This window comes from Cibotium barometz, chromosome 56 (genome assembly GCF_041138505.1).
Source record: "Cibotium barometz isolate CiBa-2024 chromosome 56, ASM4113850v1, whole genome shotgun sequence".
NCBI lineage: Eukaryota > Viridiplantae > Streptophyta > Polypodiopsida > Cyatheales > Cibotiaceae > Cibotium > Cibotium barometz.
Window position 1 is genome coordinate 20,370,250 of NC_141101.1, and position 72,089 is coordinate 20,442,338.

General features: G+C 38.7%; 1 protein-coding gene across 1 annotated transcript; it reads left to right on the forward strand.

Moving 5' to 3' along the window:
* Positions 1-22,534: 22,534 nt before the first annotated feature.
* LOC147607008 (putative xyloglucan glycosyltransferase 5) lies at positions 22,535-26,982 on the forward strand. Its single transcript, XM_086790903.1, has 5 exons — positions 22,535-24,271; positions 24,510-24,818; positions 25,006-25,296; positions 25,408-25,521; positions 25,669-26,982. Exons 1-5 carry the CDS (start codon positions 23,552-23,554, stop codon positions 26,308-26,310), a joined length of 2,076 nt encoding a protein of 691 aa, XP_086647029.1. The 5' UTR covers positions 22,535-23,551; the 3' UTR covers positions 26,311-26,982.
* Positions 26,983-72,089: the final 45,107 nt, after the last annotated feature.

Below are 72,089 nucleotides of genomic sequence, written 5' to 3' on the forward strand. Positions count from 1 at the left end.
AAGAAATTCTTTTATATTCAAAGAGTTATTTTCATCATAAATAATTGTATGCATAAATATATGCAAAAAAGATATTTTTATATTAACAGTGTGATTTTTATCATAAATAATTTTATGCATAAATGGATGCATAAAAGAAATTCTTGTATATTAAAAGAGTGATTTTCATCATAAATGATTTGTATGCATAAACATAGGCATAAAAGATTTTTTTTTATTAAAAGTGTGATTTTCATCATAAATGGATTTTGTGCATAACAGAAATTATTTTATTCTAAAAGTGTAATTCCTACTAAATTGGATTTATGCATGGAAAGATGCATAAAGAGTTTAATTTAAGCCAAAAAGTGTTATTCTCATCAATTTTGATTTTTTGCATGGAAAGATGCATAAAGAAATCTATTTTTATTTCAAAAGAGTTATTTTCATCAATTTTGATTTCATGCATAGAATGATGCATAAAGAAATCTATTTTTAGTTCAAAAGAGTTATTTTTATCAATTTTGATTCTATGCATAGGAGGATGCATAAAAGATTGATTTATAATTCAAAAGTGTCATTCTCATTTAAAATGAATTTATGCATAGGAAGATGCATAAAATATTGATTTTCATTTCGAAAGTGTTATTCTCCTTAAAATGGAATTTATGCATAAATAGATGCATAAAGAAATCTTATATCAAAATAAGAATTCTCTTGTATTCTATAAATAGATATGATGATGTGAAATGAATCAGATAGATGAAAATGAACAAAGAATGGATGTAGATATATGTATGTGAAAGAGTGGATGTAGATGTATGCATGTGAAGGATGGATGTGAATGCATGTGAAGAATGGATGTAGATGCATGTGAAGACTGGATGTGGATATATATGAAGGATGTATGTGAAAAGAAAGATGTATGTGTATGTGATAAGTATAGATGTGGATGTATATGGAAGAATATATGTGGATGTGAATATGATAGATACGAACGAGAATAGAAGCGATGAGATGTGATGTAAATTGGATAGATATGAATGATAAGGGATGTGAATGAATGATATAAGATGTGAATGAATATGATAACACATGAATCGGGATGTGAATGAATGATAAGGGATGTGAATGGATGTGATGTGATGTGAATCGAGATGTGAATGAACGATAAGGAACATGAATGAATGTGTTAGCATGTGAATCGAGATGTGAATGAATGGTATAAGATGTGAATGAATATGATAACACATGAATCGGGATGTGAATGAATGATAAGGGATGTGAATGGATGTGATGTGATGTGAATCGGGATGTGAATGAACGATAAGGAACGTGAATAAATGTGTTAGCATGTGAATCGAGATGTGAATGAATGAAATGTGATGTGAAGTGGATGTGGATGTGATAAGATGTAATGTAAACTGAATATATGTTAATGTATGAGAAGTGATGAGATATATAAGTAGATGCAAGTGGATGAGATTTGATGAGGATAAATGAAGAAATAAATGATGAAATAGAAAAAGATATGATTAGATAAAAATGAAAAATGCTTATGAAATGCATGTGGATTGATGTAGATGAATGTATGAATAATGTGGATTGACATGTGGATTGATGTAGATGAAGGTATGAATAATGTGGTTTGATGTGGTTTGATGTGGATTAATGTATGGATGATGTGGATGGATGTATGGATGATGTGGATTGATGTGAATGAATGTATAAATGATGTGGATTGATGTGAATGAATGTATAAATGATGTGGATTGATGTGAATGAATGTATGGATGATGTGGATTGATGTGGATGATGTAGACTAATGTGTGGATGATGTGGATTAACGTGTGGATGATGTGATTGGATGTGAATTGATGTGGGAATGATGTGATGTGATAGGGATCGATGAAGTAAAATTGTGGTAAGATGAGAAAAGATGGGGACTGGAGTGATTGAGAAAAGATGGAAATACTGTTGGGTCTGTAATTGTATGTGAAATCTGTTTTTAAATGACTGTTTTATGTTAAGAATGCTGGGGTAGCATTTTGACCATCTTGTGAATGAGGTCGTGGAGATCTATCTGTTAAATTTGCAACTGCTGAGATGGAGAGTCAATGGAGGAAATCTCACGTAGCAAGGTTGGCCGAGGTCTTGACCAACCTCGGTTTGATTAAAATGGTGAGCTTCCGGTATAGTGGATGAGGGACCAAGGAAGCGGCCTATGAGTGAAGCGCTAGGTGACCTGCGAAGGATCCTAGAGGGTGCTGACCATACGGTGCTCGGGCTCTGGGTCACTGAAGATACCCACAAGTACGTCGGGGAAGATATTGGAACAAGGAGTAAGAGTTGTTTTCTGAATTCGGGTGTGGATCTAGTTGATTAACCTTGCTGGTCCTAAACGGATGAGTCCATGACTCTTTTATATGGATCTGTTGGTTGATCTTGTTGATCTTCCATGGAGATTCTATTTTTTTATGTGAATATATTACCGATTACTATGAGCTAGGAACTATCGAAAAGGTCCTTGAGTGAACAGGTGGTGAGCGTTCTGGTTGTCAATGATGCCATAAGTACACGGATGAAGGAATGATTGGAAATAAGGATCCAACCAGAGATTTTAAGGATCGTGATCAGTGACACAATGATTTCATTAAAGGATTGTTTTAAAGATAGCTGATGCTGAGAAAAAAAAGGCAATTTCATATTGGGTGTGTAAGTGGTGCGACTAGTTTTATGTTTGCATGAACTTCCGGCTAGGGGGCCTGGGAACTCTTTTCCCTGGTACCCGGGACAAAACCTAACCAAATTCCTAATTGAATCCTATCACTATAGTGATTGGGCGGTTGGCTAACCCATGGGATTGGATGGGGTTATAGGCTGGACTGATGGATCCGTAAATCGAGACTCAATTTCTGTTTAGTTCCGGACAAAAATTCTAGAATCAGTTTGCTTGGTTAGAGGCTCACTTTTTCCTATAAATAGAAGCCTCTCCCTTTGTTGAAGCTTAATAGTGTTTTTTGCACTATTACCCTGCTTCTCCCAAGAGCCAAAAACTGTGAATTTACTCATAATTCATTAGTTTTTGACCTTCCCTCTTCTAAAGATTGGTGGGGCCACTCTTGTTTCAAACAAGAGTAGATCCCTCAAGCCAAAGGAAAGCTCTCAAATTCCTTCGTAAGTTGGAAATTCTCTCTTTTTTCTGTTCATTTTATGGTTTTTATGATTTTTGTCTTCTCTAAAATGAAAATGATGTTATGCCTCATTGAAAAAAGGCATTCCCCTCTCTTCTTTAGTAAATCCAACCATTCTTTATCCTAGATGAATGATTAATGGATAAAATAAAGTTTTTCATAATGTTCTCTTAAATAAGTAGAAAATATTTACATTAGAATGATTTAAATACTCTTGGTGAAATTTTAATTAATTTTAGAATTAAAAATTGAAAAATGGTCAGCCATACAAAGGAGGTTATGGCAAAATTTTCTAAAATTGTGTAAAATAAGTTTTACTTTTTTTTATCCAAAAAGAGTAATTCCCATCGTATATGTATTCTTAAAGTGTTATTTTTCATCCTACGTATAGAAAAATGCATACTAAAAATATTTTATTAAAAAAAAGTGTTACTTTCTTTAGAAATAAATTCTATGCATAGAAGGAAGCATATTGAAATTGTTATTTTGATTATAAAAGTGTTATTTTCATCATAAATGATTTTTATGCATAAATGGATGCATAAAAGAAATTCTTTTATATTAAAAGAGTGATTTTCATCATAAATGATTTGTATGCATAAAAGATATTTTTATATTAAAAGTGTGATTTTCATCATAAATGATTTTATGCATAAATGGATGCATAAAAGAAATTCTTTTATATTAAACGAGTGATTTTCATCATAAATGATTTATATGCATAAACATAGGCATAAAAGATAATTTTTATATTAAAAGTGTTATTTTCATCATAAATGTTTTTTATGCATAAATGGATGCATAAAAGAAATTCTTTTATATTAAAAGAGTGATTTTCATCATAAATGATTTATATGCATAAACATATGCATAAAAGATATTTTTATATTAAAAGTGTTATTTTCATCATAAATGATTTTATGCATAATTGGATGCATAAAAGAAATTCTTTTATATTAAAAGAGTGATTTTCATCATAAATGATTTGTATGCATAAACATAGGCATAAAAGATAATTTTTATATTAAAAGTGTTATTTTCATCATAAATGATTTTTATGCATAAATGGATGCATAAAAGAAATTCTTTTATATTAAAAGAGTGATTTTCATCAAATGATTGTATGCATAAACATATGCATAAAAGATATTTTTATATTAAAAGTGTGATTTTCATCATAAAAGATTTTATGCATAAATGGATGCATAAAAGATATTCTTTTATATTAAAAGAGTGATTTTCATCATAAATGATTTGTATGCATAAAAGATATTTTATATTAAAAGTGTGATTTTCATTATAAATGATTTTATGCATAAATGGATGCATTAAAGAAATTCTTTTATATTAAAAGAGTGATTTTCATCATAAATGATTTGTATGCATAAACATAGGCATAAAAAATAATTTTTATATTAAAAGTGTTATTTTCATCATAAATTATTTTTATGCATAAATGGATGCATAAAAGAAATTCTTTTATATTAAAAGAGTGATTTTCATCATAAATGATTTTTATGCATAAATGGATGCATAAAAGAAATTCTTTTATATTAAAAGAGTGATTTTTATCATGATTGTATGCATAAACATATGCATAAAATATATTTTTATATTAAAAGTGTGATTTTCATCATAAATGATTTATGCATAAATGGATGCATAAAAGAAATTCTTTTATATTAAAAGAGTGATTTTCATCATAAATGATTTGTATGCATAAACATAGGCATAAAATATTTTTTTTATATTAAAAGTGTGATTTTCATCATAAATGGATTTTATGCATAAATTAGATGCATAAGAGAATTTCTTTTATTCTAAAAGTGTAATTCCTACTAAATTGGATTTATGCATGGAAAGATGCATAAAAAATTTAATTTAATCCAAAAAGTGTTATTTCCATCAATTTTGATTTTAATGCATAGAAAGATGCATAAAGAAATCTATTTTTATTTCAAAAGAGTTATTTTCAATAATTTTGATTTTATGCATAGAAAATTGCATAAAGAAATCTATTTTTATTTCAAAAGAGTTATTTTCATCAATTTTGATTTTATGCATAGAATGATGCATAAAGAAATCTATTTTTAGTTCAAAAGAGTTATTTTCACCAATTTTGATTTTATGCATAGGAGGATGCATAAAAGATTGATTTATAATTCAAAAGTGTCATTCTCATTTAAAATGAATTTATGCATAGGAAGATGCATAAAAGATTGATTTTTATTTCGAAAGTGTTATTCTCCTGAAAATGGAATTTATGCATAAATAGATGCGTAAAGAAATCTTATATCAAAATAAGAATTCTCTTGTATTCTATAAATAGATATGATGACGTGAAATGAATCAGATAGATGAAAATGAATCAGATAGATGAAAATGAACAAAGAATGGATGTAGATATATGTATGTGAAAGAGTGGATGTAGATGTATGCATGTGAAGGATGGATGTGAATGCATGTGAAGAATGGATGTAGATGCATGTGAAGAATGGATGTAGATGTATATGAAGGATGTATGTGAAAGGAAAGATGTATGTGTATGTGATAAGTATGGATGTGGATGTATGTGGAAGAATATATGTGGATGTGAATGTGATAGATACGAACGAGAATAGAAGCGATGAGATGTGATGTAAATTGGTAGATATGAATGATAAGGGATGTGAATGAATGATATAAGATGTGAATGAATATGAATCGAGAACACATGAATCGGGATGTGAATGGATGTGAATCGAGATGTGAATGAATGATAAGGAACGTGAATGAATGTGTTAGCATGTGAATCGAGATGTGAATGAATATGATAACACATGAATTGGGATGTGAATGGATGTGATGTGATGTGAATCGGGATGTGAATGAACGATAAGGAACGTGAATGAATGTGTTAGCATGTGAATCGAGATGTGAATGAATGAAATGTGATGTGAAGTGGATGTGATAAGATGCAATGTAATGTATGAGAAGTGATGAGATGTATGGGTAGATGCAAGTGGATAAGATCTGATGAGGATAAATGAAGAAATAAGTGATGAAATAGAAAAAGATATGATTAGATAAAAATGGGGAATGCTTATGAAATGAATGTGGATTGATGATATGATTAGATAAAAATGGGAAATGCTTATGAAATGAATGTGGATTGATGTAGATGAATGTATGAATAATGTGGATTGACATGTGGATTGATGTAGATGAAGGTATGAATAATGTGGTTTGATGTGGATGGATGTATGGATGATGTGGTTTGATGTGAATGAATGTATGGATGATGTGGTTTGATGTGGATGGATGTATGGATGATGTGGGTTGATGTGGATGAATGTATGGATGATGTGGGTTGATGTGGATGGATGTATGGATGATGTGGATTGATGTGGATGATGTAGACTAATGTGTGGATGATGTGGATTGACATGTGGATGATGTGATTGGATGTGAATTGATGTGGGAATGATGTGATGTGATAGGGATCGATGAAGTAAAATTGTGGTAAGATGAGAAAAGATGGAGACTAATATGTAAGGATGTGGAGTGATTGAGAAAAGATGGAAATACTGTTGGGACTGTAACTGTATGTGAAATCTATTTTTAAATGATTGTTTTATGTCAAGAATGCTAGGGTAGCATTTTGACCATCTTGTGGAATGAGGTCGTGGAGATCTATCTGTTAAGATGAGAAAAGATGGAGACTAATATGTAAGGATGTGGAGTGATTGAGAAAAGATGGAAATACTGTTGGGACTGTAACTGTATGTGAAATCTGTTTTTAAATGATTGTTTTATGTCAAGAATGCTAGGGTAGCATTTTGACCATCTTGTGGAATGAGGTCGTGGAGATCTATCTGTTAAAGTTGCAACTGCTGAACGAAGAGTCAATGGAGGACGTCTCACGTAGCAAGGTCGCGGGGGGCCGAGGTCTTGACCAGCCTCGGTTTGATTAAAATGGTGAGCTTCCGGTACAGTGGATGAGGGACCAAGGAAGCGGCCTATGAGTGAAGCGCTAGGTGACCTGCGAAGGATCCTAGAGGAAAGGGTGCTGACCATACGATGCTCAGGCTCTAGGTCGTCGAAGATACCCACAAGTACGTCGGGGAAGATATTGGAACAAGGAGTAAGAGTTGTTTTCTGAATTCGGGTGTGGATCTGGTTTATTGACCTTGCTGGTCCTCAATGGATGAGTCCATGGCTCTTTTATATGGATCTGTTGGTTGATCTTGCTAATCTTCCACGGAGATTCCATTTTTTTATGTGAATATATTGCCGGTTACTATGAGCTAGAAACTATCGAAAAGGCCCCTGAGTCAACAGGTGGTGAGCGTTCTGGTTGCCAATGATGCCATAAGTACACCAATGAAGGAATGATTGGAAATAAGGATTCAACCAGAGATTTTGAGGATTGTGATCAGTGATACAATGGTTTCATTAAAGGATTGTTTTAAAGATAGCTGATGCTGAGAAAAAAAAAGCAATTTCATATTGGGTGTGTAAGTGGTGTGACTAGTTTTATGTTTGCATGAACTTCTGGCTAGGGGGCCTGGGAACTCTTTTCCCTGATACCCGGGACAAAACCTAACCAAATTCCTAATTGGATCCTATCACTACAGTGGTTGGGCGGTTGGCTAACCCATGGGCCTGGATGGGGTTAGGCTGGACTGATGGATCCGTAAATCAAGACTCAATTTCTGTTTAGTTCGATAGATGAAGTAAATTCCGGACAAAAATTGTTCTATGGAAAAGAATCAACGGCTGTGCCTCTTAATGAGGAAAAAAGCGTTGGTCTCTATGATCCAAGTACAGTCTTTTTTCTTGACCTGAGTATGGGACTTACGGGTTCGGTCAGACGAGCTCAGTTAGTTAAGGCTTTTGACTACGTTAGTTAAGGCTTTGGACTACGTTACGGGTTCGATCAGACGAGCTTAGTTAGTTAAGGCTTTTGACTACGTTAGTTAAGGCTTTTGACTATGGGACTTACGGGTTCGATCAGACGAGCTCAGTTAGTTAAGGCTTTTGACTACGTTAGGGAAAAGTCATCCTGGTGGAATCGCCCGTGCTTTTCGGACAAAGGAAGTTTTTTTCGGGTTCGGTTTTGGAAAAACCGATGGATTAGTCTCTTGTCCAAATATCCGTGTGGGCGATGCCCCGAGGGTGTGACCCTGCCTCGCGCAAGAAGTGCTACTTCCGCTGCTAGCACCCCTGAAATTGTTACGCGGTGGGGACAGGGATCTTACAGACATCAACACTATCCTTGTGGCCTACACTTGATGATGAATATAAGGAGGCCCATGAGTTCTATAGGTCCATGAGACCAGCACCCTCTATGAAGGAAGAGGAGGAGACTAGTGACTATTATAGACAAGGACAAAGATGACAAAGATGCATAGTAAAACGGACCAATCTAGCATAGGAGCACCCGCCGGTGGGACCCGAGTGAGGCACCACCTAGTATACAAAGTCCTAATTTGACTTTTATTAGAACTTCAACGGCTTTTACCACTAACTCCCATTGAGCTTACTGCCAATTTTGATGCCAATTCCGAGGATGGAACCATGATTAAGGAGGGGGTATGTTAACCACATTGGTAACATTACCCCAAACATGTGGTAACATTTTTGAGCCATAACTTTTGTACCGCACAAAGTGCTTCATGTAAATAGTTATGGAAAATCTCCAAGTTTATGACTAGTAATGCTAGAAGATAGTTAAAATCGAGCTTAAGACTTGTGTAATTCTAGTAGTATATACTTAGACAAGGAAATTAGCCAAGACTAGCGTTCGGGCATTGTAAATATGAGTCTTGTATATAAGACATTTTGATGAATGAGAAAAGACATAATCCCATTCTCATAATTGAGTTTCAATCTCTTTCTCTTGTGATTGTACTTGCTCTTGTGATTGATGCTTGCGTGTATGCTCTCTTTTCTTTGTTGATGCTTGCTTAAGGATTGTGTAGGTGATTGATGGTGTGCTGATGTGTGTTCTCTTCTTCCTCTCTCCCCTTCTTGTATGCTTGCTTGTATACTCTCTTTTCTTTGTTGATGCTTGCTTGAGGATTGTGTAGATGCTTGTTCTCTTCTTCCGCTCTCCTTCTCTCCCATTCTTCCCCATGCTCTCACTCACTAGGGAATTGAGGTAGAGGTTGAGCTTTCCATAGCTCTCTCTCTCCTTTCTCCCCACCCATTTGCAAAGCTTCCTTCTTGTAGAGACAATATGGAAGGCAAGATTGAGGACCCTAGATTGATGCTTGTTCTCTTCTTCCGCTCTCCTTCTCTCCCATTCTTCCCCATGCTCTCACTCACTAGGGAATTGAGGTAGAGGTTGAGCTTTCCATAGCTCTCTCTCTCCTTTCTCCCCACCCATTTGCAAAGCTTCCTTCTTGTAGAGACAATATGGAAGGCAAGATTGAGGACCCTAGCTCTCCATAAGAGAGGGTTTCTCTATTAAAATTTGCTAGAGGTGCAAGCCGATAAGACCCTTGCATTCTTCCTCTTCTTCTCTCTATCATGCAAGGCTTAAGTGTTTGAATAAGATTTGATAAGATGGATATTCCAAAAGTAATTGATCTCTCAAGAGAAATTGAGGTAACTTTTGGAGCAAGGATTAGTTTGGCCTAGTGTATCTCCTTGGGGTGCACCAATTCTCTTCCAAAAGAAGAAGGATGGAACTCTCAAATTGAGCATTGATTATCATGGATTGAATAATTAGCTTGCTATCAAAAATAAGTATCATATTCCCATGATAGATGAGTTATTAGACCGTTTGCATGGAGCTTAGATATTCACAAAGATTAGTTTGAAATCTGAGTATTATAAGATCGAGATTAAGGAGCAAGATATTAACAAATATCAATTTAAAATTTGAGTATTATAAGATCAAGATTAAGGAGTAGGATATTCCCAAGACAGGCTTTAATACCCATTATAGGCAACATCAGTTCATAGTGCTTTAATACCCATTATAGGCAACATCAGTTCATAGTGCTACCATTCAGATCAACAAACATCCCTACTACCTTTAATCAATTGATGTAGAAAATATTTAGAGAGTATCTAGATGATTTCATTTTGGTTTCTTTGATGATATTATGCTTTACTCCAAGAATGTTTCTGATCATGAGAAGCATGTGCATAAAGTCATAGAGACTCTGAGAAAGCACAAGCTTTTTGCCAAGAAGAGTAAGTGTACCTTCTTTACTAACCAGATTGAATATTTAAGGTATATAGTATCAAAACATGGTATATCAATTAATCTCACAAAGGTGCAAGCTGTCATTGATTAGCCAGAACCAAAGATGGTAAAGGATTCCTAGGATTGACATGGTGATATCGATTTTTATTCCCTGATATACCAGGATAGCTTCTCCGCACTGACAACATTTCTTAAGGATATTCCATTATATTGTGTTAGTTTATGATGTGCCAAGGTGATTTTGATAAGCTAAAGGTCACCTTGGTAATAACAAATCCAGTGCTAAAATTGCTAGAGTTTGGTAAGCCCTTTGAAGCTATTACCAATGCCAGTGGATTAACTATTGGAGGAACCCTAATGTAAGAAGAATGTCCCATAGTTTATGAGTCTCAAGAATTAAGACCTTATGAAAGGAATTGTGTTGTCCATGATCTTGAGTTGCTTGCAAAACTACATACCCTAAATCTTTGGTGATACTATCTCCTCGAACATAAGTTCACTTTGATTAGCATAAGAGCTTAAAGTGGATTTTCACCAGAATGATCTTAACATGAGGTAGAGAAGGTGGATGTAGATGCTTCAAGAGTTCTTCAAGAATTTAATATTGAGATTAAGTATAGATCATGAAAGGAGAATATATTGGCAGATGCAGTTAGTAGGAAAGCTTCCTTACATGCAGTTATGGTAATTTGTAACCCTCTAGCTGAGATCAAGGACAAGATTAGATCAGAAAAATGTTTTATCCTTGTTATTGCATTGCTTAAGTAAGAGACTACTTAGGAAGTTAATAAAGTTCAAGGATTAGATCAGACAAATGTTTTATCCTTGCTTATTGCATTGCTTAAGCAAGAGAGTAAGACTACTTAGGAAGTCAAGAAAGTTCAAGGATTTAGAATTGAAGGATGTCTATACTTCAATAATCAATTATGTGTCCCTAAAGATAGAGATCTTAAGAGAAGGATTTTAAATAAATCTCATGATATCCTTATAGCAAGACACCCCGACTATGTTTGAACACTTTCATAGTAGTAAAAAAAGAGTTACTTTTGGCCCGTAAGTCATGGTAGCCTTATAGCAAGACACCCGAGCTATGTGAAGACTTTCATGGTAGTTTTTTTTTAAAGAGTTTTTTTTTTGCTCGAACTTAAGAGAGATATGTAATAGCATGTTTTTTAATGCCTACTCTGCTGGAAGATAAAGGCCAAAAGGACAAAAATGCCATGAAATTTACATCCCTTAAACATTTTGTAGATGAAGTGGGAGTACATAAGCATGGACTTTATTACTCGATTGCCTTTAGTTAATGTTGGATATGACTCCATCTTAGTGGTGGTAGATTGATTGACAAAGGTCACTCATGTGATTCTCGTAAAGAATACTTATTCAACTCTTAACATTGCTAAAGTCTTTTTGAAGAAAATATCCAAACTTCATGGATTAGCCCATAAGGATTGTCAGTGATCAAGATATAAAGTTTACATCTCATTTTTGGCTTGGTTTCTTTGAAGCTATGGGGAACTCTCTACATCTTAGTAGTATCTACCACCCAAAGATTGATGGTGGCTAGACCAATAGAGTGAACCAAGTGATCAAAGGTACCCTTCAAGAATTTTGTGGATAAGAGCCCAAAATATCAATGAACTATCTTTATTTGGTAGAGCCTGCCTATAATACAACATAGGAATGAGTCCATTCAAGGCACTTTACAGATAAAATTGTGTATAATAAAAATAAACCATAGATACCATATCATAACTCAAGAGCATAAAGTCTCAAAGAACACAAGATTGGGTACAATCTCCTCCCTCATGTGCGTAGCTCCGCTTCCATGACATGAGTATTTTGAGATTTCTATTCAATAAATAGCCCAAGGAGCTATTAATAGTTGTGCCTAGTACAATAAATAGCCCAAGGAGCTATGGTACTGCTCCCATTCTCGAGCCCTCTCTGGCAAGTTGTTAGGGGACCTATGGGCATGATTTTCTAGGTAGACTTTTTGGGAGAGGCAATTTTGGCTTTTTGGTTGACTCTCTCCACCATTGCCAACTTACACATTCTTCTTGGATTGGATGAGATTTTGGGCACTCTAGACTATCTACCATCTCCGAATTTGTTGCTTTACTATGTTGTTCATGTCGACCCTTTTTCCTTCTTCTGTAGATCACTTTACAAATCTCTCAAAGATTCTTATAATCTCGAAGAGCTTGCTTTTTCGTAGCTTGAGGTGTTTTCCCTTTATTTTTGATCTAAGTCATGGCTATCCCACAATGGGATAGATATGAATGTACATTTCTTTTATTAATGAAGCAATGGTTTCACACAAAAAAAAAGAGTGTATGGGTGTGTGTGTGTGTGAGTGTGGGTGTGGGTGTGGGTGTAGACATGCATGCGTAGATGTGTCTTTGTATGTATGTATGGGTGTTTATGCATCTAGCATTTAGCAAGTTTTTAATACAAAAAATGGAGTACCTGTAGCATTTAGCAAGTTTGTGATATAAAAATAGAGTACATATAGCAATCGGCTATGCATGTGGCTAAATTAAAAGAGTAATCCCCATGATGATGGAAATCCATGTATTCCAATGAAGTAAGAGAAAAATTGTGATGCTAAAATAATGTATATTTTATTTAAAGGCCATAACATTCACTTTAATGACTAAGTAGGCCATGGTTTTCGTGTTTTCTTTTGCGAGCCATGACTGGCGATTTTGTTTCGGTCTTATTTAATGCACATATTGGTGAGCTCTATATTTTTTGGAGCCCATTGAGAGTGGGTCATGTTCCGTGTGCAGTTGCAAAAATGTAGTTGGTGTAGTATTTCAAATTTCTATGGTTAACATGTGAATATTATGTTTTGATGATGTGCAAATCTAGTGATTGACGTGATCTGTTTCAAAAGTTTATCAAGTTAATTCCAATTTTTTGGGGTTTGTTATTACCAAGTTTTGCTCTAATTTTCACCTCGCTCCGAAAAGTTTGCTCGATGTTTGGTAAGACTCTTCAATTGGAGAGTGGTTTTCCATCTTTCTTTGCCTTGTGGGTGATAAAATTATGGGACTTTGTTGGCCAATGGATAATAGCAAGCTTTCTTTTGAACCTTAGACTTCCCTCTTTAATTATAATTAAAGAGGGAAGTCTTAGGTTGAAAAGAATTATAATTGAAAATTACAATTCTTTCTTTTCAACTACAATTGAAATTTTACCTTTTTTCTTGGCTTCCTTCACCTCTTTGTCTTCTAGTTTTTCATTTGCTTTAAGATTCGCAATTATCCTTGGCTCTAATACCACGGTTGGAGGCCAATGACCCGTAAATAAATTGTAAAATAATAATTTATATAACATAGAGTGGAATTTGCACATAACACAAGATTGGGTCCAATTTTCCCCCACACGAGTGAGCCCATGCTTCCTCTTGGTGTATTTTAATCATATTGCTTGAAGTAACTTGTGGGACTCGAAATAGTGTTGAAAGATCCCTGCCCCCTCCACGCAACGAATTCGGGGGTGCTAGCAGCGGAAGTAGCACTTCTTGCGCGGGACAGAGCCTCTTACTCAGGGCCTCGTCCCACGGATATCCGGACAAGAGACTAATCCCTTAGTTCTTCCAAAACCGAACCCAGAAAAACTTCCCTCGCCCAAAAAGCACGGGCGATTCCTTGAGGATATTTTTTTTCTAACGTAGTCAAGGTCATCACTAACCAAACTGATCTGACCGAACCCGTAAGTCACATGGTCTGATCAAGGAAAAGACTTACACTTAGATCATAGAGACCAACGCTTTTTTTCTCATCGAGAGGCACAGCCGTTGATTCTTTTCCATAGAACAAGGACTATCCAGGATTTACTTCATCTATTGTACCAGAACAGAATTGAGTCTCATTTTAGGGATCCATCAGTCCAGCCTAACCCCATCCAAATCCCATGGGTTAGCCAACCGCCCAACCACTATAGTGATCGGATCCATTTAGGAATTTGGTTAGGTTTTGTCCCAGGTACCAGGGAAAGATTTCCCAGGCCCCCTAGTCGGCGCTTCATGCAAACTTCAAGATAGTCACACCACTTACACACCCCATATGAAATTGCCTTTTTTCACAGATTCAGCTGTCTTTGAAACAATCTTTTAATGAAACCATAGTATCACTGATCATAATCCTCCACAATATCTGGTTGAATTTTAATTTTCAATCATTCCTTCATTCGTGTACCTTTGGCATCATTGGCAACCAGAATGCTCACCACCTGTCCACTCAGGGGCCTTTTCAATAGTTCCTAGCTCATAGTACCCAGAAATATATTCACTTATAAAAATCTAGATGGGCTCTCCGTTGAAGATCAGCAAGATCAACCAACAGATCCATATAAAAGAGCCATGGACTCATCCGTTGAGGACCAGCAAGGTCAATCAACCAAATCCATGCCTAAGTTCAGAAAACAACTCTAACACCTTGTTCTATTTTTCTTCCTCGACGCATGCGTGGGTATCTTCGGCGACCCAGAGTCCGAGCACCATATGGTCACCACCCTCTAGGATCCTTCGCAGGTCACCTAGCGCTTCACTCATAGGCTGCTTCCTTGGTCCCTCATCCACCGTACCAAAAGCTCACCATTTAAATTGAACCGAGGCTGGTCAAGACCTCGGCCGACCTTGCTATGCGAGACGTCCTCCATTGACTCTCTGTCAGCTGTTGCAACTTTATCACTTAGGTCTCCCCATGACCTCATTTACAAGATGGTCAAAATGCTTCCCCAGCATTCTTGACATAAAACAATTATTTAAAAACAAGTCATAAATACAGTTTCTAATGAACTCTCATCTTTTCACATTGTTCCACATCATTTCCCGTTATTCCACATTCTTCTTCATCAATTCACATTGCTTAATCCACATCCAATCATATGTATTACCATCGTCCTTCATTCATTCTCATCCAATCACATCATATTACGTCTCATCACATCTATCCTCATCACATCTTATCCATTCTCATCTTATCCATTCTCATCTACCCATATCCACATCACATCACATTACATCCATTCACATCTCATCTCATCCATTCACATCTACCCCGATCCACACATCACATGTCATCCGTTCATCCGTTCACATCTACCCCGATCCACATCACATCACATCCCATCCATTCACATCACATCACATCCATTCACATCACATCTCATTCATTCACATCTATCCCGATTCACATCCACTCACATCACATCTCATCCATTCACATCTATCCCGATTCACATCACATCACATCTCATCCATTCACATCTATCCCGATTCACATCGCATCTCATTCACTCACATCACATCTCATCCATTTGCATCACATCCATTTCTCATTACATCACATCCATTCACATCTATGCCGATTTACATCACATCTCATTCATTCACATCACATCTCATCCATTCGCATCACATCACATCACATCTATGTCGATTTACATCACATCTCATTCACTCACATCACATCTCATCCATTCGCATCACATCACATCACATCCATTCACATTTATTTACATCACGTCACATTTATATCCACTCACATCTCATCGCATCTATTCACATCCATCACATTCATTGTATTCCCATCCCATCATCACATACATTCTATCCACATTACATCACATCCACATCTATTCGCATCATATCTCATTCATTCCCTCCACATTACATCACATCCACATCCATCCATATCTCATCACATCCATACACATTCCACCTCATTCATCCACATCCATCCAGTCATTCACATGCACGTCTATTCACATCCATCCATTCATTCACATTCACATCCACATATATTCACATCACATCACATTTCATCCATCCATTCATTCACATCCACATATATTCGCATCACATCACATTACATCCACATCTCCTCACATTCACATCCTCATCCCTTTACACCGCATCACATCTCATCCACATCCACATCCCCATCCATTTACATCACATCACATCCTTTCACATAACCTCACATCTCCTTCTCATTTCATCATTCACATCCACATCCATTTACTTCACATCTCATCCACATACATTTACATCACACCACATCCTTTCACATAACCTCACATCTCATTCTCATCTCATCATTCACATCCACATTCATTTTCATCACATCCACATTCATTTTCATCACATTCTTTCACATACACATCCACATCCATTTACTTCACATCTCATCCTCACAGCTCATTCTCATCTCATCATTCACATCCACATCCATTTACTTCATACCTCATCCATATACATTTACATCACACCACATCCTATCACATCCCATTCACATCTTATCACATCCATTTACATCCTATCACATCTTATCACATCCATTTACATCCTATCACATCTTATTCCCATTTGATAGCTTTTTCTACTTCGATACCGACGATGGGACTTTTTCTAAATTTTTGCCAATTGTTTGGCTTGATAAAGGTTCTTTTTCTCGACGACTATTTCTATATTCTTTCTCAATTTCTCAAATGAATTATATTCAATATTCCTCTTTTAAATAAAAGATGACTTTTTCTAAATTTCTGCCAATTGTTTGGCTTAGATAAAGGTTCTTTTTCTCAACGACTATTTCTATATTCTTTCTCAATTTCTCAAATGAATTATATTCAATATTCCTCTTTTGAATAAAAGAATTCATGGGATTTACAAAAATGAATTCTACCCATATTTCCACTTTTGATAAATATTCATAAATTGAATTATACTAAAAATTTCTCTTTTTTCCATTTAATTTCTTGGATCTCAATTATCATGGGAATTCCTCTTTTTGCATTTAATTAATTGCATTCCAAATGTCATGGGAATTCCTCTTTTATCAATAAAATAAATTTATCTAAATTTTCTCTTTTAAATTTAGATAAAATATCCATTAATTCCAATATACCAAGAATTTTCCTTTTCCATTTAAACGATTGATTTCCAATGTCATAGGAATTCCTCTTTTATCATTTAAATATTTCTCATACATAAAATAAATTTATATAAAATTTCTCTTTTTAATTTAAATAAAATATCCATTAATTCCAATATGCTAAGAATTTCACTCTTCCTATTTAAATGATTTGATTCCAAATGTCATGGGAAAGAGATAAAAAAATATCATAATTTTTTTTTAGTTGAAAACTCCACCATATGTGTGAAATAGGCACCTCCTTGAAGTCCCCCCTTTTCCTTACCAAGGTGTCAAAAATGTATCATTATACCAAAAAATCTCATTTTTTTAGTAATATCTCATAGTTTTTAACTAATAAACCTTGTACTCGGTCAACTCTTTATCTTATATGGGCATTTACTCATTTTGGGTATTTTCTTTTATTCATTGGATTTATCTCCTCACCACACTTTGATTGATCCTATTGGCCCATAGAAACCTTAATTGGACCATAATCCAAAAATTTCTGAAAATCCAAACCCTTAGGCTAAGGTCCTTTATACACATTTTCAATTAATTCCAATTGCACATTGGAAAGTTCTTTTTGAATTTCTGTTTTAGGGGAAACCATTTTAGACACTAGGAGGATTTTTATATCCAAAAATATCTCAATTTTGGATTACCTCTCTCTAGGTATTTTCTCTCTCTAGGCCAAAACAGGGTAAAACAGGATCTTTCTTCTATTTCAGAGAGGGGAATAATTACAAGATCAGAAGGGGAGGTTCTTACACCTGTACACCTCAAAAGCTGGAGGGAGGAATCTTACAAGTGTCCACTTTTACAAAGATATCAACTTTAACAAAAATAGCTTGCTTTATTGAATGTGCAAGCCAAACTACTCAAAATAGGTATAACCTCAAACCAGATAAGTGTGTACATCTCTTGTAAAATTAAATGTTCATAAGGGAGCTCTCACATATACAAATAAATAGATCAATTGCTTCCACCAATAAATATGGATGCCACTCAAAAAATAATATTATGTCGATATCCAAAGTCGAGTATGTCAAAATCTTCCTGACCACACCACCATCTAGCCTCCATTATCCAACCCAAGGATCTACACTTACATCAATTGTGCCAATCAATTAATAAATTAATTGATTAAAAATACAAATAGTCATGTAAAACTCAATAAATTAAGATGATGCAACCCATACTCTCATGCATATATGGAATCACCTGCATATGTGTAAAGTAAGCTACGATCACCTGGATTTAGAAAGGCGTTCCAATCTAAACCTGTCTAGGGGAATTCATAAAATATGAGAAACGTGAGAATATTAAATTCCATAAATTTACTCCTCATCGCATAACAACACAAGTGGCTAGTGTTCACACTTAGCCTACCATAACTTAAAAATAGTCCATGGCCATGACTTAAAAATAGTCAAAATTATCTTATATATAAGTGACTAATGTTTACACTTAGCTGGTCATTATTAAAAAGTAGTCCATGGCCATGACTTAAAAATAGTCCACTATGTCTAGCCTTCAACAAAGTATATATATGATAATGTCAAAATTACCTTGTATATGAGTGGCTAGAATTCACACTTGGTTGGCCTTGAATTAAAACTAGTCCTCTATGTATGGCCTTCAACAAGTATATACACAAAGTCATAGATTTTCCCATTTAGCATTAAGCACAAGGTAAGGCTCCTTTATATATTCCAACACTGTCTTACAAAAGATTAGCAATCTCTTATAAAAGATAAGGTTTTGCTCTACAAAAAATAAGATGGTGAAGCACCTACGAAAGTAGGGAGGCTATGTTAACTAGAGTGGTTCACTCAGGGTTGACATCTACCATCTAAAGCATGAATCTTTGTTTTAATTTATCCCTTTTAATCTAATTACATTTGACTAAAGGATAATTTCCTTAACCACTCTCACAACTCACAACCTAGCATTGTCAACAATAAATGAATATTTTTAAAAGAATCCATATAGCAAATCCAAATGCATTAAGTAAATGATAGTCCTTTTGCTTTTCATAAAGGAAAAGAAAGAATGGGATGTAAATGATAGTCCTTTTGTTTTTCATAAAGGAAAAGCAAGAATGGGATGTAAATTTCATCAATAATATAATCTCTCATGCTAGTCATGAATCATATAAAATATGTTTGCATTATGAATTTCATATTATTGGATTGAAGATCGTTGTGTGATGTTCATTGATGAAAATTCTACACGAATACATACGATCATTTTTAATAACTTTTAGTTACATAAATATACTTGACATGCCAAAATTTTAAGTAAGATAGAATCAAATCTTTAAAAGAAGAGAACATCTTAATGCTAAATATAGCATTTTCTTAATAAACTTACATGATTTCTCCTTTTATTTATGTAAGAAGATAAAAGAGAGGTGACACCATTGTTGAGGAGGACAATCTACTTAATAATTATTTGGAGGTGACAACATTGCTTAGAAAGACCTTTCACTTCATAATTATTTAGAGAATTGTGAAACTTGTTTCATCATCATGAGACAATATTTAAAAAGAAGAACATTAAATCTTATTCATTTATTTGGATTTGGTGAGAGCTACTTTATAAACTAGAAGGAGGGATGTAAGTATATGAGATCTACTTTAAATCCTATTCATTTATTTCAATTTCATGAGAGTTGCTTTACAAATTATAAGGAGGGATGTAGGTATGTATATATTGTTAAATCATCTTGTTAAAATAAAAGCACTTGGTGCAAGAATGGAAACACCAAATAATGTGGTGCTATAAAAATGAAAATATGATCTCCAATAGGTGTTTTTCTTTTTAGCTTATTACCTATTTTCGATAGCATGCAATCAAAAAGTGTGAAGGTAGAAAGGCCATTACAAATCCTTTTTAAAGTTTGGTGAATTAGAAATTACAACTCAGACACCCCATCTTTACAAAGCACCACCTCAAGCAGCCCAGTGAGGTTTAAACCTACTACCTCATGCATGAACTTTAAACACCCTAACAATTGGGCTATGTGCTTGGTGGTTCCTTTAAAGGGTCCACTTGTTATTTGATGATTTTTGATGTGGTTGGAATAGAAAAGTGATTTTCTTAAAAAAGTAGATTTTGCAAATCTATTATATCCTTGGATGCTCTTAGTGTGCTATTTAATATGAACATAGGAGTTGGAAGTCAGCATATGCTTGTCAAGTTGAGATTCTTTAAGCAATGCTTGAGTAAACTAGGCTTAGCAAGATATGTTTTCATAACTTTTTTTTTCGGCTTTTTAACCTCATGTTAGATTGTGGTGGCTTCATATACCTTTGCATGAGTGGATTTACATAAGGAGGAATACATGTGGGGGTGGTAGTGACATGAAGCAGTATGGAAAACTTTTATGGCTCAACATCAACATGAAGGGATTCCATACTATTATGGAAGTACGTTCATCAAGAAGCAAGGAGATAATCAAGATCATGGTTATCTCTTTGTGTGTTTTTAGAGAAACCCATCCAATTTTCGAGCTCATATTAGATCGTGGCTTGTTCATGAGGTTATTCTAAGTATTGCAGTTTGCTCCTTGCTACATGTAGTTTTTCCCAAGAGGCTCGAATTTCTAATGATGGGTTGAAATTCTTCATCATGTGTCTTCATGAAAATTAAACTACTTCATTCTTCATGGACATAGGTACATGTTGAGATACAAAACTAAATATTTAAAAAGTTTTTGCATGTTCAAGGATGTTGAGATCTCTAGTTGTAACATTGAAATCGGCGGATCCACATTTATCAAGGATTATTTTACAATTATGAGATGAGGCAAATGATAACTTTAAAAATGTGAGCCATTATTTCTAGGTTTGAGTAGGAGGAGAGAATATATACATAATGTTGCTTGTAGGAGATCTCGGGAGGAGTTGTCAATGATTAAGAAGTATGTGTTTGGCTCTTGAAGATTGGCTATGACAATATTGCTAGGAGTGGTCATTGTCTGAAACCAAGGGGACATAAAGAAAAAAAAAGGTTCACTAAGCATTTTTCTTAAAGGGCAAGGTTGAAAGAAGGTTGTTAAATAGTCAAGCAGGAGTTGTGGCCCGACAAGAGGGGGTTTAAATAGTCAAGCAGGAGTTGTGGCCCGACAAGAGGGGGTTTAGAGGAAGCACCCTTAAGATGCTAATTCGAGAAGTGCATATGAAAAAGTTGAGGTAAATGTGCATTGAAAGTGATGTTCTGCATTGGATAAAATAAAGTGTGGCCTTATGTGATTATGCATTTGAGGTTGTTTCATGGATGGGAAAGAAGGTTTAACATAAAAAGAAGAAAAAAGGGGAGTCAAGGTTACATAAATGTGCAATGTCATTGATCGTTAGTAAGATTTTCTAGTCTTGAGATGGAGATAGCGATGGCATAAGTATGTAGGTGGTGAAAAACAAATTAAGTTTTGAAGGGGATAACTAGACATGGAAGAGGTCAGTGGACATCTTTGGAAATACCTTTTCGTGGCCTTTGCATGCATGTTTATGGGCGTGTTGGCCTGTAGAGGGTGGGGGAAGAGAAAGAAGCGGGCGGGCATTTGTACAGATGTAGGGGCTTGCATCATATTGTGATGTGTGCGTGCATGTGTGTGTGTGATTTGGTAATAAACCAGGTAACGTAGGATAATGGAAGAGATGAATGTGCAGGAGGGTTGATTGAGGGAGGGTTGAGCTTGTGAGTGGAAGACCTGGGGTAGTTGCTGCTTCTTTCTTTTTAGTATTTGTTTTTTTAAAATGTTTTTTTATGGAATGTGAAAGGAATTGGTGAAAGGGGAGCGTGTATAGTATGGTGAAGGGTTAGAAGGGAGACTAGGTGGAGGTGGTGGACGTTCATGCGTGAGAGGGGTGGGTGTGACAAATGATGGTGAAGTGGTAGGGGAAACAAGGTGGTGGTGGGCGTTCATGTGCGATGTGACAAATGATGGTGGGTGTGGTAAGGGGTTGGCGTAAGGGGTGGAGAAAGGGGGGGATGTAACGGCGCGTCAACCATTACCGTTCCGGGTGTGCCGTTACGGGCGAGGCAAGAAGAAATGGGCGGGCGGGCGGGCGGGCCTCTTCAAAGACCACGTGGTGGTCAAAGGGCAAGCTGCAGCGAATGGGGTCAGGCCACGTTGGTGCGAGAAGCTCCAGCCGGCCAGCTCGCAGTCGTTCTACCCTGAGGGTGTACCTTGCTGGCTAAGTCCTCCTATGAGAGAAGGGCGTAAGGTGAAAGGTGCACATCAAGCATTGCTTGCTTGCTTGAATGTGCAGGCAACCTCAAATTTGACACTGCAACGCACTCACTCACAGTCTCTCTCTCTCTCTCTCTCTCTCACACACACACACACACACACACACTCTCTCTCTCTCTCTCTCTCTCACACACACACACACACACACTCTCTCTCTCTCTCTCTCTCTCTCTCAGACAGTGATGACCTAAGCCTCTACTGTATTTTCTGTGCATTCTCTATAAATCCATATATATGTTGCTCGCCTTTCGCTCACTTCTCCATTTCTCTTCCCCCCCCCCCCCCTCCTTGATTCTCGTCTTCGTCGTCATTATCAATCATCTCCTTCTTACCTCCTTTCATTTTTCTTCCTCCTGATTCTGCTGCCTATACCCCGCTGTTGTCTGCAGCAACCTCCCCCCCCCCCTCTACTACTGTGGGTCCTTCTTCCCTTTTCTTGGTACTCCCATTTTCCCTTGTCTCAGCACACCCACCTCTTTACCACCATCTCTCTCCTCCCCCTTCTCTTTCTCCACCTGCCCTACTCTATTTCTCTGCACATCCCCCACCCCCTCCCTCTACCGGCGCCTTCGTTTACCCTTTACCCCCTTCTCTCAGCTGCCCTTGCCCAATGAAGAAGAAGAATCGGCAGCTCGCCCCCCGTTAGCAGCATCAATCCAGCTTCCTGCATCAACAGCAACTTTAGAGACTCTCCCCATGCTCCAAAGCGGTAAGTAACAGTCTTTCCTGCTGGCCAAGGAGGTCCGATCCAGTCGCAAGTCCAGATGCTGTACACATTAGTTAGGGTTTCAAGAGATTAGGGTTTTGATCCATGCCGCCATTTTCAAATTCACACGTAGTACACATCCAGATGCCGTATACCACACAGTAGCTACACAGGAATCCTGGGTTTCGGAGATAAGGGTTTCCACTCCATCTCAATCCAACCGATACAGTGTCTCGGCGCGTCTCCATTTGGGCCTTCTAGGGAAAAGCCACCCATTCACTGTTTACTGCAATGCCCACAAGCTTCGACTTTGTGGAATGGTGGAACAAAGAGAGCCACAAGGGCACCCCTGTGGTTGTGAAGATGGAGAATCCTAACAACTGGTCGATGCTGGAGCTTAGCAGCCCTGAGGATGACTTTGCTGCTGCGGACAAAGACAGGGGCAAGAATGCCAAGCAGTTCACATGGGTCATGCTTCTTAGAGCCCATCAAGCGGCTGGCTGTTTGGCATGGCTTGCACAGGGCCTCTTGACCTTGCTCTCCGCCATTAAAACCCGTCTCATTCTTCGACAAGGCACAGCCAGCAATGGGGACAAGTCCCACAAGGGCAAACTCTACAACGTTATCAGGGGTTTCTTAGCCTTCGCCATTTTCATGCTAGGGTTTGAGGTTGTAGCCCACATGAAAGGATGGCACTTCAATCGGCCACATTTGCACATCCCTGGCTCTTCGGATGTACAGGGTCTCCTTCATTCTACGTATATTGCATGGGTGAATGTGAGGGCGAACTATCTAGCTCCTCCATTGCAATCGCTCGCAAATGCATGCATTGTACTATTCCTTATTCAGTCGGTCGACCGGGTAACACAATGCCTTGGCTGTGTGTGGGTTAAGCTCAAAAAAATTAAGCCTGTTCCCAAAGTGCAGTCTTTTGACTCAGATGACCCCGAACAACCATACTCTGGATATCCGATGGTGCTCATTCAGATCCCTATGTGTAATGAGAAAGAGGTACGTATAATATTAGCACTTTGATTATTGCATTCTAAGGTAGTGATGATAGATGCCTCATCTACAAATGTGCACCTTTGAGTGTTTTTGCATCCACATTTCCTTGTTGGCATGCCACTCACCTTGCTTCTTGAATGGGTTTTCCATACATGTTTGATACTGAGAGTTTGTGGTACAGTCACTATGTTGCATTCAGCATCTTCTTGCACTCACTTTGCCTTCTTTTAACCATATGCAGGTTTACCAACAATCCATTGGAGCTATTGCACAAATGGATTGGCCAAAAGACAGAATGCTAGTCCAAGTATTGGACGACTCAGATGACCCTGAAACTCAGATGCTCATCAAATTTGAAGTGCAGAAGTGGCACCAAAAAGGTATAAATATAGTGTACAGACACCGCTTAGTCAGGACTGGGTACAAGGCAGGGAACCTTAAGTCTGCCATGAGCTGCGATTATGTGAAAGACTATGAATTTGTGGCTATCTTTGATGCGGATTTTCAACCCCAGCCAGATTTCTTGAGGCAGACCATCATCCATTTTAAGGTGCCACCTTTTGGCCTCTATGGCTTTAGTAAACCCCTCTCTCTCTCTCTCCACAACCCCCCCTCTCCCCCACTCTCTCTCTCTCTCTCTCTCTCTCTCTCTCCCCCCCCCTCCCCCCCTCCCCCTCGTGCACCTCCCAAACCTCATATACACCATGCCAAATTGTCTCCATGTGCTATTGATGCAGGGCAATAATGATTTGGGCTTGGTTCAAGCACGCTGGTCCTTCATCAACAAGGATGAAAACCTGCTAACGCGGCTGCAATACGTCAATCTTTCATATCATTTCGAAGTGGAACAGCAGGTTAATGGTGTTTTCCTTAATTTCTTTGGTTTCAATGGCACAGCGGGTGTATGGCGGATCAAAGCCTTAGAAGAATCCGGTGGATGGATGGAACGCACCACTGTGGAAGACATGGATATTGCAGTGAGAGCTCATCTAAACGGATGGAAGTTCATATTTGTGAATGATGTCAAGGTGAGCTGCATGTGCAATGCCCCTAGGTGTTTCGGTGTGAAGAAGCCCCTTCCTGTTGTTTTTGGTGTAAAATGTCTTCTATCTAACAAACAGTCCCTCCTCGATGTGCAGTGCTTGTGTGAAGTGCCAGAGTCTTATGAGGCATATCGGAAACAGCAACATCGCTGGCATTCTGGGCCAATGCAGCTTTTCAGGCTGTGTCTTCCTGACATTGTGACAGCAAAAGTAAGTGTGGGACATCTTTAACTCAAGTCTGACTAGGTTTTATATGCTTGTATTTTACCTTCCTGTTAGTTGGGGGTTCATGGGGGGTTGAGGGTGGTGTGCCATATGTGAAGTATTTTCATTTGGATTTCTTTGGACCATGTGCAGATTTCTATTTGGAAGAAGACAAATCTCATATTTCTCTTCTTTTTGCTCAGAAAGCTTATTCTCCCTTTCTACTCTTTCACCCTCTTTTGCATTATTCTCCCAATGACCATGTTCATACCTGAAGCTCATTTACCTGCCTGGGTAGTTTGCTATGTTCCTGCTCTCATGTCTTTTCTAAACATTGTTCCTGCTCCCAAGTCATTCCCCTTCATCGTGCCCTATTTGCTCTTTGAGAATACAATGTCCGTAACCAAGTTCAATGCCATGGTATCGGGTCTATTCCAACTTGGAAGTGCCTATGAATGGGTTGTCACCAAGAAGGTCGGGAGAGCATCGGAGTTGGATCTGGTGGCCTTTGCTGACAAGGAAGCTCAGGTGGATCAAGAAGCAGGAATTCATCAGAGGGGGGCGTCTGAGTCCGGCCTTGAGGCGCTAACAAAGCTGAACGAGCAGCTGCCTAAGCCTCGTATGAAGAAGATCAACCGAGTTTACAGGAAGGAACTGGCCTTGGCTTTCCTTCTACTAACTGCATCTGCAAGGAGCCTGCTATCTGTGCAAGGTGTGCACTTCTACTTCTTGCTCTTCCAAGGGATATCCTTTCTTGTGGTTGGCCTTGATCTCATTGGGGAGCAAGTGAGCTGATGTGGAAAGGCCGACAATGCCTAGCTTGGATAGTGTGAGGTCTAAGAGGCTTCCATGGTCTCACCATCTAAGAGGCTTCAGATCACCACGTTTGGCGGCATGTATGGGGCATGCCTTGATGCATTGCTTCAAATAAAACAGATGCAACATTCAGCTGCAAGTGAGTGTGCAGTTCCGATGCATTGGGACCTCACCCAATTTTTCCTCACAACTCTTAGTAGCACAGCTTGTGTGCTCTTCATGGTATCAGAGTGGGGGGTCATTTGCAGCAGTTTTGGCATGTGGAAGTGTACTGGTATGCTTCTCTCTTCCACGTGTCTCTAGGGAGCTGGTTTAGTCTATGTAGAAAGATCATTGATTTTATTGATTTCAGCACTTATTTATTGCTGGGTGTTGTTAATTAATTGATGCAAGAGTGTTACAAAATCACAATCTTTGGAGGCAGTTTGTGCATACAGATGTCTGCCATTTGGCATGATCATCACCGTCCCAGCATAACATTCTTATGATGGTTTCATTCTTTTGGTCTGAAACATTGTTTTTCGGCCGGCCATCTTTGTATGTGCAACCCTGGTATGGAGTCACTGTTGCCTCTTACTCTTGGGCATCTCATGACCCCATTAATTTGTCTATGCAGATGAGGATTTTAGTGAAATACAGTGATGTTTTTAATTGTTGCTTTCTACCTCAAGCCTGTGGGTTTGATAACAGTGAATGGAATTCAAATGATGCTTTATGCTTTTAATAATAGATGGTATGGAACTGCCATGTTATGTGCATGATTCACTTGGTTAAGTATACAACATGATTCATTGTTAAATGATTTGACAAGCATCAAAGTCTTGGACAACAAAAATGAAGAGCTTCAGGAGCCTAAAAGTGAAGGGGAAGATGGTGTGTTTGCTGAGTACAGGAAAGGCTATTGATAAAAGTGACAAGGACAAAAGAGTCATCAACATCAATAAAGCCTTGAGGGGACATAAGGAACAAGATCTCTGTAAACAGTGCTAGAAAAAGAAGTACTTTAGGATATTTTCAATGCTCAAATTGGGAAAAAGGGGTTGGTTGATTTTTTTTTTGCTTACCTTGAAAACACTGGTTATGCTTGGAAGTTTGTGGTGCTAGGGTGAAAAAAACCCTTAAATGTATTTTCCAAGGCACAAATCTAAGTCAGTAAAATTTGGAAATTTTGGGTGTCTTGAAAATATTGGTTGTTTAATGGAAAAATTGGCCAAGATTATAAAGACTCTCCTGATTTTGATTGGTTGGTAATAATGTTTTTTATAATTATAAAGCAATTAGGGCCATTCTAGATGTTCAATGGTTGAATGATGTAGATAAGCATGAAATTTTTGGACTAATGCGTATGGAATGGATCGAAGAAGGGACATTGAATCAATATGTACTTTGAAAATTATACATATGAAATTGATTGATGTGTAGATTTTCTAAGCCAAGGGGAAAGATCTCTCCTTATTTGAATTATTTTTTTCCTATAAACTGCATGAAAGAAGTTTAGAGGCAAGATCTTTTCTTTGATTAATTATAAAACATTTTGAATGTTATTGCCTTTTAATTGGAAACTTGTGGGCCAAGTTATTATTTGTTTGGGCGAATATAAGTTCCCTCTCTCAATTTTTAAAGGAGTTTTCTCGATTTAAATAATAACATGTTAAGTTTCTTGCTTTAACAGTTACTCTGTCAATTCAACTTTAAGTTTTCATAAATTTCATGTTTTCTTTATGTCCTTGTATTCTTTGCAAACCTTTTTCTACTATTTTCTTTGTTTATGTTTATTTGTTGTTGTTAAGTAAGTGCAGTGCATCTCTTAATGTGTAAGGTTGGATATATCTTGATATTAGGGGGAGATATACACAATAGGGTTGGGTTTACATGGAGGGGAGAGCCAATAGGATAACTTTATCCCCAAAACATCATAATGGTTAATCAAACACTCAAGACTAGTTTACTAAGCAAATTTTAGCTCAAGTAAAGGTGGTTTTCCTAAAAAATATTTACACCAATTGCAGAGGAAGGTGCCACAAATTTGAATGAAGAAAAAGCCTCAGTGTTGCTTAAAGATATGAGGATTCATTAGTGACCAAACCCAAACTTTAGTTATGAGTGCTAGATATAGAGTAGAGCACCCTCCAAGACATGCCTATGTGTGGAGCCATGATTTTTTTGAAGTGCTAAAGATGGACCAAGCAAGTAATGCACTGGCTCTTATCTCTAGTGCAAAAATGATGCCTTGGACCTTAACTACATTATAGAGCAAGAAGCTTTAAATTTATAATATCCCTTTGATGTTGCTAAGGCCATATGCCTAACTAGAGGCATAACTAAACCTAGCTAATCCATGGCTACATTATGTAAGTTGATAACTTAGCTATAAAGCCTAAGGTTTAATGACATACTAAGGTTTTCAGGAGCTCTTAAGTTTTTATTAAAGCCTAAGCTTGTATAATAATGTGGTACAACCTCCACAATTGACATTATCAAGCTGCCAAGATCTTATAGATTGTGTAGTAGAGGGAGTATAGCTATGGAAATCTCCACGCAGGCCTTTTCACTGTGCTATGCCTCTCTCTTGAGAGTAAGAGTGGGGAAGAAGAAGATGAGGAAGACATCAAGAAGAAGGAGACCTCCCTTTTATTTTTCTATTCCTTTGATCAACGTTAGTGCAAAATGGCTCCATAGGATAATACAAACAAACCTCCCAAATTTAGGTTACATGTGGATCTTGATCATGGGTATGGAAGCCTTTTGAGTTTTAGAGGAGGTGAGACTAAGAGAACCAAGATTAAATCATTAAGAATTGCATAGAGGTCAAGTCATTGGGGATGCTCAAAAACTGACATGGAGATCCAAGATTAAATCAGTAGGAAAAAAAAACCTTCAAATTAGAAATAGTAATCATGGCACAAGGAGGTTATTAGGAAACACCTTACCAATATTAAAAGCATGCCCTTAGGGTTTTGGGAAAGGAAAAGGAAGTGGCATCAACTATGGAGTGTAGTATAAAGCAAACTGTTTGTCAAGTCACTTCTACACCATGACCAGCAACAAGCATCCACCAAGACAGCCAGCCCTCTCATAAGAAGTAACCCTAACCTTAATCCCATTGATTCAAACCCTACCCCTAATTCAAACCCCACCCCTAATCTAAGAGTCCTAATCCTAGCCCTAACCCCATGGCAAAACATTGATTCAAATCCTAACCCTAATTCAAACCCCACCCCTAATCTAAAGGCTTAGTAACCCTAACTCTACTAGCTGGCCACCAACCGCGAGCTACTCACTGCAGTAAGAACCAACCTCCCACTGCCCCCTGACTTTCATTTTTGCAAGACGAGAGAATATCCAGAATCTCAACATGGAAGCTACGACTACAGAGAGCTATAGTACAAGAAGAGACACTAAAACGCAGGAGGACAAAGCAAAGAGAAACCTTCTTTAAGTTCAAGAAGAGCATCCATTCTGACAACAGTAAAAGAGGAAAAAATCAGAGAGCAAGATGAGGGTCTACGAAAAGCGGAGGAGGAGGAGAACCACGGGGGAGAAGAAGAGGAAGAGGGGCAGGAGGCGGAGGGCAGGAGGAGGAGGAGGAGGCACAAGAAATGAGCTGCAGGGAGGAAGAGGAAGCCCAGCTAGGGAGGCGGAAGGAATAGTTGGAAATATACAAAATGATCAAGATTGCCTTGGACCAATAGGGACGAGCCACCAGTCCCACCAAGGGTTCCTAGAAGAAGAGAAGAAGATTGCCTTGGACCAATAGGGACTAGCCACCCGTCCCACCAAGGGTTCCTAGAAGAAGAGAAGAAGTAGGCATGGAGTGAAAGCCCTAATAAAGGCCAATGAAGATACACCCTTACCGGTCAGGTGTGCTGAAGTCCCATGCAGAAGGTGTTGGGTTCAAAACCTACTAGCTATTGACAGCAGGACAGAAGCACACACGCGCACGCACACGAGCACAAGAGATTTTTTTTAAAAAAAAGTCTTCATAAAGATTTGTAAGTTTCAGATCTCTTATTGACAAAGGCCTCTTTTTTGCTAGGGTGGTACACAGCCCTTGGTTTTGAAGGGCAGCCCCAATACTTCATTTCAAGGGTAAAAATCGGACTAGCGTTTTTTCCTTATAATTTTGAAGGGCACCTTTAGTAATAGCATGTCTTTTGAAGTGTAAAATTTTTTATGCCCTTATCTAAAGGGTAAAAAGCACTAAGACGGGTTCTACAAACTTCAAAACTGAGGTATTGCAGGATGTTGCTATACAAAGAGGGTTGCATTGATGGAGCCCTTCACAAGGCACCATAATAGATTATTGTAGGCTTATTCTTGTTCCATGTGCATGCCAGGTGACTCACTCTAATGTCTCAAAACCTCTCATTGGCAGAAAGACCCAAGATACAAGTTACAAAAGCATCACAAAGCCAATATTAAAAATGCCTTTATTGAAAAGAAAGAAAAAAGACCCAAGATAGACACAATTCCCTTCGAATGTTTTTTTTTCTTAATGAAGCAAATGGTTTAGTTAATGTAGCCCTTTCTGAAGAAATATAAAATCTTTTTATTCCACTATTGTATGTCATCTTAATAAATGCATTGTTTAATTTTGTACTAATTTCATGAATTATAATAACCTATTTTCTAGTATTGATAATTCGATTGGTCATATAGTTTTGATCCCGCTATGGTAATAGTATGTAAATAAATTTTCAAATTTTGGTAGCAAAACAATGAATTTTACACTCAAGTGGACCCGTTTAAAAAAATAAAATTTTAAAACTAAAATCAAGTTTAGATATGGAAATAAATTTTGCATGTCTAGAGTGGACTTAGAAAAAAAAAATCTTGCCAATGTTTTTGCACCATGCGAGTCCATTTGGGCCCAAGTTTCATTGTTTTTTTTAATGGGGTGTTCATGCCAACATGCAAAGTTTGTTTTAATTTCATTCAAATTTGTAGGACTTCACTTTTGAAATCTAAATTTATAGTTTGTCAAGTTATGGTAAAATAATATGAAATTTTATTTTGAAAAAAAATCAATATTTTTTTTGCACCAAATGAAGTCCTATGGACGTGGAAGTGATACATCATGGCTAAAATGTAAAAAAGAGCTTGAAATTTTTGTGAAAGAATCAAATATTTAGTAGCAAATGGGGTCCTATGGACATGACAATGACACATCATGGTTGAAAATTTGTAGGACTTCAATATTTTTATTCTAGGTCCACCATGACATGCAAAAATTGTTTTCATTTGATTCAAATTTGTAGGACGTTAGTTTTGAACCTAAACTTGTAGTTTGCCAATTATTGGCAAAACCTTAAGTTTAATTTTTGCAAAAATCAAAACTTTTTAGACCACTTAGGGCAATTTTGCTTCAATGATTCAAAACCACATGTTCAATGCTAAAAATTTAAATTTAAATATGTGATTTTGGGGAAAAATAATTGGACTAACCAGTGCAAAAATTCTTCATGATTGATTTTTTTCGAGCTCCGCTTGGATGTAGATTTTGTAGTTTTCATTAGGATATTCAAAAGTTAGATTTTATTTGCACCACATAGACTGCCACTTAAAATATTTGAACTAAATCATGATTTGTGTTTTGTAATGAGCTTTGAAAAAATATTAAAATATAAAATCCTTGATCTCCATGTTATACATAAACTAAATTATGTAATGAACTTTGAAAAAATATTAAAATATTAAATCCTTAATCTCCATGTTATACATAAACTAAATTATGCAATGCAATACTTTTGAGAAGTTTTAAAAAATGATGCAATGTCTACATGACATAAATTGCATGGATGCAAAGAAAAATAAATTAATTTTTTAACAATCACCTTCCATACAAAAATCCTATGTCAGTAAAATAAAAACATTTATAATGCCAATTGGTGAACATAAGTTTTGTTTTTATTAAGGCAAAGTCAGATAACATATCTCTAATCCTTTAGATCATCCAAGAGATCCTCGATCTTTCATTTTCTACCTGGTCCTTGTATTCCCAAGGTAGAGTGCATGCTATGGTGTGGTTGGGCCTTCCAACCCAAAAGCCAACACTAAGGCACAGCTTGAGAGTGCTATGTTCAAATCTTTGCTACAAAAACTATACAAGGTTTCCTCAACACTAGTACCACCTTGTTAGCATTCTCTTTCACCTCCTCATCTTGTTACAAAAGAGTTGATTAGAAATGCTACTTATAAAAGTGGTAGTTTTATGAGAATAGTTGTCTAATAATGGCCTAATTAAGGGATGAAGTGTGAGGTATAACTTACCAACAAGTCCTCAAGCCTCTCAACAATGAATTATTGCTTGGTGATGGGAATGCTCCATGGTGGAAGAATGTATGTTGCCTCCATGGAAGAATGTATTCTTGCTCATTGGAGGAGTGCTAATGTATGGTCTTTAAGATGCCTCTCATTAATGAATTATTCCTGGTGATGTGAATTCTCCATGGAAGAATGTATGCTGGCTTATTGGAGGAGTGTCAATGTCTATCTTTGAGTAGTCTTTATCTTTATGTTCAGATATTTCTTCAAGATCTAACTATAAAAGGTCCCTTCTTGCTTGATTACAAGTAGCGTGGATGAAGCAGTTGTTTCCTTTATGCTTTGGCTACCCTAGTAGGACATGTAGTCCAAAGATTTTGTAAGATAATTAGCACTATGGTCAAGATTGACTCAACTCTCCATATTTGCTAGGATGGAGAGTGCCTCATCCTCTCAAAGACCCATGTTTTTTTCAATGGCATCAAGAAATAAGAACTCTTGACCATCCAAAACAACTAGGTTCAAAAGTCAGACATCTAGATCTTGGAGAAGATCCTTTGGTCCCCTCCTCTTCCAGTCGAAGATGATCGTCTTCCACTTCCTTCTCACATCAGCCTTATTTACCATATGGGCTTTGACTATAGGCTTACCCTTCTTGATTGATGAGGAAACCTATGTTTTTTACAACTTAGAGGAAGAAGATTATTGTCATCTACCCAAGAGAGAAGCTCACTCCTACATTACCAATCCCTAGGTCTATTATTTGATCTAGATCTAGGGTGGGACAATGATGTGTGTCAGACAATTATTCTTTAAATATTTTTAGCCACTTTAGGAAGGCCTTTTAATTGTTGAAGGTATAGCAAATGAACTCCACTAGTGCCCACTAGTTGTTGGTGTCATCCAACCTTCTGCAATTATGGGGTCCATGTATTGAAATGATCGAAACTGGAACTGATCTTTGTGCAATAACAAGAGAGTTTGTTGCACATCAATCTTTGGTGTCAGCTCATTTTCTCTTGCGAGACAAGCTCTATTGTTTAGAACCAAAAACTCTAGTAGATTAAAGGTCACAGTGGCCATGGTAGCAAGTAGAGAGGGGGAAAATGAGACAACTTATAGAAAATCAGAATGACACTTTTGTAAAGGCCACTAGCTTCTATTAGTTTATTATTTATAAAGCTCACAAAACTCATGATGTTTAAAATGTTAATTGTTTAAAAACTATGATTATATAGCATGCACAGTATAGCATACAAAATTGTATTATAAATTAACCATTACATACAAAAAATGGATTATAAAAAAACATGGCATGTACAATAGTTGAATTATTATGAAAAAAATTACATGCCATGGCATATAAAACCTTAATAGGTCGTGAAGAAACCATTATATATAAAACTTGGATAATAAAAATGTATCACATATGAAACTCAGATAATAAAAATGTACCATACATATAAAACTTGGACTTTCCGTAAGTACATTTTGCTACCATCCATGCTTGATTGTTGACAGTATACACTATAAATGGGGGGCTTTTTCTGGTGAGCATTTTCTAGCGAGCGCTTTTTTGGAATCGAGTGAGTGGATTCCAAAAAGATTCTCTCTCCCTCCATCAAGAGAAAGAGGGCCAAAGAGAGTTGGAGAGAGATACATGACATAATTATTTGAGAGGGAGAGGGCAAGAGAGAGCCAAAGGGAGTGAAAGAGAGAGAAAAATGACAACATTACATCCTCTACATCGAGATTATTGCTTCAAAGTGAAAATAAAACCAAGTTCATTCACATACAACTTCCAAATACATAACTGTTGTACACCATCATCTTTACTTCTATGGGCCTCGCTTTTCCTCCGAGGTGAAGGCACACAGTAAGTGAATGACGTTCATACCCTTCCTCACTTCTTGTAGCAAGACACGCTCAAACCCATCATCAATAAAACCATGGGCTTGCTATATCGCAATTAAGCCCACTACTTTGGTCTTCACTAGAGAAATATCATCATCATTACACCAGGAAGTGGAAAGGATGTGAGACCTTTCCATGCTTGTGCACCATCTACAGTCTTTTTCTTGACCTCCACATTGGTGGCCTCCCTCACGATACGCGCAGCACAATGTAATGAAGCAACACCTTTAGTTTAAGTCCAGGACCTTGGTCATGTGCTCAAGTATAAAAGGGGGCTCATGGACTATCATTGTACCTTTTTACCTTTTTACCTTTTCTACCTTTTAAAACCTTTTTGACCTTTTAACATCTTGGCTCCTTTCTTGGAGATGGCCACTCATGGTCTAGGGCTCATGGCCAACTTGATAGCCATCCTCTTGGTGGGAGGTTAACTCACTTAGGCATCATGGCCATTGTATGAGATTATCCTTAATCTTGTATTAATCCATGATGATTTGTCCCCAATCTGAGCTTTTTGATCACTCCATTTCACACAACAACTTCAATGCTAGTACTTGATGAGGCCATCACAAACAATATGAAGGAGGGTTGTGGGTGGTATACTCTACTAACAAGGCTTAGCTAAATGGTGATTTACAAAGCGCAATGGAGCTAATCTCTATATTTATAGTAGTGGGAGAGGTGTACTCTACTTTTTCAAAACAAACAAAATAAAAACACATTTCGATGTCAATAATAAAGTAATATTTCCTCAAATTTCTACACCTTAGTAACCAAGGCATCTTTTGTACTTTTTTGGGGAAGAGTGAGCATGTATTTTTTTTTTGTACATGCAATTTCAAATAAGGGTTCATGTGCTTTTTGGCCCACCTTGCCTCTTTCTTCTCTCTCTAACTCGTCATTCTCCTCTCATTTCCCTAATATTTCTAACGGTTTAATGCTCGTAACGTGAATACCATTCAATAGCGAGAGGGGGGAGTGGGAGGGGGGGGAGATAAAGATATTGCACAATCAAACCCTCTACAATGAGGTTGCTTCCACTGAGGCTACAAAAGTCCCAAAATACTACAGGACGTGAAATTTCATACATTCAATGGTCTAAATTAGGATAGGTTCTCCTACGAGACAAGGCATTGTAAAGCTCCAAGTTTGATAGGATAGGTTTGTGAACATATTCTCATTCTAGCTCAAGCCAAGCACACGCAAACAAATGAAGTGCAAGTGCTTGCATGCAAGATACGGCTTCTTCTTGGATTCTATATCTGTAAAATTTGGGCATGTACAACATGGTTTGTCTTTCACATGCACATCATATTTTCCAACGTGTGCATCATCCCCATGCAATTCGATCTTGAAAACTTTATACTTGTGCTCCAGTCTCTGCACTTCTTCTACCAAGTCTCTGCACTTCTTCTACCACCGTAACTTTCATTCTCAAAGAAGCCTTTATTTTTTTGCCGCTTCCTCTGATATTGACGTGCAGTACTTGGCTCTTAAACCATTTTGCATGCATGAGCCACTTGCCTCTATGTTGGTAGTGGACCCATATGATGGTTTTTTGGAAGTTGTTATTGTAAATAACCTTGTAGCCCCACCGCTGCTAGGTGGGCTCTCCACTTGGTATCCACCTTCCCATAATGAATATACCTCCTCATCTATGAGGTTAGTTCCCATAGCAACTCGCCATATCTTGGGTGGTGGATTGGGCTTTGGGTCTATGTTGGTGTCCACAATATAGCAATGAAGCATGTGGTCACAGGACAAAACCACATCCATTGTCTAATGAGACTATTAGGGTGCTTGGGATAGCCTTCAAAATATGGTATAGGCACACCCTCGCAAATCCATCTATGTGTTTCCCACACCTCTTACCCCCATGAGGCATTCGGCTGTATGTGATCTTGTTGCCAATGCATGTCCTTCGGATTTCCCACTTTGCTCTTGCACTCAATCACACTGAACTCTGTGACTTCTGCTCTTCTTTCTAGAGTACTAGTTGTATCGTGCTCCTTAAAAATGATCTTTCGTGGCCCCCAAGGATACTTGCGGTCTCGTACATGTGTGTTATACTCTGGACGATGTGTGGCCTCATCATCAATAACAATGACCACAACGGTTGGTTTGTTTATGACGTGCACTTTCTTTGTCAACGGTGAGGCGCCTTGAGGGCACCTTATACATGGGTATTCCTTCAGCTGCCTAATTAACTATTTGGACCACCGTTAGGATGGGCTTGTAGACAACCATTCTTTTAGTTTCTCCAAGCTTGGTCCTCTCCTTATGTGCTTGCCTTGAGAGTAAGAGACTACCTTAGTGCTTTGCAAAATTGCATTTACCATATCTATAGTACATGCAATCTTGCATCTATATCCTTTCCCTACAAGCCAACTACCATGCTTGCTTTCTACTAGGTTTGTTCTTGGGGTAATTGGACCATAATTACTTCTCTCTATTGTTACCTCATGAATGAGCCCCAATGTGCTATGTGCACCTCTCTCCCACCAACTCAACCAAGTGTCCATTGCTAACATATTCCTATCCATCACATGACCATTGCGCCACCATTCACGTATCAACAATTGAGCCTCTATTGGTGTGCAGAGTAACTAGTAGGAGCCGTGCGCCACTTCTCGCACATTGCTTTGTGCTCTCCTTGAGATGTAGCACACAAATACTTTGTTGTGTGGGCAACCATGCTTAGCTCCCAAATGAAATAGGCAAGACCTCTCCCTATCTGTCAGGACGTTATTTTTCCCACCATTGAACACATACTGCATTCCAGTTAGCCTGAGCCTCATCTGCCATGAAACCAAAGAAATCTTCCCTTTCACAATCATGGTTTGCCATCACCTCATTAATGCATTCCCAAAACAGACATTGGGCCTCCATATCCTCCTCTTTTATTTCACATGTCGCAATTGTTAGAGCATGCTGCATGAAAGCTCTCGTCGTTTACGATGCATGCTTGACTAGGCGCCTCCTTCACATGTGTGGGAGGGTTTTTAATTCAAAAAATTGTGATATTTTTATCTCTCCTCTCTCCTGGATTAAACTGGATTAAAAGGGGAGTCAAACTGGTCCAAATCTTGTCCAAATTCAGTCAAACTGAAGCTGAAATTTTCTAGAACCTAGTGGACTCAGTTAGTGGCCTCCCTCACCTATAAATAGACCTTTATTCTTTTGTATTCTCATCTGTGAGCTATATCGTGCTAGTATTACATTAAAATAATCATACTTTCTATTATCCCTTAAAAATCCTCTACTTTTGGGGAGCTTGAAGCTTCTCTCTCTCTTCAACAAATCTTGGAGCTCTCTTCTCCACTTTCTAAACCAATTGATTGGTTGGGGGCTTCACTTCTAGAAAAAAAAAGCAAGCTAATTCTTGAGGTAAGAATGAATTTTATGGTTTTTTTGTTAATATTCTCAAATGACCCCTCTCAAGCTTGAGAAGTTTCTAATTGGTTGTTTTAAATTCAAATCAAGCTTTCCCTAAGAATTTTAATGTGTAATCAAGAAAAAGTTAATCTTTATGCTTAGTGCTTTCTTATGTATATCTCTCTCTCCAAAAAGAATAGTCATTCCTATGGCTAATTCTTTAGCAAAAGAATGCTTCTCATTGATAAATTCTTAATTCAAAATCAAACTCTAAGCTTGTTAAGCTAGATAATAAGAAAATGGTATTTTTATGCTTTTATGTTAACAAAATAATGGTAAATTCTTTTAGAATATTTATAAGTAGTTAAAAACTACTTTAATTGATTCTAAATGAGAAAGAGATAATCCTATCAATTTGGAAAAGGAGAATAATGGAAATAGCTTAATCTAGTAGAATAATCATAATTAAGTTTATGATTATGATTAAGATTATGATTTAAATTCATAGTTTAGATTTAAGTTTAAGAATAGATCTTCTATCATATTTGCATTACAATGTTTTATTCTTTTAAGAAAAAAAATAAAAATTATCAATAATAGCAACGAAGCTATGGTAAAATTTTTAGAAAATAATACATATCTTATTTTAATGCATAATGCTAAAAGAGGACTTCTTACCATATTCTAGGATTGGACATCCTATGCAAAAAGATTTATTTTCATCATATTCATGTGAAATAAATATTTAGTATTTATGCATAAATATTTAATTAAAAGAAAAGAGAATTTTTTGGTAAATTTATTTTATGCATAAGAAATTTTTAAATGATAAAAGAGGAATTCCCATGACATTTAGAATTCAATCATTTAAATACAAAAAGATGAATTTTGGCATATTTGAAATAATGGATATTTTTATTTAATTTAAAAAAGATGAATTTTTGATAAATTTATTTTATGCATAAGAAATTTTTAAATGATAAAAGAGTAATTCCCATGACATTTGGAATTCAATCATTTAAATACAAAAAGATGATTTTTTGGCATATTTGAAATAATGGATATTTTTATTTAATTTAAAAAAGAGAAATTTTAGATAAATTTATTTTATGATAAAAGAGGAATTCCTATGACATTTGGAATTCAATCATTTAAATGAAAAAAGAGGAATTTTAAGCGTATTCAAAAAAATGGATATTTGTATTTAATTAAAAGAAGAATTTTTATGGTATTTTAAATAGAGAAAGGTTTAAATTAAATTTTGGTGACAAAAGAGGAATTTTCACCATAATTTCACCTAGAAAATCAGGGTTGATAATTAAATTGGTGGAAAGAATATTCTTAGATTATTTATGTGGATAAATCACCAAATTGATATTTAACCAAAATTAGATTATTGGAAGAAGAGTATTTTTATAGAAATCCAATATTATCATATAGAACCATTTCTTAATCTATTATGGTTAGGAAGGAATGAAATTCATAAAGTTGGAATTTTCCTTAAGGTTAGAAGTTCAGTAGATTTTTATCTAAAGAAAATCCTTAGGAATCAAAGTTAGAAGTAACCCGAATAATTTTGGTTAGACCACGACTGTGAGAGGGGCGGCCAGTAAACTACTTGCCCATCTCTCGAATCTGAATCAAGCAAAAACCACGTGACCAATTCCAATTCTTGACATAAAGAATAGACTACCACTGAATTAGCATAGTTTTCCCTTAACTGAAATCACCAAGAATCTAGTTGGAAATTCTGTCAAATGATGGGTAGATTACCCTGATGAGAGATCAATGATTCTCATTAAGAAAATCTGGATTAAGGGAAAAGGGTTTTGTGGAACCAATCTCGAATCGAGAAGTTTACTTGCATAATAGAACCTCTGTTTTCTTTTAAAAGGACTGTTTTACGCCAGAATGCTGGAGGAAGCATTTGGTATGTGATTAACTAAGGAGAGACTCATTGCAACAGTTGGTGGGGAGTCGTCGAGAGACGTCGCTCGCGGCAAAACCTGCCGAGGTCTTGACTATCTCTAGTCTGCGTTTTCCTCCCCTTAAGTGCCCCGTGCTATGACTAGCATATAGTCAACATTTTTCTCATCATCATAAAGTATCCATTGCCATGCTTACACAAGATGACATAAACCTACAGCCCATATAGTCAGCATTTTTCTCATCATAAATAATCTACTTGCTACCATGCTTACACAAGATGACATAAACCTACAGCCCATAACAATCATCTAGCCGTGTGTTTTTCACACATGGATGCCTTCTAAAGTCATCATCAACAAAGAGCCTTTACATTAATCTACGTCTTGAAGGCATACAAAGACATGTGTGTTTTCATCAACAATTGCTTCATCTACTTTAGCAACATGTGGGTTAATTGTGGGATGACTCTATGGTAAATGTTCAATAGATCTCAATCTTTCTTTGAACGTTTTTCTTCCTTCAAGGAGGGGGCAGAGGCTACACCAACAGGTGCTTCAACCTATAATGTTGAGACCACAACAAGTTCTAAATCCCAATGCTTCTTCCATGGAGCTATCAAATCTTTCAACATTGATGCACCTCTCTCATTGCATATGTGTTCGGCATCGACACTCACTTCTTTATCAAACACATCCACTTTTGGGTGCTCTACCCTAGCCCATGAGACAAAAAAGATGAACCAAGCATTTCCATTTCTTGGAAATGAAATTGCAAAAGGATCTTTACCGACATCGAGGGGGGATTCTTCCTTGACTTCTAGATCTTATATCTATGTATGAGTCAAGGGTTCTCTAGCCAATTTGTCTCCCAAAATCTAAAAATTTTAGATGTTTCTTGGAGTTGTTGTAATGCCTTAATGATATAAAAGGTGAAGATGTATTCTTATCCCTATTAGGATTTAGGAAGTGTGACTAAACAATAATCTTAGCTTCGATCATAAGCTGATTGAGGAAATAGCATGGCATAGGAGGTGTGCATTGCTAGGTCGCCTGTCTATATTGATGTGTAGAGTTGGAGGTTGGTTACTTCTTTTGCATTCAGGTCTCACCACCTTTGCTCTAAGGGGGGTGTTAGAATAATCGGAGTCTTAGTGGTGTGAAAGGTTAATAAGTCTTTGTGTGAACATATTAGGTGTGAACCACCTCTTATTAAGAGATTAAAGAGATAACGGCACCCTAGTGCCCATAAAAGCAAGGTCGTGGGTTGTATTTCATTCTTGCCAAAGTAATGAGTATATCACTTGAGTTCTTGTAATCTTGCTTCCTTGTGTTTATTACATCTCTCTCTCTCTCTCTCTCTCTCTCTCTCTCTCTCTCTCTCTCTCTCTCTCTCTCTCTCTCTCTCTCTCTCATATCCATGTCTATAATTCCACACACCATGGCTTCATCTCTCGACTTCTCCTTCCGCTCTCACTCACTCCCTCCTAGACCTGGCAATGTTTCCAACAATTGCCACACTAAGCAGTTACCAATGCAAGATTCTAGTGTTGTCGAGAAACTGGAAAGGAAAAACAGCCAACATACTAGTGAATAACCTTGGTGACTTTTTTGGAGCAAGATGAGAGGGAAACTTGGGTTTTCTCTACTGTGCAACCTCAACTAAGTAGAGAGAGAGAGAGATAGGGGGACCTTGTATTTTATGTGACCTCACCTGATTATAGAGAGTGACAGTGAGAGAGAGAGAGAGAGATGGGGCACCCTTGTCCAGCATGCCAAGAGCTAAAGGCACTAGGATGTGGAGGGAGAGAGAGACATACTCTTGTCCAACATGCCATGAGAGAGCGTCTTGACTACATATGTGTGTCGCTACATGATTCATGACCTTCAATAAGGCACAAAAGAGCACTCCACTTGTTATATATTGGTTATCAGTAGGTGAGAGATAAAGAGATGTAAACTCTTTTATATGGATCTGTTGGTTGATCTTGCTGATCTTCAACGGAGATTCCATTTGGATATTTTTATGTGATTATATTGTCAGGTACTATGACCTAGGAACTATTGAAAAGGCCCCTGAGTGAACAGGTGGTGAGCGTTCTGGTTGCCAATGATGCCATAGGTACACCGATGAAGGAAGGAATTGGAAATTAGGATTCAGTTGGATAATTAGAGGATTATGATCAGTAACACTATGGTTTCATTAAATGATTGTTTTAAAGATTGTTGAATCTGCGAAAAAGACAAGTTCATATTGGGTGAGTAAGTGGTGTGACTAGTTTTATGTTTGCATGAATATCCGGCTAGGGGGCCTGGGAACTCTTTCCCTGGTACCCAGGACAAAACCTAACCAAATTCCTAATTGGATCCCATCACTACAGTGGTTGGTAGGTTGGCTAACCCATGGGATTGGATGGGGTTAGGGTGGACTGATGGATCCGTAAATCGAGACTCAATTTCTGTATAGTACGATAGATGAAGTAAATCCCAGACAAAAATTGTTCTATGGAAAAGAATCAATGGCTATGCCTCTCGATGAGGAAAAAAGCATTGGTCTCTATGATCCAAGTACAATCTTTTCCTTGATCTAACTATGGGACTTACGGGTTCAATCAAATCAGTTCAGTTAGTTCAGGCTTTTGACTATGTTAGAGAAAAGTTATCCTGGAGGAATCGCCCGTGCTTTTCGGGCAAGGGAAGTTTTTTCGAGTTCGGTTTTGGAAGAACCGATGGAATAGTCTCTTGTCTGGATATCCGTGGACGAGGCCCTGAGGGTGGGACCCTGCCTCGTGCAAGAAGTGCTGCTTCCGCTGCTAGCACCCCTGAATTCGTTGTGCGGTGGGGACATGGATCTTACAGCCTCTCACTCAAGGTCATGAATCATACAATGACACACATATGTAGTAAAGCCCCTCTCTCATGGATGTTGGACAAGAGTATGTCCCTCTCTTCCTCCATGTCTTAGTGTATTTAGCTCTTGGAATGCTAGAAAAGGGTGCCCTCTCTCTCTCTCTCTCTCTCTCTCTCTCTCTCTCTCTCTCTCTCTCTCTCTCTCTCTCTCTCTCTCTCTCTCTCTCTCTCTCTCTCTCTCACACACACACACACACACACACACAGTCACTCTCTATAAATGAGGTGATGTCACATAAAATACAAGGTCCCCCTATCTCTACTCAGTTGAGGTTGTAGAGCAGAGAAAACCCCAGTTTCCCTCTCATTTTGCTCAAAATAGCCACCAAGGTTATTCACTAGTATGTTGGCTACACTTTGCCTTTCCAGTTTCTTGACAACACTAGAATCTTGCAGCATGGGTAACTACTTAGTGTGGCAACTGTTGGAAACATTGCCAAGTCCCAGGAGGGAGTGAGTGAGCGTGGAAGGAAAGGTGGAAAGGTCAAGCCATGGTGTGCGGAAGTATAGACATGGATATGGAAGAGAGAAAAAGAGAGAGAGATGCAATAAACACAAGGAGGCAAGATTACAAGAACTCAAGTGATATACTCATTACTTTGGCAAGAATAAAATACAACCCAAGATCTTGCTTTTATAGAATGGTGCCATTATCTTTCATCTCTTTATAACAAGTGACTCACACCTAATGTGTTCACACCAAGACTTAATAACCTTTCACACCACTAAGACTCTAATTATTCTAACAGCCCCTAGTAGAGCAAAGGTGGTGAGACCTAAACCCAAAAGAAGCAACCAACCTCCAACTCTATGCATCATTACTACAGAGAGGCAACCTAGCCATGCACACCTCCCTTGCCATGCTATTCCCTCAATCAGCTTATGATCGAAGCTAAGATTATTGTTAAGTCACCCCTCATGATCCCTAACTAACAGGGATAAGAATACATATTTGCCTTTTATAGCATTAAGGCATTATAACTCCTCCAAAAAGCATCCAAAATTTTAAGATTTTGGGGGACAAATTTGGCAGAGAACCTTGACTCATACATAGATAAGATCTAGAAGTTGAGTAAGAATCCCCCCTCAATGCTGGTGAAGATCCTTTTGCGATGTCATTTCCAAGCAATGGAAATTCTTGGGTCATCTTTTTAGGCTCATGGGCTAGGGTTGAGCACCCAGGAGTGGATGTGTTCGATAAAGAAGTGAGTGTCGATGCCGAACACATATGCCTTGAGAGAGGTGCATGAATGCCGAAAGATTTGATAGCTCCATGGAAGAAGCATAGGATTTAGACCTTGTGTACCATGGTCTTACCATCATAGGTTGAAGCACCTCTTGATGTGCAGCCTGTGCCCCCTCCTTGAAGGAAACAAAACGTTGAACGAAAGATTGAGATCTATTAAACATTTACCAAAGAGTCATCCCACAATTGATGCACATGTTGCTGAACTAGATGAAGAAATTGTTGATGATAACACACATGTCTTTATATGCCTCAAGACATAGATTAATGTAAAGGCTCTTTGTGATGATGACTTTAGAAGGTATCCATGTGTGAAAAACACACGGCTGGATGATTATTATGGGTTGTAGGTTTATGTCATCTTGTGTAAGCATGGCAATGGATACTTTATGATGAGAAAAATGCTGACTATATGCTAGTCATAGTACGTGACACTTCATGGGAAGAAAACACAAATCAGAGAGCTATTATATAAGGAAAACAACCTAGTTACAACCTATGAAAAAACACTGATTATAGGCTAGTTACAACCTATGAAAAAAATGCACCATACCTAGCGATAAGAGGTGGATATATGGCGGTTACATGTGCATGAGAAGGTGGATATACGGCAGTTACGTGTGCATGAGAAGCTGGCTGCCTTGGCTAATAGTAGGTGGCTAAGAAGAGGCGGCTATATGGGTGAGAAAACATAGCACATAAGGGAGCTTATGGGCTGCGTGTGAGCATCAGTTTTGAAAACGCATGGAAGATGGCTGTGTGAGCTTCTACAAGAGGAGATAAACATAGCTCGTGAAGCTGGTTAGAGTTGACCAAAATGCATGGAAAGGGGTGCTACATGGCAAGTAGAGAGAAGCTAAAACACAAGTATGTAGGATAAGATATGGCAGGTAATAGGTCCTAAAAATGCAGCATGTGAAGGGAGAGAAAAAACACAGCATATGAATGGGGTGGCTCATAAAGAGAAAAACACCTAGATGCTCTTAGAAGGAATTTGCTTCAAGAAGTTGGAAAAAGAGTAAGAAAAGTATCATGCTCTCATAGTTGATGATGAGGAGGTGCCAATTGAAGAAGAAGGAGAATTAACTGTTGTGGCAACAATAGCCCAAGTCTCCCTCAATGAGGAAAACTATGTGGCTAGACATTCTAGCTACTTCTATGTGTATGAGAGCCAATCAAGGTTCTGTGCGCAAGGTAGTCCCTAGGGCAGAGCAAAGATCTTGTAGTCGCTTAGGCATGTGAACATGATCTTGTAGTCGTTTACTCTATGTCTATATAATAAGCATTGATGTCACCAATCTTGCCATATGTCATGACCTAGTCTGTGACTTAGTCAAAAGATAAGTATATCAAGCCTACAAAACTGCATTGTACTAGACCCATCAAATCATTTAATTTATACATTGTACATGTAATCGTTTGTGCTCTCTCTCTTTTTACTGAGTTTTGTTACATCTCTTTCTCTCACCTACTACCTCTCACTCAAGGTTATGAATCATATGCAGCAACATGCATATGATCTCTCTCTTTCTATTGAGTCTTGTACATTCATGTAACCCTATTTCCAACATGGATGGCTAATTATGGTAAAAGAATAGATGTAGTTGCATTTTGAGATGGTACATGAATGTACCATCTTCCAGGGGGATGGCTGTCTATGGTACCTAAATCCCATAATTGTGCTAGCTAAAAGGGAAAATGGGATTCCCATAGAGGCAATATTCAACATGAAATAAAAAAGATTCCCATAGACACTACCTAAAAGGGAAAATGGGGTTTCCAAAAAAACTACATCATAGACAGCCATCCCCCTGGAAGATGGTACATTCATGTACCATCTCAAAACGCAACTACATCTATTCTTTTACCATAATTAGCCATCCATGTTAGAAATAGGGTTACATGAATGTACACACACACACACACATAATGGAGAAGCTCAAGGGAGCACACAATGAGATGATAGATAGATAATGAATGTGTGCTATACAAAAGGTGATAAGTATATCCCAAGATGGGTGTATACTAGCATGGGTGAAAAAACCTCCTTAAGAGGGAAAAAGTGCCTCGGCTGGTCCTAGTGTGTTAGAATGATCATTTTCCCTTTTAGCTAGCACTAAAAGTTTCCTTAGTTTCTATGGGAATCTTTTTTATTTCATGTTGAATATTGCCTCTAAGTTGTTAGAATGATCATGTTTGGATGAGTTGTTTGTTGGTTGCTAAATTTCTATTAGACAGGAGCTATTGGATTAGGGAGGATTTAGTTTCTTGTGGTTCAGTGTTGGTTGTCTTAATGGTGTGGTGTGAGTTGAAACGTAAGATCAGAGCAATTCAATGTGAGAATATAGTCTAGAGGGTGAAATTCTTGCAATTGTAGGTTTATCTATTAGTAAGAGTGAGGAAGATAGGGGATTCAATCATAGTATTTTCTGATAGTTTAGTCTGATCCAGTCCTCTTGCAGTGTTAGCTACATGTAGCTTCACATCCTCTCATAGATTGTTCAGATCAAGAGCTGTTTAGATCAATCAAAACTGGTCGAAATTAAACTGGACGGAAAAGAGAGTGTAGGAGGATGACTGGTCGACTGGTCAAATAAGGATTTATTTAATTAGGAGTTGTTGGATTAGGGGCTAGGTGGAATAAGACTAGTCGGAGATAGACTGGTCAAATCAGGCATTGTCGGGATTAGGTCTAGTTGGAGCGAGACTAGTTGGATAAGGAGCTAATTGGAGCTAGATTGTTGAGATCTGGAGTTGTGGGATTGGGAGCTGTTCAGATCAGAAGTTGTTTAGTTAAGGAACTGTCAGATCAGAAGCTATTCAATTTAGGAGTTATCAGATCTGGATCTATTAGATCCAAAGCTATCAGATTAGAGTAAGACTGGTCAGATTAGGAGTTGATCTAGTTAGAAGTTGTCGGATCAAGACTAGTCGAATCGAGAAAGTGTCAGAATCAAGAGCTGTTCGGGTCAGAGCTGCTCGAAACAAGACTGATTAGAGCAAGAAAGTAGCAGGACTGGTTGGAGAAAGACTAATCAGAAGTGTTAAGAATAGGAAAGGTTGGATCGAGATTGGTTGGAATTAGGAAAGTGTCAGGATGAGGAGGTGTCAAGAGGAGGAAAATGAAGCTAGTGTGAGAGCTAGGGAAGCTAGGACCACTGAGTTGAAGAGAGGCAACAAACCAAGGCCTTCAGATTGGTGTTTATTTAGTGTTTGGGGGTGGTGTCTTGTGTACCTGATCTTATCTATCCTTCTTGCAGTGCTCTACTTATTTGTAGCTAGTGTGGGAGTTGGAAACAGCTCTCAAATGCGGCATTATACTCGATTCATCAAATCAATCAATTTATACATTGTGCATGCAATCATTTGTTGCTCTCTCTCTCTTTGCTGAGTTTTGTTAATCTTTTTCTCTCTCACCTACTAATCACCAATATGGTATAATAGCCATTGTGAACTTTGTGCTATGTGTGTTCGTGCCACGCGTCACCATCTTAGCTGATTGTCTCTGCCCAGTTACACTCCCCATACCAACAAACTACATGATAGGGTGCGAGCTGGTTGAGCTAAGCTACCCACAGCTAGCTAGATAAACTGGGGAGCACGCGGACCCCAACTGAATCGCCCACCCACCAGGTAGTGCTGGGCTCCATTTTTTGCCCACCTTTGCATCTGTGTCAAAACTGATGGTAACACCAAAGCAAAAAAAAAAGGTTTTTCTAAAAAAAATAGAGAGAACTTAGCTCATATTGAAGCCTTTGAAATTTAAAAAAATTGGGGCTTTTCCAATTTTAACGTAAATTCATCTAATTGCAACTCCTTTAGTAACAACATAAATTTGGGGTTCTTATGAAAAACCTACTCAATATCATGGCCCTATTATTACTAGCAATAAAAAGTTTCTCTGGCACTTGGTTCCCTACTTGGCAAAACAAAATGTAGCTTTTTACTGATGCCAGAGGGAGTCTGGGAGATAGTCTCAGCTGTGCGACAAAGAAGATCTAGGAGACATTGTGCCAAAAAGGCACAAGATATGGTGTGACAATGTAATGAGTGAGCCATCGCCTTGATCGGCATGAGCCTTTCAGATTCTTTTGCGCACCGACTTCAAAGCAACACCACATCAAATCTGGAGAGCATCTTCCGTAACAAAATCATTAAATCAAAAGTATATTTAAAGCTCAAATTTTATGATCTCAAAGCGAGGAGTTAAGTAATCATTTGGCCAAGTTTGGGTCAATAGTATAGCAACAATTAGTTGGCCTTAAATGAGAGCTAGAAAACAAAGGTAAAGTGGTTATGCTCATCAAAAGCATGCGAGGGATAACACGGTTTGAACAAACCTTGGATTTCCTCCATGATCGTAAAGCCTTAAAGAAGGTGTGGTGTATGAATGTAATTTCATAGAATAATTACAAAGATAAAACCTCATTACCCAAAATTGTGTGACATGAAGGATACCTGCGTGCAAACACTAGGTTGTATTTGGGAAGTGATCTAGCAACCAAGGCTCAATAAATATAGAATGTACCATGGTAGGAGCATCACAAAATTGTGAAGAAACGAGGCTTGATTGGAATCGTCTAAGAAAGTTTCTACAAGAGATGGACACAGAGAGGCACAAGGGCCAATTTGATAAAAAGCAAGGAACTAGGTCAAAGTTTTAATGGTCTATGAATTCAAAGGCCTACCTTGGATAACAATGTGAAAATCAAGAGGGGAGATCACAAATACAAATAACAATAGAGCATTAAACAAGATTAACATATAATTAAAAGGGAAGATCACATACACTAATTATAACATATTAATCAATACTCTTCTCTCCACTTTGTACAGACCATAATATCAACACCAAAGTTTGAAGATCAAGTTGCCTTGCTCTTCCTTGTGAAGGATAGAAGAAACAAAGAAGGCTAACAAGCTAGCAGCAATACTGACTACAACAAAGCCTTTGTGGGAGCACATAACTGGAAGAATAACAGGATAATTGAGTGTAGGTACTACAAAATGATGGGGCATAAGGAGTCCAATCGCTTCAAGAAGTTGGAAAAAGAACAAGAAAAGCATCATGCTCTCATAAATGATGATGAGGATGTGCCAGTTGAAGAAGAATGAGAATTAACTACTGTGGTGGCAATAGCCCAAGTCTCCCTCAATAAGCAAGACTATATGATTAGGCTTAGCAACTTCTATGTGTATGAGAGTCAATCAAGGTTCTCTGCCTGGGGTAGTCCCTAGGACAGAGCAGAGAATAAGGGTTCTTTGCCCTAGGTGGTCCCTCTAAAATCTGATTATACTTATGTTTGTGTGCCTTCAATTATAAAAGCTTTCATATCTCCTATTTATCCCACTTAGGAACCAGTTAGGAGCTAGGGGAGTGACTAAAGTGCCTTCAATTAAATCCCTTCATGTCTCCTATTTATCCCACTTAGGAGCCAGGGGAGTGACTAAAGTGCTGGCCTTATTACCTTGATTGCATTATGTTATTAGAGGGCTATAATGACACGAGAGGTGTGCATGATAGGTTGGCTCTTACACAGTACAATGGGGTTAGAAAAGGTGGTGTCTTTATTTTGTGTTCAGTCTCACCACCTTTGCTCCAAAGGGGGGATTGTTGGGTATTTAGAGCCTTGTATGTGTGAACCTCCCTTTGTTTGCGTTAGTGTGCTTAGGCTCTTATAGTCGTTTAGTATGTGTCTATATAATAAGCAGTGATGTCATAAATCTTTCCATATGTCATTACGCTAGTGTGTGGCTTAGTCAAAAGGTAAGGCTATCAAGCCTACAAAACTTCATTGTACTCAATGCATCAAATCATTCAATTTATACATTATGCATGCAATCATTTGTGCTCTCTCTCTCTCTCTCTCTCTCTCTCTCTCTCTCTCTCTCTCTCTCTCTCTCTCTCTCTCTCTCTCTTTTTAATGAGTTTTGTTACATCTCTTTCTCTCTCACGTACTGCCTCTCACGCAAGGTTATGAATCATGTAGCGACACGCATATGCTCTCTCTCTTTCTACTGAGTCTTGCTACATTGCTTTCTCTCTCTTTTTGTTGAGTTTTATTACATCTCTTTCTCTTTGACCTACTGATCACCAATATATAACAAGTGGAGTGCTCTTTTGTGCCTCTGTAAGATTCCTCCCCAGCCTCTCAGGATGTCCAATATCTTCCCCTGTAATCAAATCCCTCTTCAAAAATATAAAAGATCTTGTTTCTACCTGTTTTGGCTTAGAGAGAGAAAATATTCTAGAGAGAGATTATTCAGATTTTGAATATTTTTGGATGGAAAAATATCTCTTCTTATTAAAATAAGTTCCTCCGAAACAGAAGTTCAAAAAGATTTTCAGAAGGTGCATTAGAAATCAAGTATAATCTGTTCAAGAGGCCTTATCTTAGGGGTCCAGATTTTTAAAAATTTTTAAATTAAGGTTTTGAGGGGCCAATCAGATTCATCCAAATGTGTGGAGAAGATAAATAGAAGAAATAAAGAAAATTCTCCCAAAAATGAGTAAATACTCACATAAGATGAAGAGTGGACTAAGGACCAAAGGAATTCTTTAAAAAAATAGATTTTTGACACCTCAAAATGGGAATTCCCCCCCTCATGAATGAGGCGCCTACTTCACATGTGGAATGGAGTTTTAAATCATCAAAAATTGAGATATTTCATCTCTCCTCTCTCCTAATTCAAGTCTAGTTCCAAAAAGTAAGCTAAACTGACCTAAAAATGGTCGAAAATTGACCAAACTGATCTGAAAAATTCTAGAATCAGTTTGCTTGGTTAGGAGCTCACTTTTTCCTACAAATAGAAGCCTCCCCCTTTTGTTGAAGCTTAATAGTGTTTTATGCACTGTTACGCTACTCCACCCTAGAGTCAAGAACTATGAATTTCTTAATAATTCATTAAGTTTTGACCATTCCTTCTTCTAAAGAATTGGTGGCCACTCTTATTGCAAACAAGAGTAGATCCCTCAAACCATCAAGCCAAAGGAAAGCTCTCAGAATTCTTGTAAGTTAGTAATTTTACCTTTTCTTTATTCTTTTAATGGTTTTTCTAATCTTGTTTTATTTAAATTGAAAACTCTGATGCTATGCCTTGCTGGAAAGGCTTTCCCCCTCTCTCATTCTTAAATTCAGCCCTTCTTTATCCTAGTTAAGTAATCTAATTGTTGGAATTAAACTTTTCATATTGTTTCTCTTTTAAAAGTGAAATTGGATTAGTTTAGAGTGCTTAAAACCAATTGGGGATAATTTTTAAGTAATTTTAAGTTAAGAAAAATTAAAAAATGGTCAGCCATACAAAGGAGGTTATGGTGAAATTTTTTAAAAATTGGTGAAATAAGTTTTATCTTTTATTATCCAAAAAGAGTAATCCCCACCAATTGTGTATTCTAAAAGTGTAATTTTGATTTTATGCATAGAAAGGTGCATAAAGAAAATTATTTTTATTTCGAAAGAGTTACTCATCAATTTTCATTTTATGCATAGGAAGATGCATAAAGTAATTTATTTTTATTTCAAAAGAGTTATTCTTATCAATTTTCATTTTATGCATAGGAAGATGCATAAAGAAATTTATTTTTATTTCAAAAGAGTTATTCTCATCAATTTTCATTTTATGCATAAATAGGTGCATAAAGAATTTATTTTTATTCCAAAAGAGTTATTCTCATCAATTTTGATTTTATGCATAGAAAGGTGCATAAAGAAATTTTTTTTAATTTCAAAAGAGTTATTCTCATCAATTTTGATTTTATGCATAGAAAGGTGCATAAAGAAATTTATTTTTATTTCAAAAGAGTTATTCTCATCAATTTTGATTTTATGCATAGAATGATGCATAAAGAAATTTATTTTTATTTCAAAAGAGTTATTCTCATTAAAATTGAATTTATGCATAGAAAGATGCATAAAAGATTTATTTTTATTTCGAAAGTGTTATTCTCCTTAAAATTGAAATTATGCATAAATAGATGTGTAAAGAATCTTTATATAAAAAAAATAAGGATTCTCTTGCATTCTAAGAATGGATGTGATGAGATGGGATGTGAATCAGATAGATGAGAATGAATAGAGAATAGATGTGATGAAAATTGAAGTAATGAGAATGAGAGGTAGGTAGATGTGATGATATGTGATATGAATCAAATAGATGAGAATGAATGGATGGATAGATGTGATGAGGATAGATGTGATGAGAATGAGAGGTAAATAGATGTGATGAGATGGGATGCGAATCAAATAGATGGGAAAATGAATGGATGGATGGATGTGGATGTATGTGAAGAATAGAAGTGGATGTATGTTAAAGTATGGATGTGGGTGTATGTGAAAGGATAGATGTGGATGTGTATGTGATAAGTATGGATGTGAATGTATGTGAAAGGATAGATGTGGATGTGTATGTGATAAGTATGGATGTGGATGTATGTGAAAGGATAGATGTGGATGTGTATGTGATAAGTATGGATGTGGATGTATGTGAAGAATAGAAGTGGATGTATGTTAAAGAATGGATGTGGATGAGTGTATGTGAAAGGATAGATGTGGATGTGTATGTGATAAATATGGATGTGGATGTATGTGAAAGGATGGATGTGGATGTGTGTGTGATAAGTATGGATGTGGATGTATGTGAAAGGATAGATGTGGATGTGTATGTATGGATGTGGATGTATGTGGGAGAATATATGTGGATGTAAATGTGATGGATATGAACGAGAATTGAAACGATGAGATGTGAAGTAAATTGGATAGATATGAATGATAAGGGATGTGAATGAATGATATAGGTTGTGAATGAATATGATAGCATATGAATCGGGATGTGAATGAATGATATAAGATGTGAATGAATGATAAGGAATGTGAATGGATGTGATAGCATATGAATTAGGATGTGAATGAATGATATAAGATGTGAATAGATGTGATGTGATGTGAATCGAGATGTGAATGAATGATAAGGGATGTGAATGGATGTGATGTGATGTGAATCGAAATGTGAATGAACGATAAGGGACATGAATGAATGCGATGTGATGTGAAATAAATGTGTTAGCATGTGAATCAGGATGTGAATGAATGAGATGTGATGTGAAATGAATGTGATAAGATGCGATGTAAACTGGATAGATGTTAATGTATGTGAAGTGATGAGATATATGGGTAGATGCAAGTGGGTGAGATCTAATGAGGAAATAAGTGATGAGATAGAAAAAGATGTGATTAGATGAGAATGGGAATGCTTATGAAATGAGGTGGATTGATGTGCATGGATGTTTGAATGATGTGGATTGACGTGTGGATTGATGTGGATGATGTGGATTGGTGTGTGTATGATGAGTGAAGGATGTGAATTGATGTGCATGGATGTTTGAATGATGTGGATTGACGTGGATGGATGTATGGATGATGTGGATTAATGTGTGGATAATGCGATTGGATGTGATTTGATGTAGGAATGATGTGATGTGATAGGGATCGATGATGGAAAATAAAATTGTGGTAAGATGGAAAAAAAAGATGGGGTCTAATATGAAAGGATGCGGAGTAATGAGAAAAGATAGAAATATTGTTAGAACTGTATTTATTTGTGAAATCTGTTTTTAAATGACTGTTTTATGTCAAGAATGCTGGGGAAGCATTTTGATCGTCTTGTGAATGAGGTTGTGGAGACCTATCTGTTAAAGTTGCAACTGCTGACGGAGAGTCATCGGAGGACGTCTCGCGTAGCAAGGTCGGTCGAGGTCTTGACCAACCTCGGTTTGATTAAATGGTGAGCTTACAGTGGATAAGAGACCAAGGAAGCAGCCTATGAGTGAAGCGCTAGGTGACCTGCAAAGGATCCTAGAGGGTGCTGATCATACGGTGCTCAGGCTCTGGGTCGTCGAAGATACCTACGAGTACGTCGGGGAAGATATTGGAAAGCATATCCTAAGATGGGTGTATACTAGCATGGGTGAAAAAACCTCGTAAAGAGGAAAAAAGTACCTCGGCTGGTCCTAGTGTGTTCACACATATCACTACCAAATATGGCTACAAATCCCCCTGGGAATGATGATGTGAACAAGGGTCGTTAGACTATGATAGAGAGCCCAAACTAGTCCCCAAAGGGAATTAAGTTTAAAGCTTTGTGAAAAGCTTCAAACTTCTCTCGTGGGAGAGCCTTCGTGAACAAATATGCCAAGTTGTCATGTGTTGACACATAAGCCAAGCCGATTTCCCCTGCAGAGCATCTCTCCCTGACATAATAATAGTGCACCTCAATGTGCTTTGTGCGAGCATGAAAAATTGGATTCCTTATAACTGCTATAACGTTCTAACTGTCTATCAGTGAAGATGATAGTGGCTGAGAACTCACCAATACCCAAATCAGAATAAGGTGCCTAAGCTAAACACACTCAATTATAGCCGTAAACACTACCCTATACTCAACTTCCCAACTAGAAGTGGTCGTAATGGGTTGCTTCTTATATTGAGCCATGGTCGTAATGGGTTGCTTCTTATATTGAGCGATGGTATACATAAATCACCAAGGCGAAAGCAAAAGCCACTCGTGGACACTCGTGTGTCATAACATCAGCTTAGTCTAAGTCCGTAAATGCATGTAGCTATTATTTACCTCCCTTGAGTTAAAATAACCCAAAGTGCTTGGTGCCCTTTAGGTAACAGAACACCCGTTTGATAGACTGCTAATGCTTTGTGCTTAGGCTACGCATAAATCTACTCAATATTGAGACCACACATACTGAATGTCAAGCGTGGTGTTACACAAAAAGATAAGGTATCCAATAGCTTCTTTATATAAGCCATCATTAGAAGGGTCACCTGCATCTTCAAGACTTAGTCGTAAACCTGGCTCCATAGGTGTAGCCACAAGTTTACAATCTTCAAGATTGAACCTCTTCAACAATGCATCTATGTATTTCCTTTGCAGCATGATAATGCCATAATAACACTGCCAAAGCTCAATGCCCAAATAATAGTGCAACGGTTCAAGTTCTGACATCTCAAAAGACTTCTCTAAATTAGGTATAAAAGTTGAAATATAATCATCATTAAGGCCTGTGAGCAGCATGTCATCAACGTATAATATGATGACCAATAAAACATCCTTAGTCTCCTTAATATAGGGGGTATTGTCAGTTGGGCTGTTGCAAAAACCCTATGCAACCAAGTATGCATGTATCTTTTTGTACCATGCTATGGGAGCCTACTTAAGACCATATAAATCTTTCTTCAATTTGCATACTTCTGATTCTTGACTTTTTTGAACAAAACCACAAGGCTTAAATACATAGACCTCCTCATGAAAATCTCCATTCAATAAAGCAGTTTTGATATCCAATTGACATGCATTCCAACCTTTATGTGCTGCAAATGCAATGATAGTCCACATGGTAATCATACGATATGTGGGTGCAAAGGTTTCACCATGGTGAATGCCTTTCTCTTGTAAATAACCCTTTGCAACAAGCCTAGCTTTGTATCGCTCAACACTGCCATCCCGCTGCTCTACATTTGAGCTTGTAAACCCATTTCGTACCAATGGCCTTCTTGCAAAGAGGCAAGTTTACCAAATCCTATGTCTCATTTTTTAGTATCGAATCATACTCAGATTGCATAGCACTCATCCAATTTTCAGATTCCTTTGCTTAATCAAAGGTGCTTAATCAAAGGAGACAGGTTCCTCTTCATTGCATAAACTGACAATAAGAGCATAACCTGCATCAACAAGAGATGCATGATGAGAGCCTACACATGTTTTGCCCTATAGGCAAAGGAGTGGCTAATTTTCTATCATGTAGTGTTTACACTAGCCATTTTGGCATACTTTTGCTAGGCAAAGGAGTGGCCAATTTGTTGTCATATAGTGTTTGCACCAACCATTTGTTGTCATGTAGTGTTTACACCAACCATTTTGGCATACTTTTAGACTCCTCAATTTCTCTTCTTTCCTCATCAACTGCATCATCTACATTTGCCTAATCAATAGGCTTATTTGTGGACTAAAAAACATGCTGATTTATAACCTGTGTGGGATGATTTATGGGCTAAAAAACATGTTGATTTATAACCTATGTGCGATGATTTTCAGAACTTCTTTGATTACCCAAAAGCTCTACATCAATGTGTCCTGCATTGAATAATAGGAGAGTATCAAATATGTCTTCCTCTTATGAACATACATTTTACTATTTTTTACCTAAAAGCAAGGGCTTAATTGCATCTTCCACAAATACATCTCGACTCATATGAATCCACTTGGTAGCAGGATGATAGAGATGATAACCCTTACTCTCCAAGCTGTATTCCATAAAAATACATTTAACAGCCTTATCACCAAGCTTATTTGCGAATTTGCTTAGGTACAAGTGTGTAAGAAAGACAACCAAAAATGTTTAAGTGAGTCACAGAGAGCTTTCTGCCATTCCAAGCTTCAAAAGGCATAATTGTATGCAAAACCTTTGTAGAACACCTATTCAAAACATATGTCACACACACGACTACTTCTAGCTAGAAACCATGAGGTAATTCCTAACTTTTGATCATACAATATGCCATCTCCATGAGAGACATGTTTTAATGTTTAGCTACATCGTTTTTCTAAGAGGTGTATAGGGCACATTACATTGGTGTTTTATTCCATGATCAGCCATGTATGCATGAAACTCCTTAGACATATATTACCACCCTCGATCAGTACGCAGGGTACTAATCTTACATGCAGAAGCATTTTGAACCATAGCAACAAAGTGCTTAAAGCACATAAAAACCTCTGATTTCTATTTCAATGGATGTACCTAAGTATATCTGGAATAATCATCAATGAATGTGACAAAATAGAGGTAGCCCCCAATAGATGGTGTCCTCATAGGACCACATATATCACTGTGTATAAGTTGTAATTTTTGGACAACTCTAACTGAACCATCTTTGGGAAATGATGCTCGCTTCATTTTTCCAAGAATATAGTCCTCCCAAACAGGGGCTTCAAGATGTGGCAACTCATACATCATGTCATGTTTATGTAAACGCAGCAAGCTGCCAAAGTTTAAGTGACCAAAATGTGCATCCCACAACTTAGCATCACCCATTGCCTTTATGGCAGAAACTGTACATATAGCATGCCTTTATCTTTATATGCATCTAGCCTGTAAAGGCCATGAGACAAAGTACCAGAAGAAACAATTGTCTTACTGTCACTGTGATCATGAATAATATAAATCTGTCCTTCTCAAACTGAACCACTAAGCCAGCCTTAGTAGTGGCAGAGATAGATAACAAGTTCTTCTTGATCCCTGGTATATATAATACATATAATACATCTAAAAGCATGATTGTTCCACCATTTCCAGTAGTGAGAACAATCTTAGCAACTCTTTTTATAAGATATGAGGAGTTTTTTGTGCATGTTACAATGTTTCCCTGTGGAGAAGATTCAAGAGATGAGAACAAATTGCGTAAGAAGTAATGTGCTTACTAGCACCACTCTCAAAATACTAGACATGTACATCTGTAAACAATTGTATATATATCCTTATGCAAAGGGTCATAACTGCATTGCACAATGAAAGCCCAATCATCATGTGTATAGTTTGCAAATTCTTTATTTTTTGCATTGGATGCTGATGCATCAGCTATACATCCATACCTGAGTCTTTCGTTTTCTCCTTCTACAGCCGTTTCTTGCACTCATTAATGTAGTGGTGACTAGGTTTCCTACAATAGTTGCATTTGCCCTTTTTCTTTGGCTTATCGCCTTCCTTGTCTATAGGCTTGCCTGATGACTCTAATTTCGACTTGTAGCTACCCATCAGAGGAAAGGATTTACCTTTGCCTCTTGCTGACTCGCTAAAAAAGCATGATCTCCTGTACACATGACACATCTATTTTGCCTGAATTGCTCTTCTTGCAAGAGCACAGAAACTAACTCCTCAAACTTCAAGGCATTTGGATTGCCTTTCATCTCATGAGTTTGATGGTGGTAGAAGTAGAAACCTGATACGAATCTGGCAACGCATTCAAGACAGTAGGCACCAATAAACTATCATGATATATTTCATCAACACTGGCTAATTACTTCCTAAAATCCTTGATCTCAATACCAACCACAACATTCCCTATCCCTTTGGCTACCAATACATGTTGCATCATATAGGACCATAATGGGTAGTTGGTCCCGTCAAGCTTATCCTCAGCGAACAACATCCGAAATACATCATTGTCTGCCATTTTTTATAATACCCAAGTAAGTAATCACATAACCTACAAATTGATGAGTGCTCCTTTGATGCAACCAAGGTGGCTGCTAATAAGATTACTTTGACAATGAAGACCTGCAAGGTGTATGAAATAAATGCAGAGTAAAGCGAGTAGAAAATTTACTCGTAAGATGTAGAGATTGATGTTGCTGAAGTGTACCTTGTAGACCAGATCCGGCATGGTGTCTATTTTGATGCTTTCTTGTGCATCTACACACCCGTTTGTAGTAGATTTTCCAAAACTACTCTAGAATCCGATGAAGAATAGTGTAAATCCAGTCCCTAAAGTTATTTGTAGAAAATCGAAAACCTTGAGAGAACGGTCTCCAAAACGTGCCCGAAATGAAAGTTTGATCGCAATAAGTGCAGTATAAAGTATTGCATACTATATGGTCCTCTTTCTTCTCCCAAAAGTGCTCCTTGATCCGATTTAAGAAGATAGGTGACTCAGGGTGAAGGGCAGACAGTAGCACAAGGGTGAGAAGCATATGCTCTAATACAAATGTTGGAAATAGGGTTACATGAATGCACACACACACAGAGTGGATAAGCTCAAGGGAGCACAAAATGAGATGATAGATAGATAATGGATGTGTGCTATACAAAAGATGAATGTGTGCTATACAAAAGATGATAAGTATAGCCCAAGATGGGTGTATACTAGCACGAGGGAAAAAACTTCCTAAAGAGGACAAGTTGGTCCTAGTGTGTTCACACACTGTGTTCATAAAGAGGGTCGACTAGTCCTAATGTGTTCACACACATCACTACCAAATATGGCTACAATCCCCCCATATAAACTCTTGCTTTCATGATCGTCTTGGTGGTCACCTCCTAAATATAATAGATTCCAACATTGTAAATCAGATTCCACATAGGTTCCCATCTATTATCCATACCATGTACACCATTTGCAAATCCTGATTTGAACCGAGTCTTTTACATAGTCATGATAAAGCATAAAAACCATTTTGTTAAGGAAGCCCTACCCTAACGTGTCATGGGAAGTTGCCTATCTATGCAAGCTCAAGAGCTCCACTATAGCTGCTCACCCGCCATCCTCCCGCACTCGTTGTCACACCGAGGCAGTTTCTCTAATCCAACGGGTGATGCAAGCTCTCTCGTAAAGATCGTGTGGGATCTCCACGGAAGAGGATCATGTTGGTAGCCTAATCACTCTAGAGAGAGAGAAAGAGAGAGAGAGAGAGAGAGAGAGAGAGAGAGGAAGCAAGAGGGAAGCATAAGAGAACAAGTGATTAGCATCCCAAACCCTAACCCTAAGCATACCACACATGCTAGATTAGAGTTGCAAGAGAGGGGGAGAGAGAAAACACTCCACTTCTATTGCACAAATGGGAGAATAAGTTACAAACAAGAGAAATTAGCTTTTTTAGTTCCAAGCCTTTCCCCACTAGGCCCTCGCCCAGGAGTAAGTGACTCGGCGCACCCAAAACATAGTTAAAAGGCTTTTCTATATGGTTTGGCCAACTGACCAAGATCCTCTTGTCTATCCTTCGAAGCTCAATACTTGGGAGCGTCTTTAGGGTGGTGTTTCCCTCATCAAATGATAGGATTTACTATATATAGTGACAGCACCTATTACATAAGTGTGCGAGCATAATTGTCGTAGGAATGTGTTAACCAGTATGTGGTTAACATACTTCCCTTCCTAAAGTCGATCGCATCATCGTGTGATCGGAGGCAACAAGACTACTTGCACTTCGAGATGCTGTAGTCGATTGGCGAGGTACCATAATGGGCATCTTGGCTCCTGTGGAGGTATCAGTTTGTGGTGATTTCTCTTTTTCTTTTTGTGGGTTATCTTCTTCTATCATTGGAGTTCTGGGACCTTGTGGTGATAGGAGTGGTAGTCGATTGGCGAGGATCTGGACATGTGGAGCCAAAGAAGAAGTTAAGGGTAGGATTGACTAGACATGAAGCACAGTTATTCGAGAGAAGCGGGGATGATTAAGAAGATCCAGGTGATGGATTGTACCATTGACCAAGCTTGCGTCCACCATGGTCCCCCATCCAGAGATGTACCTAGATGGCTATCGATGATGAAGCTTTTGTGTAGTGTGTGCGAATAGGACAAAGCCCACTGAGAATTGTAGGTGTTGTGCATGGATGAGGGCAAAAGGCGTGCCTATGGTCCTAATCACATAGAGACTCTTATTCTTCTTCTTTTTCTTCTTTTTTTTGTGTGTGTTTATCAATCAGCACCCCTAAAGAGGGTTTTGTACTGAGTGGCCATGTGGCTAGATTTGTGGGCTTACATTTGAGTTTATCTTTGAGTGGTTGGAGAAGCTCAACCATTTGTAGCACTGCCCCTTGGTTTGGTGAGACGAAGTCAAGGGGCAGGGTGGAGCTTCGTAAAGGAGGCTCTATTGGGGAAAAGGGGTGGGCAAATTAAGCTTTTGAGTGCCCATGGGTTGGGGGTGGCCAAGTCCATAGGATTTTGTTGAGCTGGAGGGGCCTTGCCTGCCCGTTGGTCACCAAACCATCTTTGTCGATTGGATAGGTACCGGCATGGTGGGTGTGGTTTGGGCAAACTGCTAAGGGGAGCCAAATGATGGAATTGCCATCGTGGAAGCCTTGGGCTTCTAAGAGACATTTGGGCACCCAACGCTGCCGAGTGATAAAGGTATGTGGTTGTCGAGGCTTCCAGCGTTTTTGTCAATGAGGCTTTGAGCTATGATGTGGTTGGTGATGCAGAGGAGAGGCCTTTAATTGTGGCTTTGAGAGTGGTTGGAGAAGCTCAGCCTTAATTGTGTGTTGCCTTCATGGAAGCCTTGAGCTTTGAGCACGTTGGTTAGGCACCCGATGTTGTTGGGCTGTGTTGTGCTTAGGGTTGCCAAACCCATGGCTGTGGGACCTTTTGTCATGGCTTCCTGTGGAGTTGTTGTGGGGAATAAGCACAGGCGGCATGCTTGGATAGCCAGAGATGAGTGTTGCCTTCATAGTTACCTTATGCTCGAGCAGGCGGTTAGGGACACCGAGCCAACATTGAAGCTTTGACATAGGGTTGGTTTTTGGTGGCTTAGTTGGCTTTTTGCACTTGGGTTTTAGAGATGGCCATTTGGGAATCCATAGTTCTGTGTAGCCATCGTAGAATCCCTGAGCGGTAAGAAGATTCTTGGGCACCCACCATTTATTGTCATGATAAAGGTAAGAGGTCGGGGTGCTTACAGTGTGGGTGGTCGAGGATGTAGAGTTTAGGGGGATTGTGGATGACGAAGGTTGATTATCCTTGTTGGAGGGTGTCGACAATGCCCAATCAACCGGGTTTGGTAAGGCATGGGGTGTGGGAATAGGGGAGACTGTCGGTGATGAGGATGGGACTTAATGGAAAAGGGAAGTCAAGGGTGAGGGTGTGTGGATGATCTCCTCTTGGGGACACAAGAGGATAGTGGCCTTTGTGCCACTATCCTCTTGGGGACACAAGAGGATAGTGGCCTTTGTGCCATTGAGTTCCATGGTGGCCATCCTTTGCGCCAATTGATTTGGCACAGTGAGTGGCATCAATCCACTCTTTTCCAATCATTTTCCGGCCTTGGAGTGCTTCTGCAGCATCAATGACATGAAATCTGCACTCCAACTAGTTATTTTCAATAGAAATTTTAGGAATCATATACCCAACACTCATTATATGCATTTCATGGTGTGATATTTGAATGTAAGTGTTTTCTTTTGTTAGTGTGTGTTTTCCAATAGTTTTCCATGCCTCCGAGAATATGAGATTGGTGTGGACCATGGGATATATGTGGGCTTTTCACCATTGTAGACTATTTGTGGTTGGGAGTCCAATCCATATTCTTGGTGGGTTGAGTTATGGTAGTAGTTAAGGAGCAGTGGAAGACTTACTAGTTAGTGTGGGGGGAGTGAGAATACCCTTTGTGGAAGCAGTTGGTGGGGGAAGAGGATCAGAGTTGCTACTCTCCCCATCCCAGAGGACCATTGTTACCTTGCCCTGGGGAAGCATGAGGGTAGCTGTATTGTCAACTGGGTTGATTATACTTGTAGCATTCTGAATCCAACTTCCTCCAAGGATGATTGCTTCCTTTATCTTACATGTGGGAACCACATAAAATTTACAAGCCAATGGGTTGATACAGTATATACAGTTTGTGTAAAGGACTCAAGGCTTTGTATGCATAAAGAACTTTGGAATGGGCAGTTTTAAGAGATGGTTTACCCAAAGAGACCCATGTTTCCCATGGAAAAATATTGTGGCTAGCTGTGGGAGATAACAAAGCACACTTTTGTTGCATATTTCTGCGAAAGGGAAAATATATCCAGACCCTAAGGGTGGTTGTTTCAGCATGTGGAGCTACACTTACACCTAGTGTGTTAAGCGAGGCAATGGCTTTGTAGGATTCATGAATGGTCTGGCCGTTTGGGAGCATGAATTGTGTGCCAAGTTTGCGATCTGGGAGGGTGTCAATGTAGCAAGGATTTTCAGCTAGTTATGGTCGACTTTGTCACTATTGATAAAAGCAACCATGAATGGCACCCACGTGTCATCAAGGGCTTGATGTGACAAGCATCGCAAACAAAGAGATCATTGCTCCTGGTGGTCACAGAGTCTTCGGCAAAGGGAGCTTTGGCCATGAGATGTGAGTGCCAGGTATATAAATTGACCTTAAGCATTTGAGACCCTTTGTGGAGGTAGTTGTGTTTGTCGCATGAAGGTTCTACCCAAGATCCTATCATATGTGGCATTACAAAAGTCCATGACTACAAATGTGAGGTGGAATGTCATGTCACAGACTTTTACCTTGAGGTCATGCACTATGCCCAGGGGTTTTGCAGATTTCCTGTTGGCAAGCTTGATCACCAATGTGGTATGATCAAGGCATGGTTGGCCCCAATTTTCTAAGCATGTTTGTGTGAGGATGCTTATGCCAACACCCCCATCTAGGATGCCTTTGACCAAATGTCTGTTATAGGAAATGGACAAAGCGACGTTGGTGTCATCACCTTCAAAGTCACATTTTGGCAGACTCGCCTAGAACACAAGCTCGCACTTGTTGGTACAAGGGTGCTAGCCATAACCTAATGTCCCATGCAATTTGGCGTGCATTTGTAACAACCATTGTTGACACCCACAAATGCATGAGTTGGAATAGTAGACATATTCAAAACCTCATGCATAGGATCATTCATCACTACTACATTTTACATTGGAAATAATCCATTGTAAGGGACTTATACCTATAGGTACCATATGTGAAGAAGCATTCCTCGGACAAGGATGGATGGGACAAAATCGTTGCCACCACATAGACTAGGACTCGCAAATTGCTACGTTGCAACTAACCACCAAAGCAGATAGGTAACTGTCCTAATGGCTCGTTCATCCCTCGAATGAATCTGGCCATCAACTGCTCTTCATCCAAAAGTGGAGAATATTTGAGGAGAAGGGCAAATGCTTGATGGTATTCTTCAATTGTCCGGCTATCCTACTTCAATTCCAAGAACTCATTCATTTTGGTTTCTAGGAAGCCTAGAGGACAGAACCTCTTCCTGAGGTACGCTTTAAGATCTGACCAAGTCTGGGTATTTCGGTTGAGATGGTTTGTCTCATAAGAGATGTTAATAATGGGAGAGAAGAGAGGGAAGGATCCGGAGGAACATGGACAATATCATCAGCATGAGATGGTGATCACTGCTTTGAAAGTGCTTTGCCAAGGATTAGAACCATTGCACGGCCTTGCCTTCAAGGCTGAGTCCAAGGAGATGGACTTTGGTTGCATCATCGACAATTTCAAATGCCTGACAGATTTGGTTAAAGACCTCGATGTGGTATACGGGGTCTCCAATTCCGTGGAATTTCGGCAAAAGTTTGAAAATTTTCACCCACATAGGTTTTATATGTGATGTTTGTGGGTGCAAGTGTTGTGACACTCCCCTTCCTAGAGCTTGTGCTAAGTTCAGAATATAGAGTTGTGGTGCAAGGGGAGGTGGTGCAAGGGTGGGGGGTGGGAATAGATCCGTGGTGGATAGAGAAGAAGGTACATGAGTGTGTGCGGGGCATCTATCCACATGGGGGTGCAAGTATGGAGGGGTCCCACTAGATGAGGGCTCTTTAAAAATCATTTCACCCTCCCGGTCAAATATGTGTGGCATGGCGACCACATGTGAATGTTCAATTGGGGCGGCCGAGGTGCTGCCAAATGGAATGGAGGCATTAAGGGCATGCAATCATGACCAAAAGGTGTCCAAGGTGTGTGGGGAAGCTTAGAAATGGTTTAACGGTGCACACACGGGCCTGAAATAAGAGTTTTGGCTCACTTTTGTCTTGCACGTGAACGTACCCTTAAGATAAAAAATGGTCTTTTGAGGCGTTTTATGTGTGTAAAAACGACCCTAGTGAGTGAGGGAGGTAGACCATAAGCACCTTTAAAGGTTTGAAAATTTTATTTTTTTTATTTAAAAAATTTTGAAAATGGTACGGCTGTTTGCTTAGGTTGGTACGCCTGTAGCTAAGGTTAGTATGGGTGTACGCTTAGGATGGTACGTCCGTGGGAGGCAAAATTTTAAATTTTTAAATTTTTTTGGGGTTTCGTACAACCATATGTTTAGAAGCGTACGCCTGTAGCCTTAGGTGTGAACGACCGTGTGAACAAGTTGAAATTTGAATTTTAAATTTTAAATTTTAAATTTGGAGAGAAGTGAGTGGGAGACAACTAAGATCCCCTCATTAATGCTAAAGGCTAAGGTTAGAGACTACCTCTAAACTAGTGGATTTCGACTAATTTAGAGGTACTCTAACTTAACTAATGAGTACTCTTCTTAATCCCACTGTTAATCACTCCTAAACCCTCTTCCTTGCCTTCTAATTACTCCTAATTGGTGAGGAGTTTAAGCATGGAGATTTGATAGGTGGATTAGAAATGTTTAGGCTAATCCAAAGATGTGATTACCCCTAAATAATCCCACTAATTAGGTCTCTAATTAACCCACTCAAAAGAGAGAAAATTACACAAAAGAGACCAAATTAGTGCTAATTCTTACTAATTAAGGCCTAATGGGAGTGAACTAAACATAAATTTGGGTCAAGGCAAGTCTTTAGTGCTAATTCTTACTAATTAAGGCCTAATGGGAGTGAACTAAACATAAATTTGGGTCAAGGCAAGTCTTTAGAACACTAATGTCACTCTAATTAGTTTAATTACAAGCAACTATGCTCAATTTTTTGGTTTTTTGCTCACTTTAAGTCTACTAATCACACGAACCAATAGATTAGTGATAATTATTAAAAATTAAGAGATAGTTTATGGTTTTTTTAGGTTTTTTGACCGATTAGTGTTCTATCTAGCAATGCTAACCTCCCTATGCAAAGGTATTAAGCAAAAGAAACAAGATTAAGCTAAAAATTAAGAAAAATATTCTAAATTTAAGCAAAAACCCTCTTGAGTAAGCTCTCTAATCACCTAAATCTCAAGTTTTTTCACTCAAACAAGTAGTAATCCTACTCTAAACACAAAGCTATACATGAATCACAACAAAACATCAACAAAATCCATGCAAAACATCAAAATACATCTATATATATATATATATATATATATATATAATCGCGTATCAAAGAGCTTACCTGGCACCGGGCTATGGAGACTGTCGAATTCGAATCAAAGATGACATAGACAAGTAGTGGATTGGCGCTCCCCGACAGCGATGGCAAAGATGTTAAGGAAACCCTACCCTAACGTGTCATGGGAAGTTGCTTATTCGCCCCGCCGAGCTCGAGCTAGGCTCAACAGCTCCACCATAGCTGCTCACCATCGTCCTCCCGCACTCGTCACACCGAGGCAGTTGCTCTAATCCAACAAGTGATCTAAGCTCTCTCGTGAAGATCGTATGGGATCTCCATGGAAGAGAATCGCAGTGGTAGTTAAGAGAACAAGTGATTAGCACTAATCACTCCCAAACCTAACCCTAAGCACACCACACATGCTAGATTAAAGTTGCAAGAGAGAGGGGGAGAGAGAGCACTCCACTTCTATTGCACAAAAGGGAGAATGAGTTACAAACAAGAGAAATTGGCTTTTATAGTTTCAATCCTTTTTCCACTAGGCTGCCTGGGAGTAAGTGACCTGGGGTGCCCAAAACATAGTTACAAGGCTTTTCTCTATGGTTTGGCCAATTGACCAAGATCCTCTTGTTTGTCCTTTGAAGCTCAATACTTGGGAGCGTCTTTAGGGAATTTCCCTCATCAAATGATGGGATTTACAATATGTAGTGTGTCGGTGCCCATTACATAAGTGTACGGACATAGTTATTGTAGGAATGTGTTAAACAGTATGTGGTTAACACATTTCCATCTTGTCAACAACAGATTTGACTCTAAACTTGATGCACATCTCCATCTCCTTTAGGGCATCCCTATAGTTCTTGTCGAACATTTCTACATCCATCATGTATTCTCTACTCCCTCGCTCAAGCAAGCCACTAATCTTGGCCTAGAATGTGGCATCGAATTCCAACTCTAATGCGTTTATATTTATTTAAGAAACATACTTCGAAATGAAAACATTAAGAAATATAATTCAAAATCAAAACATATTGCAATGCGCACACACCTTAAAAACTAATTATGACAAGAGTGCCATAGGAAGCTTTAACCACTTGGATATTTTGGGTCCCCGACGATGAGTAAGCGCTTTCTGCTTTCTGAGCCCACGTACGATTAGCATCACTAAACTTTGACAACAACGATTGTGGATCGGCAAGACCCACACTCTGTATCATAAATATCTCATGTGCCCTTGTGTGTGTTCGGCACATGAATGGTAGTGACCTTGAAAAATTTGCATGCATTTCAAATAAGGCAAAGGATGACATACACAATGTTTGTTCATTTCATATATACATTGTACAATGCACTTACTTGTTGATCATGTGCAGCACTAACAAGAACTCCACCTCCTCTTCCTCAAGGAACCGGACTACTCTACAATTCACCTTGGGAAACCTCTCTTTTTCGACTCAATTGGTATTCACCCATTCTTGCCAAGCTTTGAGTCAATGGTTGCCATCCCAAACAACGAACATCTTCCCAACCATGTGTTTCCATCCTTCGATCTCCTCTAATATCGTGTCGAATTCACCTAACAATGATAGATTGTGGCCGGCTGCACTTCGACGGTCAAATTCACCTGACAATGATAGATTGTGGCCAGCTGCACTTCGATGGTCAAATGGAATGGGGGCTTTACTTGGGAATCCCTCTGAGACAATGAATGCCGCCATTGTTGATTGGTATTTTCTCCCCTTGATGCTTATGATGATCAGCCCCTCGATAGAATCCTTGTTCATACGGATTATTGGGTTTGCAAGGAGGTGACAAAGCGGCACTCTAGGAAGACGGTTTTAGTTGTCGACCAAGTGGTCCTCCACCCAATTCATAGAGATGTGTCAATCAACCACTTAGCTGAAACTCTCTTTCACTGACTCCTCTTCTTCTACAATCGTGGCACTACTAGTGGCCACACGATTGTTGGCCGTCGTTGTTGAGAACCAACTTCCATAGTCAACTGCAATTGTGAGGTGTTTGTCACCTTGCTTAATGTGGCCACTTATGATATGCCCATATCTTGTGAGATAATGATCTCATCTTGCAATCAACTGAACCCTTTCGATTGCAAAGAAGTGCATTTTATCTTGAATATGCATCCATATTACCATGAATAGCTCTTAAATTAGTCTTTTATCATTATGTTGTGAAATTAGTATTTAAACTTCATTATTTTTTTATTCTAATTACATGTGATGCACTCTCTTTAATTTTAGAAATTGTTATGCTATCCATATGAAGTTTACCTGGAGAAGTTGGATGATTGAGAACTCTTCCTTTGGCGCATTGAGGTGAGGACCACTATTGCTAGGGCGTTCCAACCATTGAGACCGCTTCCACCAACCGTTGAGGTGCGCTTGTTGAGAGAGAAAGGACAACTCTTTGTGGGTGAGAGAGCTTGGCTCTTTGTGGGAGAGAGAGAGAGAGAGAGAGAGAGAGAGAGAGAGAGAGAGAGAGAGAGAGAGAGAGAGAGAGAGAGAGCTTGGCTCTTTGTGGGAGGGGTTGAGAGAGAGAGAGAGAGAGAGACGGCGGTTGTTGAGGGGTTGAGAGAGAGAGAGAGAGACGGCGGTTGTTGAGGGGTTGAGAGAGAGAGGGAGGGCGGATGTTGAGTGGTTGAGCGAGAGAGAAAGAGGGCGAGGGCGGCTGTTGAGGACGGGGCTGTTGAGAGAGAGAGAGAGAGAGAGAGAGAGAGAGAGAGAGAGGGGCTTTTGAGCGAGAGGGCAGCTGTTGAGGGCTCTTTTGTGAGCCCTCAACATTGGCTATACAACGGTTATTAAGCCATTGCACAGCCAACCATGTGGCCACACAATGTGGCCTATGTGGCCCATGCTGCATGGCAGCACAGCTAGCCTACGTGGCATGTGGCCTTTGCCGTGTACCACGCACGTGTGGCAAAGGCCATGTGACCGCCGCGTGTAATGCTCATGTGCGGGCATTACACGGTGGTGTGTCCATGTGGGTGGAAGAGTCCACGTGGACTAAATAGTCCACGTGGACTATTTAGTCCACATGGCAAGGCCACATGTAATGCCTACGCTTGAGCATTACACGTGGCTATGCCATGTGGATTGGACATGCCACATGGACTCTTTAGTCCATGTGGCATGGCCACGTGGTTCGCCACGTAGATAATAGAGTCTACGTGTGGCGATGCTACGTGGACTATTTAGTCCATGTGGCAGTGCCACATGTAATGCATGACCATGGGCATTACACGTGGCCACGCCACGTGGACTAAACAATCCACATGGAAATGCTAGTCCACGTGGCCAACTACTGGCTCGCCACATGGACTAGACAGACCACGTGGCATGCTATGGTGTGTCACGTGGCTGGTAAAACACACGTGGCACCATTTATTTGGCATCACTATTTGGCACCACGTGTAGTGCACAGTGCATGTGGCGCCATCTATTTGGCACCACATGTAGTGCACACTACACATGGTGGCCACGTGTCATGCCCACACTCAAGCATTACACGTGGCAGCCACGTGTGATGCCCATCGTGGGCATCACACATGGTAGCCATGCGTAGCATGGCCCTGTGCCATGCGGCCACGCCACGCATGGCTATGCCTACGTGCAAGCCAGCGGCCCACTCCTCCTCTCGCGCCCTCCTCAAGTGGCTCCTCCACCCTGAACCTCTATCAAGCGCTCCCTCCTTAGCTCCTCCTCAAGTGCCTCCTCCTCCCGTGCCTCCTTAGCTCCTCCCAAGCGCCCCTTCCCAAGGGCCCCCTCCACCTCCTCCCAAGCGCCCTCTCTCCCAAGCTTGTAGACGCACCCTCCTCTTATCGTCCTCTCTAAGCACCCCCCTCTCCTATCACTACAAATATTTTAAGTCGAATTTCTCTTTTTTCTCCATCAAAGCATCCCCTCTCCTATCACTGCTGGTGACCAAGCTTTTATTGCCAGTCTGAAAAGCAAAGGTAAAGCTTTTTCGCATATGGTGGCTATAAGCCAAAAAGTAGAATCCTCAGGTAAGGATGCAAAGAAAGAAGGTTATAAGCCTAAAAAGAAGGGTAAGTGTCACTATTGCAGGAAACTAGGGCACTACATAAATGAGTGCAAGAAAAGGCCAGAGAAGGAGAAAAAGAAAGAATTGGGCATGGTTGTGGTGGCTGATGCATCTGCACCAAGTGCAGAGAAGAAGGAATCTACAAGTTTTGCTCAAGATGATTGGGCATGGACTGTACATTGCAGTTATGACCCTTATGTTCATGATGTATACATGTCAGTGGGCAAAATCGGATGTTTGGTTCTTTGATAGTGGTGCTAGTAAGCACATTACTTCACAAAAAAATTTGTTCTCATCTCTGGAATCTGTCCCAAGTGTAGGAACCGTCTCATGTGTAAATGGTTCCTCATATCCTATCAAAGGAGTTGGTAGAGTTGTGCTCACTGCTGCAAATGGGGGCACATTTACTCTTTCTAAAGTTCTATATGTGCCAAGCATTAAAAAGAACTTGTTGTCAATTTGAGCCTTAGCCTTGTTAGGCTTGATGGTGAAATTTTGTGGATGATAGATGTACAGTTTAGGATAGAAATGATGGTTATTCTATCATTGCCTTAGGTACCTTGTTTCATGGCCTATACAAGATGGATGTTTAAGAAGTTGCAGCATGATGCTGTTATGGCTCACCCTAACCCTCCTTGAAACACATCCAAAAAGAGATACCTGGTGAGCCGCAACTGTCGTGAGGATCTTTCCAATGGCTGAGCTCGTAACCCTTGAGGTCTCCAAGCTCTACAACTCCTTAAGAAGTAATTCCACCGTGCCTCCCACGAGCGTTGTCACACCGCCGCATTGCACTACGGGTCCTCGTCCCTCCTCTCACCTCACTTCACTCACACACACTCACTAGCATGCATTAGGGAGATAGATTAGCAAGAGGATTAGCAAGAGTAGACTCAATTGCACAATGGGAGAGTCTCTTGTATTATGAGAGAAATTCACTTATATACATTGCCATAATAAGTGTTCACACTCACTTAAGCTATGGCCAGACGGGCACTTTAGGCTCATAAGAGGCCTAATGCTATTACAATGACTACTCTCATAATATATCCATGAAGTACATCACTTAGGACTTCATCCTATCTTGCTACCACACGCTCTTGAAGCGGGAATCGCCATAAATACTCCGTCACACCATTACGGGCGCCTGTCCAAGTTGTATCTTTGGACACTATTGCTTCATATCATGAATGTATGACCCTTTGGTGTATCTATCGTGACTCCTTGATGTAAGATAATGGTGGTAGCTCTTGTTAATCCTAGAATTAGATTAACAGATGCTTGCTCAGTCTCTACGACTGGTGCTATGAGTGATGCAGAATTATGGCATGCATGATTTGGCCATCTGAATTATGGTAGTGTGTTATGTCTTCGAAGGCATGATATGGTGTTTGAGTTGCTAACTCTTGAGACCCCTACTAGACATGTATGTGAGGGGTGTATTCTTGGTAAAATGCTTCGGGCATCATTTCCAAAGGATGGATCTATGAGAGCTGTTAAGAAATTACAGCTTATACATAATGATGTATGTGGTCCTATGTGGACACCATCTATTGGGGGATATCTCTACTTCGTCACTTTTATTGATGATTACTCCATATATAGATGGTTTTATCCATTAAAGCAAAAGTCATAGGTTTTTATGTGCTTTAGGCACTTTGTATCCATGGCTGAAAATGCATGTGAATGTAAAGTTGGCACCCTTCGTTCAAATTGAGGGGGGGAGCATATGTCCAAGGAATTTCATGTATATATGGCTAAAAAAGGCACCCTTCGTTCAAATTGAGGGGGGGCAACCATAGGTTGAGGATTTAACTTATGAGACCTTACACTTACACACCTCGCAGATTCTTTCCTTAAGGTTGGCACCATAGCAAGTAATTGAGGAAAGAAGATATTAGGCTTAAATTCTTGAACATCCTGCTTGAAATCACATGGTTATACTCATTCTCCCATTAGAAAACTCCTCAAAGTAATTCTCCTTCTCCTCCTAGCTATTGGTCTCCCTTCACTTGGTTTGCTTTTCTTTCTAGCACCTTCTGATGGTCCAGCTTCATCCATGGGCTCTTTCCTTTACTTCTAGTTCTTTTGGTGGCTAAAGCATCCAAGTCCATTGCTTCATTTGGCTTCTCCAACTCAACCAAGTGTACTACTCCCTCTCCTATTTCTTGTGGTGGCTCTTGAGCTCGTGGATTAGGATCTTGGCCTGCAACAATACCTTAACCATTACCCCTTGTTTGCCGATATTCTCCTTGCAAT

What these genes read in the sequence shown, in the direction of transcription:
- LOC147607008 (XM_086790903.1), top strand. Translation starts at nt 23,552, where the DNA reads ATGCCCACAAGCTTCGACTTTGTGGAATGGTGGAACAAAGAGAGCCAC. An exon ending in AGACCATCATCCATTTTAAG is followed by an intron (nt 24,819 to 25,005) that starts GTGCCACCTTTT and finishes CTATTGATGCAG; the next exon opens with GGCAATAATGATTTGGGCTT. An exon ending in TATTTGTGAATGATGTCAAG is followed by an intron (nt 25,297 to 25,407) that starts GTGAGCTGCATG and finishes CTCGATGTGCAG; the next exon opens with TGCTTGTGTGAAGTGCCAGA.